Raw genomic sequence first — 72,089 nt, 5'->3', positions numbered from 1 at the left:
TATGTGTCCTAGCAAAGGAAACCATAAATTTAGGGCCAGCAAGTAGTCAATTCAAAATACGCATCCATAGATGAGAAGCTAAGGAAATGTTTAAGATAGCAATATTCCAATAGGCCTACCAAGTTGTCGATTCTGTAATATGTAGATCGAATTCTAAACACAACTTTATCAAAGCTTATGTTATGATCGCCCCATAGGATTCCTCGCGTTCAATTTTTTAAAGTTTCTGTAGATATTTTTCTCAGGCCGGTCAATAGAAAGTATCTCCACCCTTTCCCATACTTCGTCCACAGACAACTATTACGTTCTGCGGGGTTGAAGCAGGCTTATACCGTGCTTAAGGACGGTACCTGAAATCCCGAATAGAAAACGTAAGGAATGGAAAGCCAATTATGAGACCTCCCAGTTGTGTCGAATCCGGTGAGCAGAGATGACAAGAAGCCTGAGTAACAGGAACTTACGCAGGTCCAAGCTCCGCTCCTTCAGCTTGTTCATCCGTTCCAGCGCCAGCGCTTCCAACTCGTTGAGGTTCATCGCCATTTCGACCGGTGGGAGCACCAAGGAAACCAACTTCAGCGCACCGCGACCAGCACGACCGTAACCGGCCACGTGGTCAAAATGCCTGTACATCCTCCCCCAAGTTTCCAAGTAGCCAATCGTCGATAACTGGGACTAAAAGAGGGAGGGTGGAAAGGGGGATACGTGCCAAGCACACCTCGCAGGCACTTTCTTTCCAGCAGCCCTTCCTCGAACGGCAATTTCACGCTGATAACGACTCTAAGGTGGGGTGTGTGAGTAGAGCCTGGATACATGGAGTTGACAAGAATTGGTCCAGTCGACTGGCGGGGTCAGCTATCTTGACCCCTCCTGCGTTTATATCCACCGCCCAAAGAATCGAGGTGACGGGTGCAGAGGGGTTCCAGGAAAAGGAGCTAACATATTTGCGGGATTCTAACGCGCTGCCTCTTTTTGCTAAAATGTAGGGTTAATATTTGTGTGGGCGTTGCAATCGGCCTCAAAATAGAAATAGGCTTTAAAGTGGCCAGCAGCATTGCCGTGCGGAACGGACACGAAGTGCCCGCCAAATCAAACTCAATCCAATAAAAACAATCCGTCAACACCGCGCGAGTATGTCAAGCCACATACCTTTGTCAGCAGTTGCACATTTTTTTAATTAGCCCGTAACGCTTAGAATTATGAAGATCAAGGCACTTGAAATCGATACAGCTTCAGTGTTTTCCACAATGACGTTTTCCAGCAGGAGATGGATAAGCAATCTTATGAATCACGATCAAGTTTGGCTGCCACAGCTGCATACGCCAAATGAAGTCTCCCTCTTGCATGTACGTGGTGTCATGTCTTTTCCATCTGCGCAGTACCGCCAGTGACAATCTTTTTTTCGGATTTTCCTGCGCGAAATTACCCGAGCGTTACGATTGCGGGCGCCTTGTACCGCACAAATACGGTATCCTGTTCCCCACGGCCCGCCGACTCAGCGGGCCACGCTTTCCGACCCAACCGGGGGTGGGTCCCCAAAAAAGCCTGTTTATTTCGACTCAACGCGCCCTCGTCGGGTCAACATAAACGGGGCTCAGCAAAGGTCGTCCGCTCGGCAAAGGTTGGGGATGATGATGGATGGATGAGTTTGTAAGCTCTGGGGCAAGCACTTATGTGCAACCCCCCACTCCATCTGACAACGGTAAGGTTGGGGTCGAACTCCGCGATTACTTTTTACATGCTTCCAGCCACTTTAGGGGGCTTTTTCACAGCCAGTATACTGGTTCGAGATAAATTTTCAGCAGGATCTAACTTCTCCCTAAATAAGTCGTTGACCGTTCTTCACCAGGGTGTTTTAAGAACAAAACGTTTAAATAAGCAGGGCTTATGCTCACATTTTTCGCAAGTGGTAATCAGGACACACTTTTCTCTCCTTCATTACACAGTGCATAACACTTTCAATTGCTCCTGTATAAGTGGTGGGGGGCTTGTTAAAATTTGTAAATTCATTTTTGGTGGCCTGCAAGGCCGGCAATAACATCTGTTGTTACAACGAAGCCAGGCGGCTTCCATACGTAAGGAATAAAAAAAATGGCCGCGTATCTACTTCTTTCGTTGCAAATGCCGTCAAAAGACGCTAGTCCTTATCGGCTTTTGCGAAGTAAATGCCTCCCTTCGCTTTACCCCTCATCTCTCATGTGGTTCCTCTTGCATCGCGCTCATACAAAGGTAAAGACGCCAAATGTTTGATTAAATCATTTTAAATTTCCCGCGTTCCACTCCTCCAAAGCGGGTGTCTCGATGCGAGCGCTGCCGTACGGGGAAGACGAGCGTTATTCGAGGCGCCCTACTTCAACGTTTATAGAACCACGTTTCCCTATTCCACGTGCGTTGCAAGCAGAACGTCGAACCTATCTAGTGGAACCTTGCGTAACTGTTGCCGGTTGATTTCTTAAAATGGCGCCAGGAGCTATAGTGGCGCGGGCGACAGCAGGCGACGGCGGAGAGAATTCTTTTTCTCCAGTTGATGAAGTATTTAATTTCGCAAAAGTCAAGGATGTTTGATTTTTTATAAAGGAACACTGCAAATGTCACTTCTGTACTGATTTGTTGTCTCATATTTGCGTAATGTCTTATTCTGCTTCAACAATGTTGACAAGTATGAACATTACACCGGACATAGACGGGTAGATGTATTTGTGACTATATAAGACTATTGATCCGGCACAGTTTTGCTTTGGCCGGGTGGCTGAATCGAGTCACAGACAGACAGACGGACACACATACAGACAGACCAAAATTTATGGGTTTAAGTAGCCCAAGAAACACTATCATCTATAAAACTCCCATCTGATCTCACAGCCCAGTCTGGTTGCATTTCGCCTGGCGTATCCGCCGGGAAAGCCTGGTGTACACGAGCTTTTCTTTCTTGTTATTTTTACTCTCTTCGTTCTTCTCTTCCCTCCCCCTTTTTCCCTCCCTTTCTTTCTGTCGTTTCATCGCTGCCGGTTCCGTGAAATACGCGGGCGTTTGAGGCCTGCGTCGCAGCATTCCCTTCGTTTATTGTGTTTATTTTTTGTTCTCACCACATTCGTGAGTCCCAAAGAGACATGCGCGCCGGTTCAAGCAGCGGTTGTGTTGACAAGCTCGCATCATACATTCGCGGGTACTACAAGTGTATTGGGGCTCGTAAAGGCCGAGGATCTGTCAGCGCGCTCTATTACAAACCCCTCGTCATTAGCGCCGCAGCTCCGGCTCAGGCTCAGGTTTTCTTTTTTTTTTACGGTTCATCCCTGGAAGGTTGCAAGCACGAAATTCATACCTATTTATGACAGATGTGATTGTTCTTAGTCACTAAATAAGTGTCACTAAAAAAACCCTATTTAGTGACACTACCAGCCACGTCAGAATTTTTGCTGTTACGCTCAATATCTTCCCGCTCAGAGGGATCCGGCCCGCGTTCCAGGAAACGCATTGTCTACAGTGCCGTCCGACGGCACTCTAGCTTATCCATGCAGGCGTGGCTAGAGTGCTGCCTGACGACATGCGAATATTTATTACTAGGCTGGCACCAGCCCAAGCGTCAGCCTCAAAGAAGTGGTTGACACGTTTAGCTTCTTACTGGCTCGGTTTAGCCTCGAGTACATATTTACTGCTTCGCGCTAGTCCGTTTCTGATGCCCTGGTTTCTGGGCTTTTTCCCACACCTTTATATCGTGTTCTGTACCTACAGTGTCCGTACCAGGATGTCCTCAATAGAGTGTGTAAAACGTGTTTTCCGCCAGGTGTTAAAACATTTTTCTTTAAATTACACACTGGCTCGCTACCTGTTAAAACTTGGATGAAAGACCAGGGTCTGTATACAGCTTGGTCGACAGACTGTAGGCTTTGTGCTCGACCAGCGACAATTGATAACTGCTTTGTAGACTGCAGAGATGCTGTCTTTTCCTGGGACATTTTACAGCGAACGCTCAAAAAAGACATGGATATTACGTCTTTCTCTATCCGATTTTTGCCATTAGACTATCCTGGTGAGGCGCCTAAGGACATGTTCGTGTTGATTGGTTTGGACAGTCTGTGGCGATGCCGCTTATGTGATAGGCATGCTGAGCCACCAAGATCAAGTAAGTCCTATTTTTCGAGAAACTGTGGCATTTGTACATAGTGTGTATAGTTCGCTTGACAAACCACCTGACTGGTTCCCTCTTTTGAACGCTTGTGTGAGTTTGCCTGAATTTTGATGTATATGTGCTTCTCATAACTTCAGTGTATTCTTTTGTTTGCTTGTATTCCTCGTACTGCAACGTCTGAGCGCATTCTCCCATGTAATAAAGAATTTTTTTTGCCGTTGTAGTGTAGAGCATCCGTCTTAGCTTCTTGATCCCAAGGACGGTGGTCGAGACCGACTCTTGCTTCGGTTTCTTTTTTCATCTTTATATTGAAGTATAATTTCCATGTCTTAGGTTAGTTTTGGTGTTTTAAATGATTTCTTTGTGTGCGTTAGGTTATGTTATGTTATGTTTAGGTTAGATTATCTAGCTTTAGGTTATCTAGAGTGATGTAGTGTCAGACGCGGCAATTTTGTTGAACAAGGCCGCGGGACGTCGATATAGTGGAGTGCTTATAATACCGTCGGACGGCACTCTAGCCACAGACACCGCGTCCAGGAAAACGGCCCTGTCGCCAGACGCCGCGAGTAAGAGAGGTTGGTGACCGGCAGCGTTCCCAGACATGCCGCCGCCTGATCTAACCGCGCCTCGTCGTCCTTTCTTCTTTATCCTTGGTTTTTATGAGCTCAGCTGCTACCCTTAGCAGGAATTCACGATCCTCCAACACTACAGTGAAAATAACAAAGCGTGTTAGCAAGCAGTGTTCTTAACCGTGGAGCAAAAGAACAGGCGTGATAATAGTGAAGTATCAAATGAAAGCAAGAGTTTCTAAGCTGCAAGGTGCGACATTATCGAGGCCCAAAGTGTTCATTTGTGCCCCTTCGCTTGATCCGAACTGCAGATACCAAACATTTCATATGGTGAGCGCAGTAATGCATGTCAGTTAACGCAGTAAACCATTGATAGGATAAATTTTTTTTGGAATAGGAATCTATCGGCGAACGTGATGAACCAGTACAGCTCGATGTTGACTGACGGTCATCAGTACCGCCCACTCACGTTTTCGATACTTTACATAACCTAAATTATACCGTCACTGTAAATAAGCTAACCCTACAGGCTCCAGTTATGACTCGGTTCTGAAGCGTAAATAAACGTTAATATCCTTCCGAGTATTGCACATCAGCCTGCTTAGCTGCGTTGCCCCGCTTCGTAAAAAAACTGCATTGATGAAGAGAATTCTGGCAGCCCTTCAACACAGCCACTGACAGAAACGGCGCGCATGACTCTTTCGTACCCGCGAGTGTGATGAAAAGCAAAACAAAAACAATAAACAAAGCAAACAGCGCGGACGCACGCCTCAAACGCCCGCGTATTTCAAACGCCAGCGTCGGGAGAAAGGGAGGGAAGAAGGGGGGTAGGAGGAAGACAACAAAGAGAGTGAAGAAAAAAATGGTGTACATTAGGCGAAGGTGTCGCATAAACTGGGGACCATCAGACGCTGCTCGATTAGCGGAAAGGGTATTCCAGGTCTGGCAGCCATGGTAGACCGGCGGAAAAATTTGCGAGTACGCCAGCCGACATGCTACCGGAATTCTCACAAGCCTACCAAGTTTTCGGATTATAACTTTGCACAGGGCAGACAGCACTAGACAGTGAGACTGGACAGGCGCTTAGTACAGTCTGTCTGTCTCATGTTGCCTGTCCTGTGCAAACATTTTTTTTGCAAATTATGTTAACCTACTAGCCAGACAGAAATATTTTTGTAAAGCCTAGTTAGAACAGAAGGTTTCGTCAATGTGCCTGTTCTAAAAATTGTTGGCCGACCATCTGTGTTTGTACGATAAGTTTTGTGAAATCTTGGACCTGAATTTCAAACTGATATACGTGTTAGTATGTGACGTTCCCTTGAATTAATTGGTTCCCTTTATGACTAAATTTCGGCGTACATTTTCCTCCGCCGCTAGTATCGCGCAGTGTTTTGCATAAAGGTGAATAGACAAACAAACCCCACGAGTTCACACAAAGTACCGCCAAAGAAAACAAGCAGCGCCAGTGCACAAGTTATCATCAGCGAATGTACACACGACACATTCCTGAAAATCATTTTTAGGAAACAAATATTCTGAAGAACGCACCAGCGTATGCCACGATAGATATTTATGAGCAAAACGGTACATAACGCCCACTAAGTTTACAATTGGAAGCATGAACCGTTTAAAAGTTTGATAAACGTCCGTGGTGTCCAGGACGCTTTTAATTCCTAAGGAATCATTCGTTTTTGTGCAAGTTAGGATCTCTTAATCCCCTCCCGTTCCTTTTTTATTTAAAAAACAGTAAAATCTGTTCACATTCGGTCGCATGCTACAGTCAACCACTGTGTTTGAGCCAGAGAGAAGCCTAGTCACTCACAAGTTATCAGTACATTTTCAAGTTTATTTTTCTAAAGCGCCTTCCGCAAGTCTGTGCTGACAGTCTGCCATTCTCGCCAGAGCAAAGCATTAAATGACTCTGGTAATGCGAAGAAAGGGTCGCATGTTCAGCTTGGTGCTTTGAGGGCGGCCACTGTAAGCTTTTAGTGCTTCGCCTTTTAAATCTCAGCATTTTTTGCTTAGCACCTCCCGTCTAACGCCCTACATTTGCAACAAAGTGCGGATGCGGCAATCATAATACAATTAGTCGTTATGATAGCCTACATAGAGGTAATTAGTTGGAGAAAATTTTAAACAAACGGGGAACTACAAACAACCATACAATACAAAACACGAAAAATTTAATCTTTATAACGCACGGATCTTATCAAACCATCTTCACGAAACATCGACAAAACGAAGACAAAAAAATCCTTGAAAAACAAACCAAAATACTAATTATTACACGTGAAACCCAACCAGCCTTGTAGCATCCTATGTTTGACCGAAAATGCACATCTGGAGAACTTAACACATTTACTCTAATAATAGCGCACATACATATAGTTCCTGTAAGTGAATATTCAGAGAAATATAAAATACATTTCATTAAACTAGCGAAATCGGAATAACGCATTTTATACCACGACCGAAAATATGGATACAAAAATTAAAATGGCCGGTACAAGAAAGGAAGGAAGGAATGCATTTTTTAGTCCACCGGGATCAGGTATTGGGGGGTGGAGGAGACCCACAGGGCCGCCGCCACCTCCAGGGCCTGGGACGTGGTCATAACGCCGGCAGCGGAGGGGGAAGGGCTCAGTACCTGTCATGTTTGTTTCGAACGATGTTGCTTTCTTTTCTTCTGCGGTGCCTGCGTTAGTAATCTTCGTGGCGTTTTTTTTATTCAGAGTAACCGCAGAATCACCTACCACCGGAATCGGTGTAATGTATTGTCTAGTTCACCTGAGTTTAAGTATATTGCAGTTAACACTGTGTCTAAAGTGGCGAGTCTAGGAGAACTCGCCACAGCCAACTCGTCATAGGTGAACTCGTAAAATAGGGCAAGTCGTCAAAGGCCATCTCACACTAGGGAAACTTGTAACCAGGGCGAGCTGCATGCTCACCAATCTCGTCACAGTTTACCTTTTTCGTCAAAGCATTTTAAAATGAACCAAATGCAGCAATTAGTATAAGTCTCTACTTATGCATAAACACGCTTAGGCCCCTCCTTCGATTCAACAACCTGAAGTTTCTTTGATGGCTTTTGAGGAACACGGGAGACTAAACAGAGTAGTTTTTTCATTTTTCTTGTGCTTCCTTCAGCGAATCGTGGGGCTACTACATTATATTTCGTTTGCTGGTTCTCAGTTTTTCTACCTGACATTTTTATTTTAGGTAATCGGGTGACGGCGCTGTTTTTGGTTGACCATCGCGATTTGGTTCTGCATTTTCTTGTTTTAGCACCTTGATATTTTATGTCTTCTGGCCAATGGTGATTGTCAGGTTTTGCCATCGGTAGCTCAACTAGGCTATTTTATGTCCATTCTTTTATGTTGTTACAATGATCTATGCGTGCACTTCTGTGGTAATTAAGTTTATTATCTCCGCTGACTAGCATGTTTTGTTTACACTTTCTTTTTAAACAAGACATGGAGCCAGGTGTTCAAAGGCGGTAGACCCCATGCAGCTCCTATAGGCCTCGTGCGCTGGTATGGTGGCGCCACTGAATTTGAACCAGTGGTGTCCCCTGTCGATCCGCGCGGCATCTTTTGCTCGTACCACGCTTCGCCGGTTCGCGTATCCTGTGCGCAGAGCCAGCGTGACTACGCGAAGCGGGCCATGCGTGAACTGTTTTGCGGTTTGCAATAAATAGGAAGCCTGAGAAATACAAAAACCAAAAAAAAAAGGCTACTTTACCTGTGTATAAAGAAAAAAACTAGATCCCAGCAACCACGTCTTCAGCATCAACGCAGAAATTCATACCGAAACAGGACCGTCTATATAGCCCTGGAACATGGTGTGATTCAAATGAATAGCGTAAAATACAAGTGCGGCTGGGAGTAAGCAGAAAATATGAAATATAAATTTTAATTCGTCAGATTTTTTTGCTGATACCCCAGAGCACTATCTGTAGAGATAGAGACAGGCATTTTCACAAATACGCACAACGGGAGACCGAAGTTAACGCGTCGTAATAGAGTAACTGTAGACCATTCGTCGAATGAAATTAAGAAGACATAAAGTAAAACAAAAAACAAAAATGGACGTATTATATCGAAAAGTCTATCTTATTCACAACAATCCCACGAATAATAAAACAAAGATATGAAAAAACCCGGCAATAAAACCCGAACAACACAAAAAATTATTGAAACGAACCAAACGCCAAACGCATTGCATTTGCACAAAGAGGCATACATATTAGCGAAGTTAACACATTTTTCGTATATAGCGCAGATGTATGTTATTTGTATAAGAAAAACTAAAAAAATCAATAGAGCTAGAAATGAACTAATGAAACAAAAAGGAAACCAATTCGCCGCACTCACCTGTTAATATATTGATTCCAAAATAACACAAACGAGAAAAAGCAAACAAAACACTAAAAAAATAAGAAAAGTACCAATCTGGCTGCAATTAAAAGCCTCAAAGTGAACAGAAGCGGCGTAGGAATCCATGCACAGGAGACGTACAGCTCTCTGAATTTCTCAAATTTTTTCGATATTTCACGTACATAATCCCTTGTTTCGTTTCTGTAGTTGTCGGAAAACCCAAAGCGCTGTTTTTTTTCGTGGAAGCTGCTGAAAGGCTGTCTGCTGCGGTTTGGACAAGCACACGGCGACGGTGGCTGTTTACATGAGTAGCCACGAGAGACGAGCAGAAATTGTCCACGGAGTTGCCACGTGCGTGGGATAAGCCATCTGTCAGTCGAACGCCGGATACATTGCAGCACTAAAACGCTTATTTAAACGTTAGCACGACGAGCGCTATTGAAACTGTCGAACATCCTTATTGTACACGCCACCGGGAAAAGTGCGGTTACGTTCCTGCGTGCAAGGGCAGCCACCAAAATGTAGAGCCCACATATGCTCCGACAGGCGCTGTTGACAAAGAAAGGCAGGAACTAAGCGTTGAAGTGATCACATGGCTTCTCGGAGCGCAGTCCGCGCTCTCCCTAATACCATTCGCATAAAAACGAACTTAGAAATATTTTTCGGCGATGTTACAGCCTTGTTTTTGTAACTGTTGAGCCATCCGAAGCATAAAAGTAGGCAGAATTGCTTATTTTTCGCCCATAAAGGCGCCTTTCTGTGATACCACGGCCGCTGGCGGCAGCTAATCTCGGCAGCCCCGAACGAGCAAAATATGCCGCCGTGTCTGCCAGGAGGCGCGGCCTGTGCCGCTCAAGTAGCAGCGCACTAGCTGTATTCGCCGCGAGATCGACATGTAGGTGGCGACAGCGTCGCACTGCTAGTGTGGATGCTCGGCTGAGCGGCACGTAAGAAAGCACACTGTGGGCGCCCTTCGTGTCTTTTTCCCGCCGTATGTGGCACCAAAGGCGCAAACAAGAGTGGTATGCTGTAGTTCGGTTCCTCAACGTTCAATGTCTAGCATGGAAGCGGCAGTAAGTTTTCATTACTACGCCAAAAAAGCGACCACCCATCGGGAATCTCAGAATGGCCGTAATAGTGACAATGAACTTGTACGCCTTGGCTCGTAGCAAGCTCGATGTTCCCAGACTATGGCTTTGAGCCTTCAACAAAAGCGTAATCAAAAACAAATCATAAAGCCTCGATCTCTGAACTTCATTTTACAACGGCAATCTTAATCGCTTTCACCGGTAGCATGACGCATTATTGCATTTGTGGGATGTCCTGAAATGGTAACACCACCTACCTGCCCCGACATTCTTTCAAAGAGGTTACGATATTTTTGGTGCGTGCGAAAGGCAACATAAAATTACTGAATTTTGATCAGCGCAGAGATATAAATGTGACCGCTCTAACGGGTCTTTTAAATGAAGTTTTAGCGACTTTAACTCTAAACAAACACCAAGAAACTACTGGATACACCAGGAGGCAGCTTCGAAAATACATGGTGCAATTATAACAAAAAAAAACATCTGGAGTGTTTCAGTCATTTGTCGTACTATCTAATTTCCGTGTCCGACCTGATGGTTATGTACGGTGTGCCTGTACAGTGTGTTGTAAGTGTTAGTTGTACATCATGTTTTGTTTCTGCTTTCGTAGTTGCTGCATTGTGATTATGTATAGTGTATATGAATTTTCTGCGTGGAATGAATCTAAGTTTTTCATTCTTATTTCTAATCCTGTCAAAAAGTTTGTTTCTTTTCCTTTCTTTCCGAAAATTGCTTCTTTATGAAATATTTTTGTGAAACTTGGGCAAAAACGTGTCTTATTCCAGCTGTATTTATGTACATTGTCTGCTGTGCCTTGTAACGGCTTCCTGGCCTTTGTCAAGCTGTTCAAGCAGCTTTTAGCCAGGAAGTCATCCAGTTGATTCTGGGAAAAATAAACCTGAATTGAATTAAATTGAAGGAAGGTTTGATGAATAATTGTGTCGGATTACTTATTTACGGCTTTCGTCGCAAGTGAACTTGCGGATTAAATTGTCAACGCACGCAGTACAAGCAACATCTCATGTTTAGCTAGGTTTTCCCAATGACAAGCAGGTTTACAGTGTGCAAGCCAAGCTTCTGGGACCTCACAGTGAGCACAAAGTTTCTGTTACGGCTGCTCTGTTGACCATTTGCGTTCCTTTTAAAATCGAACAGGTGCCTGCAACAGCGAGATGTGTTTCCATTTCTGCGTATAAGGTCGCGTACGAACCCTAAAGATGGCAAATGAAGTTGCGCTGTTGCAGATGTAGTAAAACGTTTCCTTTTAAAGCAAAGCTTTTTACCTCGACCCCCCAAGGGTTCTTTCGCGACCGTTGGTGTCACCAGAAAACTTCAGCGAACAAATAAAAGAATTTACTGGCACCGGCGGGAATCGAACCTGGAACTATTAGACTAACAAAGCGAGAGCCCGTTGTCTTGCCGATATAGCTACGAGCCCACGCGAAAACGGGGAAGACAGGTGGTGTACTCACCAAGCACATCTATGGGTTTACCCCCTGCGTTCTCGCTGAATGCCACGTGAAAGCGTCACGCGAGCACCCACGCCTGTCTAGCGGCCCTGTGCGCACTTTACTCATGTGCTAAGAGTAACAAAAATTAACGGAAGCTCACACCAATGCATGGCATCTCACTTCTAGTACGCCAATGTGCTAAAAGCTTGTGACATCCAATGTTCACGTACAAAATACCAGCTACTTGTCGTGCGCCCTCACGCCAAACCAAGGAATACATTCAAATACTCCTTGATGGCCAGGCCATCACTCCAAGCCCCAGCATCAAGATCCTGGGCCTACATCTCGAGGCTAACACCAAGAGTGACGTCTCCTTGCAGCGCCTCAAAAACAGCATTAATCGAATCATACACATGATCAGTCGAGTTGCCACCAAGAAGCGAGTCCTAAAGGAGTCCGGTACATTTCGATTGTGAAGCTTTTGTCCTCTCGAGAGTCACTTACGTCAACCTCGTGTCTTCTTCTGCACAAGGAAGACATAGAGATGCTTTATATAATGCTTAGAAAGGCGGTCGAGCAGGCCATTGGTCTTCTCATCAGTGCGTCCATACACAGGCGGCTTAGCACGGGGCTCCACAACACGGTGGAAGAGCTGATAGAAGGCAATCTTTCTAACCAGAAGGTCCGACTCAGAAGTGCGGTGGGTAACCGCATGCTTCACCAGATGGGCTGGACAGCCCAGAATATCACTCCGCTTGACGTACTCCCAGACTCTTGGCGACTAAAACTAAAGATGCTCCCTTTGCTTAGAAATATGAACCCCTCACATGACGAGGGTCACCGAAAAGCACGGGCTCAAGCGCTAAACACCACCCTCGGTGGGGATCATGCAGTTATCTACACAGACGCCTCCAAACATCGAGGGCAGCAATACGCCATCATCGTGGCTACCTCCAGAACCAACCTCCTTGCGTGTACCTCGCTTAGGACCCAAGAAATGACGGCAGCAGAAGAGGCAGCCATCACCTTGGCTCTCACTCAACCAGGGGTTCGGAGGGTAGTCACCGATTCCCAGCAAGCCTACTGGAATTACCAGTCGGGTTGGGTATCTTGACCTGCACTGCGCGTGCTAAAAAACCACTCTCCAAACGGTTCCATTCAGCTCATCTGGACACCCCCTCACGCTTCAATGGAGGGCAACAAATACGACCACCCAACAAGCCTGCGCTTTTACCTCCCATGCTATGGAGCTGCACGAGGACAGTCACCCGCTTGTCACGTTCAGGGAGATAACCCAGCATTATCGCCTTCTGAAACAGACCGTACCTTCGCCTTACCCTGACCTTTCCAGAGAACAATAAACTATCCTACGGCTCATACAATCCGGGCTCCTTTCCACAGCCTACGCGTCTTCAATGAATGCATCCGAATCACTACGACGCTGGATGTAAATTTTGCTCAGAAGTGGGAACACTCCGCCCCGTAATCGGGGAGTGCGACTTTAGCCCTGAGCACCCTCTTCTTTTTCCGTTAACTACCTAACAAGAGCAATGAGAGATGCAGCTGTCCAAGCCCTCTCTACCTAGCCAGCTTCAGCGGGTGGACAGAACACAGGCCGCGCGGACTGCCTATGGGCCCCACAGAAGAAGAAATCACTCCCCAGGGCTGCACTCTGGGCCGTTCAGAAATCTGAACAGTATTTCTTCCTCCTCCACCTTCTCTGCCGCAAATCTCGTCACCTCCGTTCGCGGTGCAGAGACGGAGAAGTCAGATCGTGTAACACTGGCTTGGAGCTTTAATTTTATAAAAAACGTTTCCAATCTTGTGCTACAGCAATAAAACTCAACCGAACACCGTTCATGCATTATGCATTGATTTAAAGGCCAACTGCACTCAAAATTTCTACCGCGCGAAATCACTGTTCCTGCATAGTATGACTAAAAAGACCGCGATGTACGAAGTGTGACGCCTAAAATGTGCGTAATTACGCCGCCAGCGACCAGCAAAAATCGACGATTTTGAAAACGAAACTGGGCAAAACGCGGCCATTACGGGCAGGCGGAAGTGACGTATCAGCCGTCGGCGCGAGCGGCCAGACGGCCTGGCCTGACGGCGCGAGCTGTGCGGGCTGGTCGGCGCGGCCGGCTCGGTCAGCCAGGAGGAGAGTGAGCGCGCGCGTGCGGGGGTGTGGGAGGCGCGCGGACAAGCGAGCGCATGTCCCGCAAGCACGTGCGCTCTGGCAGCAGCACGCCGCGTAGGCATGATGTCGCGACGACACTCTAAAAGGAGAGAACCGTACGGTTAACGAAGCCTCTTCGGAGTCATGAAAGTCAGGCGTACCGGCGCGAAATACGAGTTTCCTGGATTCTCCCGCTGCGAGGCACGCCGATCGGCCTCGACGGCTGGCATGTCACTTCCGCTAAATGGCTGTTTGCGCGACACGCCGGCAGGTGCTTTGTCGTCTGCAAGGGCGCTATTTTGAGTGTCTGAAACTGCATAACCACGCATTGTACAGAGCTAACGGTCACGTCGCAGTAGTTCTTATGGTACCTACTACACATTTCGAAAGCATTTAGCCAGGGTGAAATTTGAGTGCAGTTTAACCTTACCAAGAATATCTCTTTGAAGTAATAAATGGTGTGGTTAACTGCATTTCACTTTTCTGTGGTTTCACTATTTGTAGAGCGATGTGAATGAAATTAAGTGACGTCGCATGGATAATCATTATGGGTGCCGTTTACAGCTTTGCTTTCAAACCACATTCACGGGGTGGATTGGCGCGACTTTTTTTATTTCTCGTTGCGAATCAGCGCAACGGTTTCCCGGTAACTACTTTGTTTTGTAAACTGAACATCGCCTTTGTCTTGCCTTTTATTCTTGAGGATTGATTAAAAAATGCAAGGATAAAAGTTTTCTGTGCCTTTCGTGTTTTTTTTTTTTGAGGGGGGTCCCAACGCTGCAAGAGCGGCAAGAAGAGAAAGCATGTAACGCGAAAAGCCAAACGTTGGTTATCACTATTGCTTACAATCGAAAGCGCGCTAGGCGTCGTGTTCTGTAGCAGTGAAAAAGCACTACTTCAACACGCATTTTCCAAACTGCTTAACTTCCCTTTGGTCCGAGCTCGTCCCGAAATTGTGGCTCGCCTTATTCAAAATTAAATTGAAAGCAAGCATTGTGGGAAAAAATTAAACAAAAAACCAGCGAGCCATGGCACACACCCCTCACACATTTGGGCAACAACGTACGTTATATTACGCGATTTTTCTTCTTTGTTTAGACTTACATCTACCTTAAGACGTTACGATGTGACCATATTAGTCATTTGGTTATGCTGAGTGAGTAACATTTCTGGACAAGGTGATTCATGTCGGGATTTGAATATGTTATATATGAAAATGACGCACGAAATACCACATGACAGACTCAAACGAGTCACAACTGCTTAATTTTACCATACCCCCTAAATAGTCTTGCGCATCCATAGAAACGTATTTTAAATAATTCGTAAAATTAGCAACTCAGTATACACGACTGTTCAAAAGTGGTATTTATTTTAGAAAAGGTACGGGAACACGATCACACAGGCGCTTGCGGGTGTAAAATACCTCCCCGGTAATGTTTGGGCGACAGCGCAGGGGTCGTGGGCAGGGTAATTGTTTTTGTTTGTTTCTTCTTTCTATAAGGAAACAGCGTAATTTTAGAAGGATGTGGCAAATGCACGGGTATGCACAGGTCTTGTCGCTCCGTACCCGTTTCGTGTATAAACTTTTATCCTTTAATAGCTACCACGCCACTTTCGAAAAGCACCTTCGCCTTTTCCAAAACGGCAGACGTCTGCACTCATCTTTGAGAAAATACAATGCGTCGAAGCAATGTTTATAACACGTTTCACACTCAAGCGGTGACCACAGCGAATATGTTGCGTGGAATTAAACCAGCGCATTAACCCGCAACAGCCGCTGATTATTGCGTTTCTAGAGGAAATGCGTAAGCAGAGGTAACTATGCCATTGCTTACTGCCAAACGAGTACACTAATTGGTTGTTTTGTCGTGTGCAGCACGCGTCTTGCGCAGCGCGCAACGTGAGCAAGCAGACGACCCGAGAGCGCCATCCACACTAGGAGCGGTTCGTCCTGCCGCCGCCAGGGGCCGACTGTGTTCGCGCTCGGGGCGAATAACCTGTTCCGCCGATTTCACCATACCAAGCTCCTGCGTGCGCCTTTGTGCTAAACCCAGCAACAAAACTACGAAACATGACATTAGAGAGTTTTACCAGTCCGTCTGTTCCGTCTTGTACGTAGTTACCGTAATGACCGGCACCCGCGAAAGGGCCTGGAGGCGCACCCCACCGTGACGAATTCGTGGACATGACGAGGGCTGCCCTTTGCAGCTAATCCCCCCACCGCAACGTATGCGCAAGTGCCCTGACAGGTCCCGCTCAACACGGTATCTACGTACACCACGGAACAGACGGACTGCTATAACTCTCTATTGTTACTAAGTGGGGTTCAACTAACTAGTGTTTAAATAATAAAGTCAGGGTAACTGAAGATAGGACCAAACAGCCGACCCCAACACTGTAAAAAAAGTCGGCCTAATATTTTAGGAGCACGACAAAAATAGGAACCGACAAGGCAAACGTGTTGCAACCGAGAACCCAAATTCAACACCCCCGTATTTGCGAACATTAAAAAGGAGATGCCAATCGACCAAGTTGGCGAAGTCAACCTGGGACCAATTATCACAGTTTAAGGCACTAACTCCTCGCTCTCCCCCTTTTTTTTCTGGACATCTGCCATAAATGTAACTGGGCGACGAAATCTGCAGGAACTATAACATCCGTGCTACCACTTTGGCTAGTACGGGAACACCTAGAACCACATGCTGTCTTTGACCACTTCACCTATGACGAGTTGGCGGCGACGAGTGGGCCTGTTCCCCTTAAGTGGTCTCTGACAATGCTCCAGCTCGGCACTGCAGCTATGGCTAGATTGCCGTACGACTATATGTGAACTTGAAAAGTTGGCTGGCTCATAACAGACAGTCGCCCGTTTTGGGGTAGGGGTCACTTCTGTGTTTCTCGGTACCAAAGGCGTGGTTCGAGTCCGGTACCACTGTTCGAACTCGTCTTGTACACTTTTACCATCTCTAGTTTCAAGCATGATTTCCATAAAAGGTTACTTTTCATTGCTCCAAAATTGCTTTCTATTCGTCAGGTTATCTTAGGCTGGGTTAAGTTACGTTGGGTAAGCGAAAGTGGACTACTGCCAGACGAGCCATTTTTTGCAAAACGCCGGTAGTGGTCACCTGGGCGTAGTTCTTATAGTACTGTCGGACGACAGTGAGTCTAGACACAACCTACCTTCAAATAATTATACTTCTACTCCTAGTTTCTATCAATATTATGAGCCTTACTTAAGGACCATAGCTATTTTATCTCTGTGTACCCACTTCTTGTAGGTCATTCTTAAATCAAATATCTAGTCCAAGTGCTGGCATATTTGAAAATGTTGCGCGTAACTTTTGCCTATGTATGGTTGGTGAAAATGCCCTCAGGCTAAACCGGTCAACGCATTTTAGCGACTACACATGCCTGGCTCGACCGCGTTAACGCTTACTCCTCCAATCGATGGCGGTTATATGCGTACTATACTTCCTGATGCGTATATCGGATGATTGTGATGAGCACGGCGGTAATTCAGAAATTTCTGCACTCTCATTAGTGTTTTTGAAACGGGCAAGCCAGTCACATGTCACTACGTACAAAAAGGCAAACATTATTTACAAGTGTACAACCACACATCACTTAGCCATTTACGGAAACACTTTCAAATGAAGGTAATACAAATTGGGATGAAAGTGGAATAGAAACGACTTCGACATCAGCAGTTGATTAGGAAGCGGAACGGCTTGCATATAGATCCCCTACATATTCTTATTTAGTGTTTGTACATTGTCGTAAACAAAATTTCGAGAGGCTAGCTAGCTTCCCAATGTTTGCTTCACCTTTCTTTCCAGTCCAAAGCAAATTTGACATGTAGGAGAGCTTGTAATGTTAAGAAATCTAATTTTGAAGGTTTGGATTTAAAAAAAAAACTCGAACACAGGTTAAATGGCGGTGGTGGATATCTTTAGTGGAAGCAAAGACAGCGGAAGCTCAAAGATCAGTGGGACCATCGAGATGCCGGCAACATTCCTTTTTTTTTACATTTTTCCCTCTCACCCAACATTCATTTATGAACTGGATACCTCCGTCAGATGGCAACCATAGTTTGGGGCCGGGGGCAATCTGACGTTTTAGAGACAAAACTGAACTCGTCGCTATAAATGCACCGAATGAAAGACTGGTTCATAGACAAAATTGAATGAGTATTTCTTGAAATTTTTTGGTTCAATAAGCAGCAGGTCACTGTTAAGCTTTCAAGTCGTCAGAATACGTCACGTTTCCAGCAAGCACAATAACTTTATAAGGATATCTGAGCAAATATTTGTTGAGAAAGCGGAGTAAAAGAACTCCCAAACAGCGTTCCCCGACGTAATATGTTCTGTTCAACTTTCGTGTTGTCAGGCTTTTTATTGCCGCAGTTACAGCTCTTAAAATAAGCGCCTGCAGAAAAGAAACCTATCCCTTATTTATGCAGCCTTACAATAGCCCACGAACAGAAAGAGCAGGTTGACCAGCTCAAATTCATCAATAATTGGGCAGAGAACATTAACAACACATAAGTTTTCTAAATCAGTGTACATTCCAATTCTTACTCTTGCGGCGCAGCAGCATTTCCTACTTTTCATTGCTTCAAAGTGATGTCGCACAGCAACTTACTGATTAAGATTGATCGCCAAGGCAGTTGCAATGCTGAGCCATCTCGTCGCAGACACCTGCCAGTTTATTCAGAATGTCCACAGAGGTGACGGCAGTGTAGAGACATGGACAAGTGAAACGCGAATACGAAAATATCAATCAAACACACAAATAGCGCGATTTCTTTCACTGCAAGTCGAAATGACGCGGGGCCTTATTACAAAAACAATGTTGGGAAATGTGGTTCTTCGATTATACCAATAATACACCAATGTTGGATTTCCATGAACAGTGTTTTTCAATTTTGCGTGTTCTGGTTCACATTTTCGTGTTCTCATTTATTTGTCGATGACTGTACGTCTCTTCTTACTCTTTCTGCCTTTTTGAGGATGCACGATGCAATTGAAAGCTTTCCTTCTACAAAACCCTCTGTGTGCGTGGGTAGCGCGTCGATGACCATATTACAGGGTAGCTGTAAGTAATCCGCGCAGGTTACAAGCACAAGCCATGCATTATCGGCCTGGGGGCAACTACAACCAACTCTATATTTTTCGGTTCAGCAATTTATTCCAAATTTAGCCACATTGCCAAAGGGTAAAACATTCACGCCTAGTTTTACGAAATGCTGTGAATTTGGCTGTTAATAGCTTCACCTGCTAAAGATGCTCTCTGGCCGACATACGCGACCGACAGCCACATTCGCAGACGCGGCGACCATCTCGTTCTTTTCCGGCCGCTGCTTTCCGCTTCGCTCCTGGTACCACGCGCGACCCGCTTCAAAAGTGCTCTCGTTCTCTCTGTGACTCGCCATCTAAGACGCAAACACGTGCCCACGACGCATTCTGCCTCGCATTCCCTGATACTTCCTTTCTCTTTGTGTCTGGCACCACTTGCACTTCGTTTCTATCGCGCGTGTGCACTATCATGCTTGAAGGGTTTTTTGCTCGGTGACATACAGACGGTTTGTCCTAGCCATAGTTAGCTTCGCCGTAAAAAGTGTCATAAGGCACTCACCTCACAAACTCAAAGCGGACACGTCGCAGAAGCAAACAGGGAGGAGGGCATTCTTCATCACAGAAGCCGTAAATCCGGAGGTGGGACCATGGCAGTGCAAGTTAGGTGGAAAGAGGGTACGTCTCTCGTGCAGCGAAAAAAAGAATGGGCACTGCGTGACGGTCGGAGAGGCCATCAAACCATCTAACACGTCACGCGCTGATTCTGGCTAGCAAGGCACGCTAACACACGCTCAGCAATGCTGGCAGAAACAAACCTATTACACAAATATTTTACTCTGTCAAAGTCGCTCACAAGCAAAATTCGTAAGCACACGCCTAGAAGTGATAGATAATTTGAGGGAAGGGTATGAGCAAACCCTATTTCTCTTCATCATTGATGGTGGTCATCTCTAAAAAAAAACAAGTGCGTACATACACGCATAGTATTTTCTTTAAAATGGTTGGTAATACTAACTCACCTTCCCAAACGCATATCCGAGTGATGAGACGCGCAAGCATGGGGTCTATGGTGTTTTTGTCGTGAAAATGGTACCCAGACATATAAAGCCTACTTACGATACACATTCTTGCGCTGAAACATATGAGCTCGAAGTCGAAAACGTGTCATTAAAGACACCCTCCAACACTTTTCATAAAGGCTTTCAATCTTTTCTTCGCGTCTGGGAAAAGCTACAATTAGAGCCATTATGGAGCGCCACTGCGTGATTTGCTCGTCTAACCAGATACGCCTTCCGATTCTGCTTTGTTTTTAAGTTGTTATAAAAAAGGGTTCACTGCTGCTGAAAGAAAACTGGCGAACAGGCACTACTCGGCCTCAGTGACGGAATTCGGGTCGTCGAAGAACGTCAAGACCGGGAAAGAGAGAAAAATCTTCTGAGCTAGTTTCCAAGTTTTCTGAAGGACATAAAGCAGTAATGTTTGGCTGAGGTATTTTGCGACCCCTTAAATTAAGTACTGGGTTGGTTGGGTGACTACCTTCTGCAAGCAAGTACGATTTCAAAAAAAGTTAAGAAAAGTGTTGCAGGGTCCCTTTAACGGCGCGCCTTCCTTGGGGACCACGCGCTATTAACTCGCACACAGGGACGATCTCTTTCCGGTTCCCCGATTCAATCACTGGAGGAGCTACTGCAGCTTTTTCGTTGACATGCAATATATATGGAACATTGCCATATAAGCATCGCTGAAAAAAAAAATACTTCAAACAATTCAATTGTAGAATTCGATGCGTTTCCAATAACATACGTAAGCAGTCTTTACTGTCTCTCTCAATTTGTATTCTGCTCAGTTTTTAGTGAGAAAGCATAAAATCGTCTCTTGAGCGAAAGTGACCGCGTTGGCTGGTGGCACCTTCCAAATAAGAGAAATTTCTGTCATTGAGGGCTAAGGCTTCGGTACCACGTCGTTCGTTGGCAATAGTAAGACATGGTTAAGGAGTAACACATAAGCTAGTTTCCACTAGCGAAAGCCCAGTATTTTCATAGCGTTTTGTGAAGGTTTGCCTCTTGTTGAGATTTTGCAGCCTGCCATCTAGCTATATTCTTGAATGATCAGATTGAGAATTTCACTTGAGCTGAAAGGCACTATCGATGGTGAGACTGCGTAATCTATCGCTCGCAAAGCCGCCGACAGAGTAACGCTCTTGTGTTGGTGCATCATGTGTGTGTGTGTCTAGTATTCGTTCCTGCACACTCAGACAACGCAGTATGAGCAGGAGGTGGCGTCTTAGCTTTCAATCCAGCGTCTGGGGTAATTTTGGTACTAGCGCCGCAGCCTGCCCTGGTGAGCCTGGGGAAACATTAGCGCCTAGTAACACGGCCGAGAAGGCCCGGCGGCCGCGCCGCCGTTCTAGCCTGGCCGCTTTAGTAATTATCATATAGTGTCTTACAGTATACACTAGAGAGGAATTTGGCGCTAGCGTCTATGCGGCTCATTGCAAGGCCGTCTGTATCGTCATAATGGAGGAAAGAAAAGGTTGTCGTAGACGGCCATTACATCATACGCTATAGCCTCAGTTCCTGCATTATCTTGGATTGAAACACTTTAGTGACCGCAAATTTAAACAAAGTGCCACAATAACGCCAATAATAGTGTACAATTATGTAAGTGGGAAAGAAAACAGGCTGTTTTAAAACTACGTAAAAGCACTTAAAGCACTTCCGCGGGGGGAACGCTGGGTAAATTCGCCGCGCCATTTCCTGTGTGCTACGTCAATGAAACCCTTCGCCCTCCCGTTTCCCCCTGCCGCCGCCGCCGCCTCGCTGGGAGTTTGTTGTCCCGCAAGCCACGAATGAACCGCTGGGTGGTAGAGCAAGAAATCTTTGCGTTCAAGAAGCTCGCCAATGGCCCTTTTCTGTTTCCAGAATATTTTGCACGTGTAACGTGAAGTTGATCATGTTTGAATGTAATGGCGCTGGGCCAACTAGGGCAAACAGTGCCAAAAAATGTTTTGATGAATAGGTGACAACTAAAATTAGAGTAAACACGCGTGATATCAAATACTATGTGTACGGCTGGTGTACAGTGCCAGGATGAAGACCAAGAGAGGTTGAAGGATTAATAAAGGGGCTGTTGTATAGGACCAGGGGTAAAACTATGGGTGGTATGAGATGAGCTGTAAGAATCGAACCTCTCAAAGAAATTTAAAGGTGCGCTGAACAGAAAACATGGCATTGTCTTTTAAAAAGTATGACGGATGTAATGGAATATGTTGTTTGTAGGGTTCTCCAAAGTGCTTGCGTAGTGTAATGTCGAGTGCCTCAATGAATGAGGATGTGAATCACGGATATTCGATCAGAACAGCTGCTGCACATGGGTCTTGGACATCCAGTGAGCAGGTACGAATGTGTTACATGTGTATGGGCTATCCGCAACCTAGTTAAGGTACCTTCGATGTGTATGTTGTGTGAGTCAGTGGTGTATGATCCCAAAGGTGGTTTTATTGCGTGTAACGTGTTATCTGTCTGTTCATTCCAGTGTGTTTGTCATGTGTTGCGAAGTATCTGTCTGATGCCTGTCCGAAAAGGCAGCGCGCTGGCAGGCAGAGAGCAGCGCACGCCTGATTTCCGGACCAGCGCAAGCGCTTTCGAGCGGCGCTGACCGATGTAAAACGCCTCCGCTGTCGCTGAAATTCGCGTGAGCTGGCGCTGAAATTCGCGCGCGCAGGCACTGAAATATGTGCGCGCTGGCGCTGAAATTCGCGCACGCTAGCGCCGAAATTTGCGCGCGCAGTCCTCTGAAAGCACGCACACTAGCAGCTACAGCTGGACCTGCTTTATACCAAGCACAGACCATGCCTAGAAGCCATCATGCAGGCATTACAAAACATACTGCAGTTGTTTAAACAAAATTTTATTAGCAATCCAAACGATGAGCTCATACTTCTAGCGAACTTTAACACAGGACGGAGAAAGAGAAGAGAAAAACACGCTAGACTTTAACTTGCTTTATGCAAAAGGGAACAGGAAAACAAACATATGTACATGATTCGAAAAAACGAGCTAACGAACAAGCGCTTGATTCCGCGGAAATGAAACGCCGCAATGTCCGCACTCGCTTTTATCACTTTTACACTGAATCACAAACGCCTGGTCACATCACAGTGCCGGTTCTTTATCGACACGTGTGCACACACCAGTCGCCGATTGCGCATGACCAAGGGACACCCCTTCTCTCACCAAAAAGTGAATTTCTCTTGTTGAAAGCGCCAAAGATGGGACACTGATGCAGTTGTCGCCCTCCCTGTTAAAGCACGAGCACGATTATTTGAGCACGATTATTTGAGCACGATTATTTGAGTACGATTATTTTGAGCACGAGCAAGTGCTCAAAATAAGTTTGAGCAAGTTTGAGCACGATTATTTAAACAACAGGCTCGTCTGCATGAATTTGGGCGTTCACCCGCACCTACGGCAATGGTCCGCAAGGTGGCCAGCTCCCATCTGCGCACTCACTGCTGCGCGGTTCTCCCTCAGCCGATCATTGAGGCACCTGCCAGTTTGACCGACGTAGCACCGTGTGCAGTCCAGAGGGATTTGGTAAACCACTCCCGTCGCGCACTCCACAAACTTTATTGCATGTTTTGTGACGCAGCAGGGCTCATTGCATGGCTCATTGACCTTTCTCACCATCCTCGAAAGCTTCACAAGAGCAGAGAAAACCACCTGCACACCGCATTTGCCACCGACCTTCTTCAGGCAGTGGGACACCTAGTGCATGTATGTCACAGCCACGACAGGGTTTTCTCTCTCAGGCCATCCACGCCTGGTGCTCTTGCGCTCTTAACCTCCTTCAAAAGGCTCTCGGCCACTGAAACCACCATTTCTGATGAATAGCCAGCCATTTGCAATCTTTCAGCTTGCTGGTCCACCAAGTTGAAGTCTAGCGTGTGTTACGTTTTTTCTTTCTTCGTCCTGTGTTAATGTTCGCTAGAAGTACGAGTTTATCAGTGAGTAACCAACTCGCCCAACTCTCCGCTTTAGTTGTCCAAGAGGTGATTTATGCCAATTTATTCATCACTGCCATCTGGAAGTGTATTCTCTTGAGCTTTTTCGGTTGGCACGGCAGGCGTTTTCAAGCGGAAGGGTCTCCCCCTCTCAGCAAAGAGGTACCGAAGGGCCTTCCTTCCACGCGCAATCCTCTTCGCGGGATGTTCCTCAGAACGGTTGTCGTGCACGACCTTCTGTACGGCACTGCAAAACGGCACCAGATGCTCCGTAGTTAAACCACTGGTAATGGATTTAAAAATGAACATAGATCACAAAGTCTCAGAAGCATTTTCAAAACCTTGTGGTGCTCACAACAAAACGTGAAGCATTTAGGTATTGTCCTCATTTACATAGTCAGTTTGCTGACCCACTTGTGGGACGTTGCACTAACTGATAGATTGAGGTTTAACGTGTCGATGCTACACAAGCGATGAGGTGAGCCATACTTGAGGATTTCAGATATTTTTGACCACCTGGAGATCCGTCACGTGCGCCGAAAATATAAACACAGAGCCATTATTGCTTTTCACGTCTATGAAAAGAGCGGCTGCCAAGGTCGCGAATCGTATCCACACCCTTGGGCTGAGCAGCACAACGCCTTAGCCACTGAATCACCGCGGTGGGTGCAGCACTAAACTGACATAAAGAGGGATAGCAGAGTCCTTCAATGATTTTCTTGTCATGAAACTCTGCGGTCACGCTATGGGAGAGCTTCGTGCGCTGCCCAGGGAGGCCGCACCGCGGCGCTGGTGTTGATCGGAGGGCAGCAGGGGAAATGGTCAGAGCGCGTTTGGCAGGGAACGGACGCTCAGCGCCTTATCAGCAGTGCGCGTTTGCTTCAGATGTCGTGGGCCGCTGAAATGGACCTATCATTTTGTGAGTGACGAAAACATTTGGCGTGAACAGACATGCTGCTACTGCGTTCCTGCCTGCCGGAGTGGCTACAGACAGCAGCGGTCGCGCCCGATGCCCTCCGATCTGTGCTGGTGCCCCTGGCGGTAGCCTTTGTCCCTCTACGAAACTTGGCCGGGAGTTTCATGACCGAAGAAGCATTGAAGAACTCTTGTGATAGGGTAGCGCACTGTCGAGACAGGCGCACCGAAGGCATATACACAAAACCTTATAAAAAGTCCTCAGGACATAAAATTCCCTTCGCTCTCAGAAAGCTTCATTAAAAACAGGAGTTTACTCTCCCTACACTGCCATTCTAAAAAGAGAAAGCGGTTACCAATGCCACCACTGAGCAAGCGAAAAAACAGGGCGCAAGATAAACTGGGATGTTGCCCACATTTTGTCCACGGAGCACAGCGTATAAGCATGCCTTCACCTGGAGTTCTTGGTTATCCAGACTGCACCACACAAAACCAATAAGACTGGTGGCTGAAAGTCACCCAGAGATGCCAAAACTCTGACAAGAGAACTGAAGGCCACACAAATCAGTGTTTTCAAGTTCATTGCGTGAAAGGAGCCGCACTGCTCCCAAACATCAATGTTTATGTTTTGTACTTGGTCAGTGACCTGCACTTCATCGTTTTTGCAGTTCGTACCATTAGGCTTCGATAAAGCGAAACCACAAACAAACCAAATTGATTGAAAGCAAACTGTATGTTGCTTGTTTTGAGTTTCTTTTTCATAATAAAGAAATAAGCGAGCAGAGCTTGTTTTTTTCGTGTAATTTATCTCAGGTATATAATCTCACATTTAGCACAATGGTTGTGCAAAATATTTGAGGGCACGCTGGCGGCACGTGACACCTACCGCGAAATCCCAAACAAGCAAGCCCCGCCTCCTCCCCTCAATCAAGGCCCTTCTCCCGTTAATCAACAGTTAATTTCAAATTTCCGTGCTATTCTGGGATTCTCCCGTTGCCCTAGTGTCCACACCCCGAACTACACTGCATACAGGCAAAATTGGCATGTGATGGTCAGTCTATAATCCAATCCAACTGTGGTTAGCAGCACAATAGCCCGATCACTGCAGGCCATTTCCCTTTTTTGTGGTGGTTTCTTTTGGAGGCAGCATGTGCTCGACTTTGTTGCCGAGGCGTGGGCCGCTGTACCCGAGGATACCGCGTCATGGTACTTCAGGCGCTGTGGCATAAGAATGCACTGGATGGCTCGGAGGAAGGCGACCTGCATGGATGACTGGCGGACTGGAGGACAGGACACCAGGAGACCAGGGCAGACTTCAAGCAAAATTCTGAAAACTTTTCTCCAGGACTGACTCAGAGGATTTTTTTTTATATTTTGAAGATTGATGAATAACACTCCTTAGCAAAATGTTAGGTGAATGTGGACTCCGCATATTTTTCCTGGCGAGGAATCGTTGCCGCTGCCGTCGTGATTTTTTGTGTCGTTTTTGGATACTGCACCCTCCCCACTCTGCCAGTGATCTCGACTTGCAGGCAGGGGGCACCTACTCGAAATTGTACGGTAGTTTTTGGCTGCCTGACACGGACAAACCAGCTTGCTACATAACTGCACTGCCTGCATGCTAACATTTCGCTGATGCAAATCTACCTTCCCTCCTTCAAAATGCCCCCTTACACATTATGGCCTCCAATTTGATGGTGTGGCTGGCAGAGAGGCCACTCCACCCGGCCCCTCGCGGTGGGACTGCCCAGTCAATGTGCGAGCCTGCAGCTCCTTTGCCAGCCAGAAGTTTCGGGCCAGCTCCCGGGCCACCTTTGCCGGCGCTCGACTTGCCATATTGTAGGCAAATTTGGCCTCTTTCACCCGGCGGCCGGACGACTGGTGAACCTGCCACAACAAAATACACACAACATAGGAACAAAGGCTATTCCCAAATTTGGGCGAAATCTACCAGGAGCTTTTACCAGCAGGCTTGGAAATAGGTTGCAGGAAGTGAACAACAGAAATTGGTTAACATAGCAGAAACTAAATTTATTAAATGCAGAGCATTTCAGTAAACCACGATGTCACCCGCGTTGGCGTCCGTAGTCCGCACCGCACCCCTCCTTACTATATAAAAAAAATACTATCCGGCGCCAGGTTTCGATCCCTCGACCCTGCGGGCGGAACGCAAGGTATATTACTCTACCGACTGCGCCACAAAGCCGACACAGAATGCGACGCTACGGACGCGCCTTATAATATTGACTCATTCAAATTACTGCTGACGAGCGCTTTCTTGTCTGCAGTTGCCACAAGTGCAACAACATTAACGTAACGCAAACTACTTAACGTCGTGCGCCCCCGGAAATGCTCTGCATTTGATCGTGCCCCTCGCGAGGGGGATGTTTCTGTGTGTTTGGAGAGGGGCGAACGAGTTGGAAGCATTTGTGCCTCTAGGCGGCCTCGTGACGCCATCTGCATGCTTCTCTGCTAGACTCGTAGAAGCGGCCTCAGGGCGGGAGATTCATATTTGGTGATACGTGTCTTTGTTCCATGTGTCTGTCGTGGGTTGAACGGTACATAAACGCCGTTATCTCTGGTCCTTTTCTCTATTACTTCGCTTCGACTAAGAACCTGACAGCTGACAGTTCATATTGGGTATGTCATAACCTTAGTTTTACAAGTGTTTCTAAGACGTTTATTGCGTGAGCATCTCACCTTAGTTGCAGGTAATTTAATACCAGCAGCTGTCGCTGTTCATTTTTGCACCATTTGAGCATATGTCTGCTTAAGCTTTAAAATAAAATGCCATGAAAGATGGTATGGTACAATTATTTTACTAGTAAAAAATACGTGCCTCAGGAGAACAAAAACGCATAATGTCTAAATAAGACTTACGTGAGCATTCGACAAAGAGCACATGCGTACTCGGGCTCATGCTGTTCAAGACCAGGACTTCAATGTACGCGGCTGAAATCATGTTTTCAACCTATGGACTACGTTCTACAGCATATACACACCTCGCCATCTTTAGCTGCAAAAAGTGGTGGCAGGCTCTCCCGTTGCCTCTCAACTGAGGCTGTCCTGCTGGCGGAAAGCAGTCCCGTTGCTTCAGCACTGCAACCTGAAGAAAAAAAGACTCTAATGACACATTACGTAATCACAAAACATCTTTAACTCTGGAGTGCACAGCTAGAGAAAACCACTGCACTATTTAGCTTATATGTAATGTAGGTCAGAGCATGCACTGCTGCTGACATCAACAGAACTTCATTGGCCGTAGGCAAATTCAAGATTCGCATTTCTTTTACACCATACATTCTGTGGAATGTCTTTCTTTTACAAATTCTATTAGCACTTAAAGCAAGAAAAATTATGGGTAGAACTTCCTAAGATTGCGAAAATAAAAGCCTAGTTGGACTTTCAACCAATCTACTGTTAAACTTTCATGTTGCCCTGATGGAGCTTCTGTAGCCACCGCTTCTTTGCGATGGCAATTACAATAAGCAGCGTGTCAAGCTGCTTTAGTTTCTTCTGCCATGGCATACTTTCTCGGCCTTCCCCACTGGTGATTAGTGCCTAATGCCCACGCAGTGACGTGTACAATGCATGTCCAGAACATTCCACTGTCACCCTGTCTACGAGCTCTTATGTGGCGGCTCCTGTTTTCCTTTCCAGCCTGTGCTGCCCGTCTTGTACCCCAATTTTCAATGATTCTGTTCGCCTCAGAATTTTCTGTACCTCACATGTGCCATAGAACAGAGATCTAGGCCTAAATACTACTATGCACTCAATTTCTAACAAGTTGAGGTAGCACATAGGCAGCAGACGATGCGCGACTGCTCCTGCCTTGTGGGATCAGTGCGATGTGCATGCTGCTTCCGCAATTCGCAATTTTTCAGCGTCAGCGATCGTAGAGCGCAGTGGCCAAACAGTCAATTTCCTTTCAGAGTGGACCACACTGCACATTTTCATTCTCAAAGGTGAATGATTCAGCCACTGAATTTTCTCTGCCTGGTGCACTACACATATTGAATTAAAGCTGTAGTGATATGTCAGCCCTAGCACTCACCCCTCATAAAAGACAAGGCAGTGCGCTGCCAGAAGACAATGCTTTCCTAGATAGACAAGTTATAACTCACATTTTTGCCCTCAGCCACTTAATTACAGCAAGTATCCTTAATTTACCACTCCTAAATAGCCCGCTGACTCTACAGAAATGACATGAAGCAGTTGCCATTATAAAGAAAACCGGAATCAAGCATGTATACAACGTAAAAGTTGGATACATCAAAGAATTACATAACAAAACAATTGCAAGAATGTGTCAGAAGGTTTTGCTCATACATTGGTTACAAAGCCCAGCATAAAACTGTTGTTACTGCCATATTCTACCATTATCCATGTTGTAAAAGCATATTTGAGGCCAAGCAAAATGTAATGTGTCAATATCACACCTTGCTTGTCTGTGCAACAACAAGATTTCAATGTAGCAGCTTTTGCAGCAAAGCGGACTGATTTTTTGCAAACAAGCACATAATCAATCGGTACACAAAACGGCAGATATTATGGCTCACCATCATCATGCAGATGACTGCTTGGTTCCTCAGTCTTGGCCACTACAGCATCTTGATCTGGAAATTAGGGGGTTATAATAGCATGCTTTTCAAAACTACGTACAGTCTGTAAAAATTTTTTACGCCCAGCCGAAATTGTGCTGGGCAAAATAAATTCACTATACAAACTTATGTACCAAGCGAGGCTGAAACACTTATTGCCCCAGAGCTAGAGACAACACCTTTCTTTTTTACTGCCAGAAAATATTTGTGTCCAATTAAAATATAAAGCTTATTTTTGAATTATTCGTGGTTGAGAAGGCTTAGGATTGGCATAGAATATTTCAACCCAGCTTATACAATGTACATTTCACTATACCACATCACCTCCAAAAGCGATACCAACGACAACTGCCTCCCAGTACAGCCACTGCTGGCACACCACATTGGTGCAACTAAGCCATTCAGATTTTCCTTGGTGGAGAGAACGGGTGACCACAACAAGCTATTACACATAACACATGGCTGGCCTAGTAACATGTACTAGTGTAACCATAACATGCTTCAACAGTGGTGAACCTGAAGGGAAAGTAAACAGGGAAGCTAACTGTGACCTCCAAAAATTATTTACGTGCTTTGGTAGTGCCTCCATGATGCTGTGCCCCCTGCATTCGTAGGCCTCTGCCGATGGGGTGATCAAGACCTAACTGCACTCCTCTTTCCTTCCTATTCTGTACCTTTCACTCTTCTTGATACCCCTTCAATCCCCCACTCCATTTGATTGATTGATTGATTGATTGATTGGTTGATTGATTGATTGATTGATTGATTGATTGATTGATTGATTGATTGATTGATTGATTGATTGATTGATTGTAGGGGTTAACGCGCCGACGCAATGCAGACGATGAGGTTCGCCATAGTGGAGGGGTCCAGATTAATTTTGACCACCTGAAGATCTTTAACGTGCGCCAAAATCTCGTACACACGGGCGTTTTGCTTTCGCCTCCATCACAAAGGTGGCCGCCGCGGACGGGAATTGAACCCGTGACCTCGTGCTTAGCAGCACAACGCCTTAGCCATTGAGCCACTGCGGCGGGTCCCACTCTCTTTGCCAAGGACTCGGTTGCATGCAGATGAACTTTCTGATGAGCTCAATATTACCCCCATCCATTTCTTTTTGTGTTTTCCTCAAACCTGAATTACGACCCCCTTCACCATCGGCATTAGGTTTGCACACTTGGTCGGCTCCACACCTTCTGGCCATTGTGCTGGAAAATGTGACCCTCCCCTTCTTAGCTGTCGCCAGCAGCTAATTGGCTAATTCCCTACCGTCTGCAAGAGCAATCACCACATCATGTAATATATACCTTGCAGTGGAAACTGGGACCCTGCTTTTTTTCTCCATAAATTTATGATTTGCCCAGCGTACAAAAAACACCTGTCCTTGAACCCCACAATAATGAGCACAAAGTTCCACATTTTCATTTCAATGCCTTATAATGAGGGCTACACTCTGGGGCAATGCCTGTAAGCGTGATGCGGTGACTAATGTGTATGATACGACTTTTGCCTTAAGCTCATCCCAGATGTTCGACTTGCCCTTGTACGCTCATGTAATCATGCATAAAACTGGCAGGCGCCAAAGAAACTGTTGCTTCCCTGGACTCGGTTAAAAGAAACGCTTGTTAAAGCAAACAAAAAAACAAGCAGTACAACTGGCTTGTCCATTGTCACGAGAAAGTGTTGCACTGTAGCGTGTCAGTAATGCTGGGTAGCAATTCTCATTCATGAAGCCATTAGCACTAAAGTGTGTAGCTGGGGGAGCTTTAAGACACTGCTCATACAGTGAAGACAGTTCTCCATCTTCAAACTAACAAAAAGATAAAAAAAAAGGCAGAAACTAGGACTAACCTCTATCACTATGGTCACTCCATGCCGCCGCACTGTGGCCAGCTGTCAGGATGACATCCTCCCCTGAATTTTAAAGTAATCAAGAAATATGCTCTTACATTATTCGAAAAGAAACTAAACGCCAAGCAACTACTAATTATGCTCACAAAAAATAAAGGTAACTCAGTGGCCAATGCTCCTTCCAGTGACCTCTGTACTTTTAAGTCACTAAATTGCTTGCAGTCATCTGAACCATTAGTTTTCCGCTAGTATATTTATACAGTTTAGTTTAATTAGGGGACAAAAAATTACCATATTAACAGCTATAAACGAGATCTGCCTTACGGTTTCTGTGAATTCAGGTTTTCGTTTTCCACATAAAAAATACTCCTCGGTAGACTTTCCCACAGGCTAAAAGCATCGTTCAGTTCAAATGAAGCTTACAAAGTGAGTCAGTGCAAGGAATAGAAATTTTTGAGCTTGCAAAGCCTTCCCAAGTCTTTTAGCTACTTCCAAGGCTCTGCCGATTATACAAGGAATCAGAGTATTTACGATTAAGGACAACATAAGCAGGGTATTTCCTGAAAGCTGGCATAAAAATTTATAAAACTACCCGGTATACCACTTTTTTACAAATATGCACAGTGGAGTTAAAGACCGGGCTGTAGGCACGTACCAGTCTACAAATTAGAAGGGCAAATTGTATATCAAAAATTGTTTCCATTGGTTTTTTATAATCAGGGGTGAGACAGCTGAATTAGATTTAGGAGCAGTTTTTGGAGCAGCAAAATCTTGATTTTGGAGCAGAAGAACCTTGATTTGGAGCAGAAGAAGGACATTTATTATGTCACCTTAGGAGCCTAAAGAATACATTTTTGGCAACTCGAGGTGGAAAAGTACACTTTATGCGGTTTTGAACGTACATAAAACTGAGACAGCCTTTCAATAAAGATTTTTTTCTACCAGAGTATCACAAGGTACGAACTGAACTACCTTTTAACAAACCACTTTTAAATTCTTAGCCTCTATGCATGGATAGAGTGGAGATCCGTTTAAAATATCAAATTGAAAAACTAAGCAATCGCAAGGCACTTTTATTATCATGTATTATCAAAAATTATTATTTTTGCAATCCCAGACTCTGCTTACGCAGAAGTATAGACTCGCCACGGCAAAAGTTGCGGAAAACGAGGTGACAGTCATGGAACCCCACCAGCCCTCCCATTTTCAATACCCAAGGTGCACGTCACTACGATCATAATTAGAGCAACGTTGCTATGTTAAGCCACCTCCCTTGTGGCATTAAATTTCACTTCAGATACATGAACCATTATTACTAGCGTGCAATAATAGCCCGTCCCGCAATCGGGCACTGTTGCAACATTTTCCGGTGATCTATCCTGCGCCGCCACTTATGCAGTGTCGATCGTCCCATTCCCGCCACTCGCAAGCTCGCTGTCAAAGGCAGCAATAACTCAGCGTTTTACAACACTGCAATAAGTCCGAAATTTCACTTCAGGCACGCACTGGCCACACACGCAAGGCTGAAACACGGTATGGCTGGCGCCATGCTGTTTTTGATGAACTCCCGTCTTTCGAGTCCCGCAACTGATCAAACGACTAAATGTAAGCCCAGCCACCCCCATAAGCAAAACCACAGCACAAGTACAGGAATAGCACTCTGCGTAAACCACGAGCAACTGCTTTGCCCGGTGGCCATGTTTTCCCATCTTCACCATACCAAGATGGCGGTGCCCAGTAGTGCCGTTCTAGAGATACGGCGCTCCTAAAACTGCTGTTTTTTTCATCACCTTTCACAATAGTTCGCCGCCTCAGAACACACAAGTATTTTTTGTACAGGTCTTTGCAATGGCTTTCGATGAAAAAACTTTAAGAACTCAAAGAATATAACATGTGCAACCCGACATTGAGACTTTCGAAAAAATATCTCGGGAACAATTTTATGCGGTTTTTTATTGAATGATCAATCAATTAAACCTTTACAAACAGCATCAGCCTGGAGATGCTGGAAAAGTACGCCACTAGTAAGCCTTTTTCCCCGCTGAAACTGACGGGAGCGTTAATATCCTTGGCTCTCATACCGTTTTGGAGCAGTTTAGCGCAATTTTCGAAATTTTCAAGCTTTTGGAGGAGCCTGGCGCAAGAAAACAACTTTGTATCAAAACTGCGCAATATGCACAGCTGTCTCACCCCTGTATAATGCTTACACTAATACGCCTAACAAAGTGACAACATTTATCAGTTTTGTGAACTCCCCGCACGGGGCACCTTGAGCAATCTTGGTGACGGTACTGGCGATACCGCGGACCCCGAGCCCCCAAACATACGCTGGATCCAACCGTGGCAATGTGTTTATAGGTGGAGGGTTAGAAACCACGAACGGTGGCCGTCGGAGCCCAGGTCAAGCTCCGGCGGATGGGCTCCCTGTCTGTTTACCAGGCAGGGAGCTCCGGGACCTCCTCAGCTATCAGGGTAAGGTTGTGGAAGAAAGTATCCCCGTCCCCTGCTTCTATACATGCTGTATGGTATTATCAAACCCACCCTCCAAGCGTGATCGGTCCCTGAAAAGGGGCCGCACCGAAGTATCATTTCCGTCCTTACCAACGACCTCAACCCCAAAGCCAGCCAACTATCCCCGCTTCCTGATCATTCAATCCGTTGAAAAAGAAAAGCCTGTTGCCTCTCTGTCCGTCTTCTTGGTCACAAAGTTCATAGAAGGTATAATAGGAAAATCCTACGAAGCAAAGAAACAGAGAACGGGAGAACTGTTGGTCGAAGTCAATAACCAGCAGCAGGCAACAAATCTCCTGAGCCAGACACGCATTGCAGATCTTGACATCACGGTCACGCCCCACCGAAGCCTTAACAGCTCACAGGGCGTGATCTCAGATCCTGACCTCATGACTGAAACTGAAACCGATCTGCTCGAGGGCCTGAAAAGTCAGGGCGTTACAGCAGTGAGGCGCATAACGATACGCAGAGAAGACAAAAAAATTCCTACTAAACATCTCATCTTAACATTTGATCGATCAACATTACCAGAATTCATTAACGCAGGATACATTCGATGTTCGGTTCGGCCATACATTCCTAACCCCCGCCGCTGCTTTAAGTGCCAGCGGTTCGGGCACAGCACCAACTCTTGCCGCGGCCGTCTGACCTGCGCAAAGTGCTCCCAGCATGATCACCCATCGGACAATTGTCCATCATCAACCCTCACCTGCGCCAACTGCCAGGGACCCCATGCCGCCTACTCTCGAAAATGTGAAAAGTTTCAACTAGAAAAGAAAATCATCAACATCAAAGTCACTGAAAACATCACCTTCCCAGAGGCGCGAAAGAGGTTCGCCTCTTTCCCCCTGGGGAGGTACGCCGACGCGGCTCGCCGGGGGGCGGAGCGGCGTCTGGTGTTCACAGGGACCCAGTTCAGCGAGTCTGATCTGGTCCCTCCTCTGCCCCCCCCTGGGGTGCCTCAGGCATCCCAATCCGTTGCCACGCCGCTTGCTGAGGCAGCAGCGGTTGTGGTGACCTCTTCTGTTGGGACCGGTGCCGCTCCCGCCTCTGCCTCCCCGTCCTCCAGTGCGTTGGAGGTTGCCGACCGGATGGACAACGGGGGCCCCGCCCCGCATCGGCTCCCGCCGCCACCGCCCCTCCCGTGCCACCTCTGGTGCCCCGGACGCCCTCGGCGGTGGCAGCTCAAACGAAGGGCTCCCGAAAGGGGGCCAAGTCCGGGGGGCCTGGTCCGCCGGGCACCCTTCTGGCATCCGACGAGGAGATGGATGTCACGCCGTTCCTGCCTGCTACGCAGCGCAAGGAGCGGCCTCCGATGTCCAAGCCGACAGAAAAGCCTAAAAATCCTAGAATAACAGCCCCGAAAGACGACACATGAACAAACACACACACTCCAGTTATTCTTAAACTTAAATAATGGGAACAGAAAACATCATCCAATGGAACTGCAGAGGCCTCCTTAAAAATCTTGACGATGTATATGAGATTCTGCATTCCAGTCAGCCAAGTATCATGTGTCTCCAGGAAACCCACCGCAATTCTAAACAAACAAATTTCTTAAATAGGTACATGGTATTCAGAGAGGACAGGGTTGGCTGCACACACTCTTCAGGAGGTGTGGCAATTGTCGCCCGGAAATCATTAGCCTGCCATCCTGTCACTTTAAACACTATCCTCGAGGCTGTAGCAATCCGTACAATAATATTTAATAGGTTGCTAACGGTATGCTCCATTTACATTCCTCCTGATTTTGCACTTCTGAGCTCTGATTTCGAGGCGCTGATCGACCAGCTGCCCGAACCATATATTCTAACAGGCGACCTGAATGCGCATAACTCTCTTTGGGGCTCCACCAGAATGGATGCCCGAGGTCGCCTGATAGAGAAATTCCTTACATATTCAGAAGCATGCCTTTTCAACAAAAAACAGCCTACATACCATAACTTAGGACACAATACATACTCACATCTTGACTTGGCTATTGGTTCCGCAATTCTCTTTCCATGTCTTGAGAGGGGCGTGGGCACGGACCCATATGGTAGTGACCATTTCCCCACTTCCCTAACTTACATAGGTAAAGGCCCATGCAGTCCATCTTCCCATAACAGGTTTAATGAATCAAAAGCAAACTGGAGTACATTCACAGAAACATCTAAACTACACCACACAACCATAAAACACCTACACGTGGAGGAAGCAGCCCAACTCGTCACGGCACACATACTCGACGCCGCCCAAAAGTCCATGCCCCAGGCCTCCAGTGCGTCCCGCAACCCAAGGAGGCCCTGGTGGAACGAGGACTGTAGGCGGGCGCGAGAGGACCAGAACAAGGCGTGGGGTGTCCTTCGCCGGTACCCCACGCCAGATAATCTCATTTCCTTTAAACGGGCAAAGGCTCTTGGGAAGCGTGTGCGTCGTGAGGCGAAAAGGGAGAGTTGGCGCACCTTCCTCACTTCCATCAACTCATACACCGACACTCACAAAGTCTGGACACGAATACGTAACCTTAAAGGAGGACAGACACACAGCCTGCCCCTGGTCAGTACAACAGGGGACACACTAGAAGACCAGGCTAACACACTTGTACAACACTTTCAACACGTTTCCAGCTCTGCACACTACACAAAAACCTTCCTAAAACATAAAAATACTTGTGAAAAGAAGTCACTACATGACACTAACAGGTCAAAATCTGGTTACAATTCTGAATTTACACTCTATGAGTTGAGGGTTGCCCTGAGCACATTTAAACCTTCAGCTCCAGGGGCAGATAAGATTACATACACCATGATACAACACCTACACCCAGACACTCTTGAAACACTCCTACACCTATACAATAAATATGGCTTTCGGGGCAGATTTCACACTCTTGGAGGGAGGCCATAGTAGTGGCGTTCCTGAAGGAAGGGAAGGACCCTTCCTGTCCCGCCAGTTATCGTCCCATCGCCCTGACAAGCTGCCTGTGCAAGCTGCTTGAGAAGATGATAAATCGCAGGCTCGTGTACTTCCTTGAGTACAACGGTCTTCTCGAGAGCTGCCAGGCAGGCTTTAGGGTGGGGCGATCCACCAACGATCATCTTGTTGCGTTGGAATCCTTCATAAAAGATGCATTTGCTCATAAGCAGTTCTGCCTTACGGTATTGTTTGATCTTGAAAAGGCTTACGACACAGCCTGGCGATACGGCATCCTTAGTGACCTGAAGTCCTTTGGTGTGTCAGGTAACATGTTAAATACCATTTCTAGCTACATGTCCACGAGGACATTTCGTGTTAAGGTTGGGTCATCCCTGTCCGGGATACATGTGCAGGAAAATGGTGTGCCGCAAGGTGGAGTTTTAAGCTGCACATTGTTTATAGTTAAGATGAACTCCCTCCGAAAGGCATTGCCACCAACCATTTCCTGTTCCATCTATGTAGACGATGTTCAAATATCTTTTAAATCCTGTAACCTGTCGATTTGCGAACGTCAAGTACAGCTCGGTGTTAAGAAGCTTGCTGGATGGGCGGACCTTAACGGTTTTAAACTGAACCCGGGCAAAAGTACTTGTGTTCTGTTCTCCCGCAAGCGCGGGCTTAGTGCGGACCCTGAGATTGCTCTTGGCCGTGCATCTATTCCTGTTAAAAGGGAGCACAAGTTTTTAGGTGTCATATTTGATAACAAGCTCACGTTCATACCTCACGTCAAAGCACTTAAACATAAATGCCTAAAAACACTAAACATTCTCAAGGTGCTCTCCCACCAATCCTATGGTGCAGACAAGGAGCTACTTCTCCGGGTCTTTACCGCCTTAGTCGGGTCCCGGTTAGACTACGGCAGCGTCGTGTATGGGTCGGCATCAAAAACCGCTCTAAAAATGCTTGACCCAGTACTCCACTTGGGCCTCCGCCTTGCGTCGGGTGCGTTCCGCACTAGCCCGGCAAAGAGTCTATACGTTGAATGTAACAAATGGTGCCTTGAGGACTAACGAACGTACATGGACTTGCTCCATGCTTTCAAAATTTCATCGATGAATAACCATCCTTTTAAACCTGTTTTTAATGATGCATCCACATCACTAGTGTTTGTAAATCGACCGTCTGTTCCTTTGCCATTCTCACTTAGAGTGAGACAGGAAGCTTCGGATTTCAACATCTCCTTTTCAGACATTTACACATCTTCCTTTACTGATGTTTTACCACCCTGGCAGCTTCAACCTGTGTGTTGTGACTTGTCTTTCATAAATATTGATAAAACCAGGGTACCACAAACTGCAATTTTGCAGCACTTCTTCTCCCTGCAGTACAAGTATCAATGTGCAGAGTTTTATAGTGACGCATCAAAAACTGGAACCATAGTGTCTTGCGCTGCTCATGGACCAAACTTTGATGCATGCAGAACCATGAGCACATACACCACAATTTACTCAGCTGAAGCATATGGCATCTTACTCATTGCACAACACATTCTTGAACACAAAATCTCGAAGTCCATCATATATACAGATTCCTTGAGCGTTGTGCGCGCATTGGCATCATACAAGCCATGCAAAAACAGAATTGTCCATATGGTTTTCAACACTATCATGTCTATATATGCCCAAAAACTTGTTCTGGTGTTGTGCTGGGTTCCAGGTCATGCTGGAATTGCTGGCAATGAGGTTGCGGATCAGAAGGCCGCATTTGCTGCACTCAGGAACACAGTAGATATAACCATACTACCACAGAGTGACCTTAAGCCACAAATTCGACAATACCTTCGTAGGAAATGGCAAACACACTGGGACGAACAGACAGACAACAAACTACATGTAATAAAGCCACACTTGGGACGGTACACATCTGACTCACACAACAGACACACGGAAGTCGCCTTGGGTAGGCTGCGGATAGGGCACACCCATGCGACGCACTCGTATCTGCTGACGGGGTCTTCTAGACCCCAGTGCAGCAGGTGCGGAGAGGCCCTATCCGAAGTGCACATACTAATCACATGCAATGCACTTCACACAACGCGACACAAACACTTCAGAGAACTCTACAGACAACATATTCCGCTACATCCATCGTTTTTTCTAGGTGACGAAGCCATTGTTTCCGTGAAACGTGTGTTTGAGTATTTGTCAGAAGTCAAGTTTTTAAACCTCATTTCTTATCACGCATCATGAAATCTGGCCCTATACACAAGCCAGGCTCATTGTCGTTTTCTGATTTTACTTTTGTTTTTGATGATTTTACTTAGTGTTTAAGGTATCACCTCTCATATATGACTATTGTTTTGGCGCTCTTTGCCCCAGTTGGCGTTGCGCCATAAACATCAAACCATCATCATCAGTTTTGGGAACTGGGCACATAAGCCCCTCAAAGCTTCAGATTCGTGGCCATCCCCTCCAGCAGATATGTCCAAGAAAAAAAAAACTTTGTTCCATTGCCAATAGCATCAGCAGATAGCTAAGACACTTAAGGCTTTTGCTTTTAAATACGGTTTCGCTGGAGTATCTGGTCGGCTTCATTTTTATTATGATCGGGAAAACTGCAGCGATTGGTAATTTGCCTCAAAAAAGAATGTTCATACACGCAAAGCATTAATTCTAGACATGGTGAGCAGCTATAATGTACAGCGGCTTTCTAGAACATCGATGCACTCTTAACCTCTAAAAAGAAGTTCTCCTCTTAACCATCTAAGCCAATACATGAAAGATGGCACAAATGGAGCAAACAATTACCAGACTGCAAGTCACAGAATACACCACACAAACGCAAAACTGCTATAGAGGAACTTGCATTCAAAGCAGCAGCTGGAAAGAACGTCGTACGGGCCGGGCTCTGTACATGGAACATTTAAATATTCATTGGTATGCGAAATATGAAGGATCCCATCTACATGTCACCTGTATGACATGCATGCACAAAAAGCTGTAACAGTTCCCCATGTAGGTAAACACCATGAATACAGTGAGCTTGTGGTACGCGAAATTTTTATGCCACATGAAAGGGCATCAGGGGCAGTTATGAAGGCACGGGGCGGCCTCTCTAGCATCCACAGTGGTACCGCGTAATTCGCGCCAACAGCGCCAAATCCTAAAGTAGTGGTACGTGGCCTCTGAAAAACGTTGCATTTATCGTCATGGCAACGAGTGGAGAGGGGGAAAGGAGGTTGGTGACGTCGCGGACGCTGTTGACGTCATTTTTTCCGCGGCCGCCGGGCTGGGCCGCCGGGTGCCGGACGAAGCACCGACGCTCGCCCAACTTTCGCGCCGGCCGCTTCTCATCGCCGCTCGGCAATGGCACGAAGCGCGAAAGTTGGACGAGCGGCGGCGATGTCTCGGAGTGGCCGCCGCCCGTCGTTTGGTATGTGTGTGCAGTAACGAGTTTAATAATTGAACGAAGAAAACATGTAGGTAATCGTCCGTTTTCTGGTGTCGAATTGTTGTCTTTGTGGCGATATAATTGGAGCGTTACAAAAACAGTCTTTTCGGTTTTCTTTTATTCAAAATTCATGTGGGGACATCTTTGATTCGAAGTCATGAAAAAACATGCCCTACTCTCATATATTGCATATACATGTATGAACACACTATTTATTTATTTATTTATTTATTTTCATTACCTCAAAGACCCCATGGAAAAGGGGCATTACATGAGGGGTGGGTAAGGTACACACAAAAAAGAAACAGTAGTACAGTGAATAAAAGACAAAAATACAAGGCATGAGTTTCAAAGCAATGTACAAGTTGTAGAATATATAGATAACATAGCACCAGAGTCAATATAGCAGTTTCGTATAAACTAGAAAGAAGTCATGGCAAGCAGTGCTAATTTAAATAGTTGAGGGTCGCTTGTTTGTACAACATGGTCAGGCAGATTATTCCGAAGTTTTGCACAGGTTATAAAAAATGAGTTTGCGAATGTGGTGTTTCTAGGCGAGGATATGATAGCTGAATTGAATTATTACTGCGGCAAGGAGTTTGTGTGCTCCTTGGAATCGAAGTAAAATTATGACATGCAAATTTAGGCATAAAACATTGCACAATAGGAAAAAAACGTGCGAGATACAAATTTAAATACAAAATAATTGATCACGCAAGCAGAACATCGAAAGTTTTAGTCACTATAGATTTTTTTCGCGCACACCTCGGCGGGAAAAGAAAAGGACTTGACAGGTCCCACTCAATGTATACTTATCTCTTGGGCTCGCCTCGAGACAGGAATATTCTTAGACATTCAAGAAATTCGTTTCAATTCAGAGACACAGTAATGGGGAGCCTCTAAAATAAAAGAAAGCACGCACAGGTATGCTTCAAGGCCGGCCTTTTTGGCCAGTTAACGCAAACTCTGAAAGAAAGCGTTAACCGCGACATTAACCTGCATACACTGCCGAGAAATCATGTTCGCACCAACAAAATGCAGCGAGAAAAAAACTGTTGCGACACAATAACCGCACTATTGACCACTCATTGCTTGATTATACCTGCGTACAAAATAATACGCAATCACGTCGTATAGAACAGAACACAATCGCAACACAAACAGAACGCACCGTCTTTTCTTTTAATGGCCCGGGAACTTATTACCGGGGGGGGGGGGGGGGGGGAGAAAAGACGTGCAGAAAAAAAACCGTTCCTGTATTGTAAGCGCAATGTACCATGCTCATTACTTCCTGATATCGGCTAGGTTGTCACAAGCTACTCTCTAGCTCCTGTCTGGGCCGCGCCTCTTATCTCATCTGTCCGAAACCGCATGACGCTTCTATATTAGAAATATGGAACAGCAAGGCCACTCGCGATAAGATGACAAGGCGTGGGCGCGCACGTTAGATTGAAGAGCAAAGCCGGCAATGGTACTTTTTTTAAATAAGCGTAACGCTTGCAATGGGGGCTACAGACAACGCATGTATTTCGGCTTGGCCTTCCACTGTTCACTGTGCAAATCGAGTGGCATTGAACACCGCGGTATTCGCCAGATATTTCGGAGCGATGAAGCAACGCTTGGCAGTAGTTTTGCCGCAAATATCCGTTTTTGGTGCAAGATGGCACAGGAAAAATAGGTCAGAGCACACCGCCCCCACGCCAACAATCGCTGTGGTAATAGGTACGAAGTCAATGACAAGAAGCGCGTAAAGTTGAGCTTGCCTGCTTTGTGAGCAGGTGCAGCGTGATGCCTTTGGAGGGGTTCAGGAGATTCACCAGAGGAAACGTCCCCCACACGGGGCACCTTGAGTATTCATGGTGACGGTGAGCAGCGACACCGCGGACCCCGAGCTCCCAACATAAGCCGTGTCCAACCGTGGCGACGTGTTTAAAGGTGAAGGGTAGAAGCCGTAAGCGGTGGCCGTCGGAGCCTTGGTCAAGCTTCGGCCGATGGGCTCCCTGCCTGTCTACCAGGCAGGGAGCTCCGGGACCTCTTTGACTACCAGGGTAAGGTCAAAGGAGAAAGTACCCCCGTCTCCCTGCTTTTATACTATGCTTTATGGTATTGTCTAAAACCCCCTCCAACCGTGATCGGCCCCCTAAAAGGGGCCGCACCGAAGTATCGTTTCCCCCATTGCCATCTTTGACATTTCCTGAACCAGATAATTTTTCTCGATTTCTTGTGATGGAATAGCTCAATCCAACACACCCTCTTGCATCTCAGTCAGTCTTCTTGATCGCCAAGTATCTTGAAGCCATTGTAGGAAAATCGTATAAATGCAAAAAACAAAGGTCTGGTGAACTCTTAATTGAAATAAATGACAAGCAGCAGTCTGCAAAGCTTCTAGCTCAGACTAGACTGGCTGATCTTGACATCCGGGTCACACCCCATCGGAGCCTCAACAGCTCGCAGGGTGTGATATCCGAGACAGACCTCCTGAACGAAACCGATGCGGATTTCCTTGCCGTCTTGAAGGATCAGAGCGTCACTGCCGTGAGACGCATCACTATCCGTAGAGACGACAAGGAGATTCCCACCAAGCACATCATTTTGACCTTTGACCGCGCAGTTCTCCCACAACATATATATGCAGGTTTTATCCGGTGCTCAATACGTCCGTACATCCCGAACCCGCGGCGCTGTTTTAAGTGCCAGCGGTTCGGGCACGGTACGAACTCTTGCCGTGGCCGAACGACGTGTGCGAAATGCGCGGCGCACGATCATCCTAGTGACAACTGCCAATCCGATACCCTCACTTGTGTAAACTGCGGGGGACCGCATGCAGCGTACTCCCGCAAGTGCGAAAAGTTTCAACTCGAGAAAAAGATTATCAACATCAAGGTAACCGAGAACATCACCTTCCCAGAGGCGAGAAAGAGGTTCGCCTCTTTCCCTCTGGGGAGGTACGCTGACGCGGCTCGCCGGGGGGCGGAGCGGCGTCTGGTGTCCACAGGGACCCAGTTCAGCGAGTCTGACCTGGTCCCGCCCCCGCCCCCCGCTGGGTTGCCTCACGCAGCCCAACCCGGCACCACGCCGCTTGCCGAGGCAGCAGCTGTTGTGTTGCAAACCACTCCTGGTGGGACCGGTGCCGCTCCCGCCTCTGTCTCCCCGTCCTCCAGTGCGTTGGAGGGTACCGAGGTGATGGACACCACGGGCCCCGCACCGGCTCCCACCGCCACCGCACCGCCTGTGCCACCTCTGGCGCCCCCGACGGTGGCGGCTCAAACGAAGGGCTCCTGAAGGGGGGCCAAGTCCGGGGGGCGCGGTCCGTCGGGCACTCATCGGACATCCGACGACGAGATGGATGTTGGGCCGTTCCTGCCTGCAACGCAGCGCAAGGAGCGGCCACCGACTTCCAAGCCTACAGAAAGGCCCAAAAAGCCGAATCCAAGAGTAACAGCCCCGAAAGACGACACATGAACACACACGAACACACACATTCTAGTCATTCTTAAATATAAATAATGGGAACAGAAAATATCATCCAATGGAACTGCAGAGGCCTCCTTAAAAGTCTTGACGATGTGTATGAGATTCTGCATGTCAGTCAGCCAAGTATTATGTGTCTCCAGGAAACCCACCTCAACTCTAAACAAACAAATTTCTTAAATAGGCACATGGTATTCAGAAAGGACAGGGTTGGCTGCACACACTCTTCAGGAGGTGTGGCCATTATCGCCCGGAAATCATTAGCATGCCCCCCTGTCACTTTAAACACTGTCCTCGAGGCTGTAGCGATCAGTACCATAATATTTAATAGGTTGATAACGGTAAGCTCCATTTACATCTCTCCTGATTTTGCACTTCTGAGCTCTGATTTCGAGGCACTGGTTGACCAGCTGCCCGAACCATACATACTAACAGGCGACCTTAATGCGCACAACTCTCTTTGGGGCTCCACCAGAACGGATGCCCGAGGTCGCCTGATAGAGAAGTTCCTTACATCCTCCGGAGCATGCCTTTTCAACAAAAAACAGCCTACATACCATAACCTAGGACACAATACATACTCGCATCTTGACTTGGCTATTGGTTCCGCAGTTCTCTTTCCATGTCTTGAGTGGGGTGTGGGCACAGACCCATATGGTAGTGACCATTTCCCCACTTCATTAACGTATATAGGTACAGGCCCGAGCAGTCCATGTTCCCATAAAAGGTTTAATGAATCACAAGCAAACTGGAGCACATTCACACAAACATCTCAGCTACACCACACATCCATAAAATACCTACACGTGGAGGAAGCCGCCCAACTCGTCACGGCGCACATCCTCGATGCCGCCGAAAAGTCCATTCCCCAGGCCTCCAGTGGGTCCCGCAGCCCAAGGAGGCCCTGGTGGAACGAGGACTGCAGGCGGGCGCGAGAGGCCCAGAACAAGGCGTGGTGTGTCCTTCGCTGGTACCCCACGTCAGACAACCTCATTTCTTTTAAACGGGCAAAGGCTTTTGGGAAGCGAGTGCGTCGTGAGGCGAAAAGGGAGAGTTGGCGCACCTTCCTCACTTCCATCAATTCATACACTGATACACACAAAGTCTGGACACGAATACGAAAACTAAAAGGACAACAGACACACAGCCTGCCCCTGGTTAGTACAACAGAGGACACACTGGAAGACCAGGCTAACACACTTGCACAACACTTCGAACACGTGTCCAGTTCAGCACACTACACAAACACTTTCATAAAACACAAAACATCTGTAGAAAAGAAGTCCCTGCGTGATAACAACAAGTCGCACACTTCTTACAATTCTTGTTTTTCAATTCATGAGCTGAAGGTTGCTCTGAGAACATGTAAGACGTCAGCTCCAGGTGCAGACAAAGTCACATACACCATGATACAACACCTACACCCAGACACTCTTGAAACACTCTTACACCTATACAATAAAATATGGCTTTCGGGGCGCATTCCTCGCTCTTGGAGGGAGGCCATAGTAGTGGCTGTCCTAAAGGAAGGGAAGGACGCTTCCTCTCCTGCCAGTTATCGCCCCATTGCCCTGACAAGCTGCCTGTGTAAGCTCTTCGAGAAGATGATAAACAGGAGACTTGTGTACTTCTTAGAGTACAATGGTCTTCTCGAGAGCTGCCAGGCGGGCTTCAGGGCGTGGCGATCTACCAACGATCAACTCGTTGCGTTAGAGTCTTCTATCAAAGATGCTTTCCTCCACAAGCAGTACTGCATGACGGTCTTCTTTGATCTTGAAAAGGCGTACGATACTGCTTGGCGGTACGGCATCCTTAGCGACTTGAAGTCCTTTGGCATGTCGGGTAACATGATGAACACGCTTGCCAGTTACCTGTCTGAAAGAACGTTTCGCGTGCGAGTTGGAACTGCACTTTCTAGGGTTCAGGTGCAGGAAAACGGCGTGCCGCAGGGTGGAGTTTTAAGTTGCACCCTTTTTATTGTGAAAATGAATTCTCTTCGTAAGGCGCTACCACCATCGATTTCCTCCTCCATTTATGTAGACGACGTTCAATTATCCTTTGAGTCTTGTAACCTGTCTGTCTGCGAGCGTCAAGTCCAGCTTGGTGTTAACAAGCTAGCTGGTTGGGCAGACAGCAACGGTTTTAAATTTAATACGGGGAAGTGCACTTGTGTCTTGTTTTCCAAGAGGCGTGGCATCCGGCCGGATCCAGACATTCATCTCAATGGTGTCTCGATTCCTGTCAAGAAAGAACACAAGTTTTTAGGTATAATCTTTGACGAAAAGCTCGCATTTATCCCACACATAAAACAAATAAAACATAAATGCTTAAAAACAATGACTATCCTGAAGGTTCTGTCGCACATTTCTTTTGGTGCTGACAAACAACTTCTTTTACGTGTTTTTACCAGCTTGATAGGCTCACGACTGGACTATGGTAGCATTGTCTATGGGTCAGCCACTAAAAAATCCCTCTGAATGCTGGACCTTGTGCTTCATCTAGGGCTCCGCTTGTCATGTGGTGCCTTTCGGACTAGTCCAGTCGAAAGTTTGTATGTAGAGTGCAACAAATGGAGCCTAGAACGTCAGCGAGCCTACACAGACCTGCTTTATGCTTTTAAAATCTCATCAATGCCTCACCATCCTTTTACATCAGTTTTTTATGATACATCCATATCTCAACTTCTTACTAATCGTTTATCAGTCTCTGCTCCCTTCGCTTTCAGAGTAAGAGAAGAAGCGTCGCAACTTGATGTCATATTCTCAGACACCATCAAAACCTCCGCTACTGAACTTCTAGTACCGTGGCAGCTTCGCCCGATATCATGTGATGAATCTTTTATAAGTGTCGAGAAAAACAGAGTGCCTAGAAGCGCGATCGTGCAACATTTCTTGTCCCTGCAGCACAAATATAAGTGTGCTGAATTTTACACGGATGCTTCAAAAACTGCCACAACTGTTTCCTGTGCTGCGCATGGTGGCACCTTTAATGTCTGTAGAACTATGAATAGAAATACAAGTATCTTTACGGCAGAGGCCTATGGCATACTTCTTGTAGTTCAACATATTGTTTTTAGTCGAATTCCGAAATCTGTAATTTATACTGATTCTTTAAGTGTTGTGCGTACATTATCCTCACAGAAGTCTAAAAACCATGTGGTCAGTGCTCTTATTAGTACTCTTATGTCTGTGCATGCGTTAAACCTTGAGGTGACTGTGTGCTGGGTGCCAGGGCACTCTGGAATTCCAGGTAATGAGACCGCGGACCGAATGGCGGCCGCTGCTGCCCTTACAACTACCGTTGACATAACAACAATACCCTACACCGACCTCAAATCACACATCAGACAACACCTTCGCACAACATGGCAAGCACACTGGAATCAACAGACTGACAACAAACTACACATTATAAAGCCACTCTTGGGAGCATACACCACTGATACTCACAACAGACACAACGAAGTTACCCTGGCTCGATTACGGATAGGCCACACGCATGCAACACATTCCCACCTGCTCACGGGATCTCCAAGACCCCTGTGTAGCAGGTGCGGGGAGGGCCTATCCGTAGTCCACATACTAATAACATGCGAGGCACTTCACACAACACGACACAAACACTTCAGAGAACTCTACAGACAACATATCCCACTACATCCATCGCTGTTTCTAGGTGACGATGCCAGTGTTTCTATGAAACGTGTGTTTGATTATTTGTCAGATTTTAAGTTTTTAAACCTTATCTCATATCACGATAATCAAATCTGGCCCTATACACCAGTCATCACCATTACCTGTAATTGATTTTACTATGTCCGATTTACATGTTTTTATACCTACCTTTTTTTGGTAACCACCTCGCTTCATTATATAACTTCTTTTCTGGCGCTCTTTGCCCTCGTTGGCCTTGCGCCATGAAACACCAACCATCATCATCATCAGAGGAAACGTCCAATGAAGTCTCAAACCTTCCTCGACTTGGGGCCCCAACCAAGACTCAAACTCACTGCACTAAACAACAATAAAAATACATTGATAAGAATCCTGAATCGACGTGCAAGCAGTTACTAAGGCAATCATGAAACGGCAATGCCGCCTCAAATTCACCTTTTGAGCAAGAGTGTCCGCGCCGAACGCGCATTTACTTCTATTAAAACTTTTTGTACCTGCAAGGCTGGGATATATTTACACATTAGTTTCCACTCCAATACGACTGACATGTCTCATTAACTTCCCGTTACATGCGCGAAATATTTTGAAAACAGAAGAGTGCGATCGGTCGGCTTTTTTAGAAATTACTATAACTTGTACAACGCTAATTTCTTACCTGTCGTCTTTGGAGAAGACGAGAAACTTGGCCGAACTGTTTCGCCCTGTGTTGCTGCACCACAGAGCTGCGCAGGGCTTGTGACGCTACTTCCTCCGCGGCCCCATATTTAGAATACATTCGAATATATTTATAATGCAGAGAAACTTTTAGCCCGTGGAGGCGTGGAGGCAACCCGCACAACCCTTCGCACGCCGGCTCGCTTACGCACGCTCCAAACTGGCCCGCCGCGGGCGCCGAGAGAAAGAAAAAAAGATATTGGCGCCGGTAAGCTGTTGCGCATGCTTGAGAAAGCGTGGAAGCATGCACGGTGTGGAAAGAAAGAAACGCCGAGGGAAAGGGAAGGGCCACGCCGCAGCACCCTGCCGCTAGGATCGCCACAATTTCGGAAACCGAAACTAGACAGAGTCGCCGTCCATTGATTAAGGTTCCTACAGCAACCAATGCACTCCAATAACTGATGGTACACATAGAGAAAAACTGGCTGAAATGAAAATTTAGTAAGGCAAAGAGGAAAACTATCATGCCTTGATGTGCAATGAATGTATTAGCTTTTGTTAGGAATAATTACTGCTCAATGGATACTGGTTTTTTAGGTCAAAAACGGCACAAAATATAAATGGGACATATAACACCCTCACTGCTGACTTTAAACTAGTTTCATTTAACAATGCAATGAGTATTATATGCAAGTGGTGCACCAACAGAAGTGTGTCCAAGCCCCCACATGTGCAGCCATGGTAAGACATGTTCATGCAACACCCCTGTCTGCACAATGCACACTTTGCCACAAGCCGGTGAGGTTTGATGAACAGTCCCTGCCCAGCAAGGGACAGTCTTCTTTCTGTGCGCACCCCCCCTCCCCACTCAATATTCAGTGCAAAAATAGTAAAAGCTATTCAATTATAATCGGGTAAAACACAAGAAAATGTCGCACTGGCTATGCCACACCTGATTCTTCGAGATATGGCAGCACAAACAGGGACTTTATGATTGGCTCAGCTCCCAGTATTTTATACATGCCACTGTATTGACCAAAAAGGCCTACACAAGGAATGCTTTTTTTTGTATTCTTTAAAGTAACCATAAAAACTTGACCATACTCAAAAAAGAAAACCAATGCAGATAGTAATAGGGGCCTTGCTCGGTCCGAGAGCTTGTCTGCTTTTCCACCACGTGTTGCAATGAACCGAGTAAGCAGCACTCGGCGTCTGCGCACTTTCCCATGATGCATACACGAGTACTTGCCCATTTACAAGTTTTACATGGATGTCCATTCTCGGCAGATACCAGCATTGATGCCAGAAGTGGTGCAGATGGTAAGCATCACAAAGTGTACGCCAGTTCAGTCTATTTTGAGGTTAGGGGACATGCTTTAGGAATGGGAAACTCAATTCCATTCCCCAACAAAAAATCCTTTTTCTACAGCGGCAGTCGGCTGTCTTGAGACCAAGTCAACCAAGCTATTTCAGGTTGAAACATATTACCCAAGACAACTGCAATACTAGTGACGCTTCTCATTCATGGCTACCTTTGTTTGCATAAGGAGGATTCCAAATCTGCCATAACTTTGTTTTGCTTTATAAAATTCCTATACAGCAAGCTCTGGCTACACTGTTATAGCGCTACGATGATGAGGCCTGTCCTTAAATATTGCTACTTGAGAAGTGCTATCCCTGCCAGAACTTCTTTAATATGAAAACACAATACCACCAGATGATATTTGTTGACCCTTTGGCTTCATACACAGAATTTTTAAAGCATCCCCTGTTCCCAGAATCAAATTAGTGGTAACGCACCCGATATGTTTTGAAGGTTGGTAGTTCTAACTCCACTGTCGTGTAGCCGGCATGGCGACACGTAAAAGTAAACACCCTACACCACTGTACGATCCATGACAATAACCCCGCTTAATCAGCGCGTATCGTTTATATACACACGAGCGCAGTGGCGCCATCCATTGTGTGTCCAATGACTCAGAAGGCCATCTGGTGTAACCGAACAAAATACATCTACCCCCTCCCTTAACAGAACACAGATTATGTGCATGAACAGAAATAGTCACTACCCGTGACAGTAAAATTATAGGAAAGTCTCCACTGTAAACAAGTCACCGCACATAGTCCCTGAGTCTCTCTGGTGGTCTTCGCTCCCGTGTAGAGCGACGGAGCGGCACTGGCTGCTCCTCTGGCTGATGGAAGGCCTGTGGTTCGTCGACACGATCAGCACCCAGTCCTGAGGTCGTGGTCCCCGTTGGTGGAGGCCGTGGTGGGCTTGGCGTATGAGGAGGCAGTGCTGACCCCCCCGGAGACTGTGCAGCTTCCTGTATTGGGGTATTTTGGGACGTGTTGCTCTTTACCTTGGAGGACGGTGTCCGTGCTGTGGTGTTTCCTGCCCACCCGTCTGTCCCCCTGTCCTCCCGCAGCGGTTCTTGTCTTGCCCCTGTTTCTTCGTGAACAGCTTCGTGGGGTACAGCAGACAGTTGGGAGGCTTTCCAGGTACGGCCGTCCTCCAGGTGGAATGACCATCGTCCTACCCGCTTAAGTATTTTGAGTGGAGCACCAAAACTAGGGGTGCCTTTCATTCCAGGTACCGGGCATTTCACCCGCACGTAGGCCCCCACTTTAAATTTGGGCTCCCTGGCTGCTCTTCGCTTGTCTGCATACACCTTATTTCTCTGTTGGTATTCGCAGACACGACGCCGAAGTCAACGCAGTTCACGGGCGGGATGGGTGCCGAAATCCGCTGATGGCTGGCCAACAACATCTAATGATGTCCTCATGTGGCGGCCATGAAGCAACACTGCTGGGGAGATGCCAGTGGCGCTGTGGGGTGTGGCTCGGTAAATACCCAGGTACTCTATACCAGTGGTCTTGATTGGTCGCTGCTCTAGGAGAGCTAGTTGTATATACGATTTCAAGACCCTGTTGAATCTTTCCACTAAGCCATTGGCTTGAGGGTGGTAAACTGCCGAGAAGAAATGCTTGATGCCCCTGTCCGCAAGGAAGCACTCGATTTCACTCGACGTAAACTGTCGGCCGTGATCCGAGACCAGTTCAGTAGGGTAACCCTCTCGCGCAAAGACAGCAAGCAGGAAGTTGATCACCGTGCGAGAAGTGATGTCCCTGCAGAACGCAATCTCTGGCCATCTGGAGTAGTAGTCCACTACCACGATGACAAATCGACAGTCAGCCGGTGCACGTTCAAAGGGGCCCATTATGTCTATGGATATTTTGTCCCAGGGCCTGTCAGGAAGCGGGACAGGCTGGAGTGGTGCTTGCCAGTTCTTGACACTCTTGTCCGAGGCTTGGCAGACGCTGCAGCTACGGACGGCGGCCTCCACATGCTTGTCGAGGCAAGGCCACCAGTACTTTTCCCTGATGCTCTGCTTAGTCTTCACAATTCCCGGGTTCGACTCATGAGCTAACTTGATGAATGTATCCCTTAGCTTGGCAGGCACTACAACTCGTTCTGTGCGCAGAACCAACCCATCTACTACCGAGAGCTCGTCTCGTATTTCGTAGTACGGCGTCAGTTCGGCGGCAAGTCTTTTCCTTGTTGGCCATGATGACTGGACAAAGTGCACGACCTGCCGTAGTATGTCATCCGCAGCGGTAGCAACCTGAAGATTGCCCCAGTGTACAGACGATGTAACCAATGACACAACCTCTTCATCAACCTGGAAGCCACCTTCTGTGTCTGGCATGGGCAGTCTGGACAAGGCATGTGCTACCTGGTTGTGGGCTCCGCTGCGGTACTGTATTTTGAAGTTGTAGCGCAGCAGTCGTGCGGTCCACCTTGCGATACGAAGTGGCCGCTGTCCTGTGCTACGGGACGAGAGCAATGCCACCAAAACCTGGTGATCCGTCAGTAGCGTTAATGATCGGCCCCAGAAGTAAACGTGCCACTTCTCGCAGGCCCAGAGACAGGCAAGGGCCTCACGCTCTCCAGCCGAGTGTTTCCGTTCTGTCTCTGTTAATGTCCGCGATGCAAATGCCACAGTCCGCTCATGGGACCCCTCCACTTGCTGCAGTACGGCACCGAGACCGTACGCAGAGGCAACTGTTGCGACAATGACCGGTAGCGTCTGGTCAAACATTCGGAGGACCTTGTGGGGTGCTAGAAGTCTTTTTACTCCCGCGAAGCTCTCTTTCGCAGCGTCGTCCCAGTCGAAGTGCACGTCTTTGCGAAGTAGACGGCGCATTGGCTCTACTTCCTCTGCCAGTCGCGGCACGAATTTAGAATAGTATTCAAATAGCCCCAAAAAGGAGCGTAGCGTGGCTGCATCTTTAGGCGCAGGAGCATTAATGATTGCATCAACCTTGGCCTGGAGCGGTGCTATACCCTCTGCGCTGACGCGATGTCCTAAGAACGACAGCTCCGACGTGTTGAAGATGCATTTTTCGTTGAGCTTGAGCCCAGCTCCTGCTATTCGTTCCAGCACTTCCTCCAGGTTTTGCCTGTGTTCGCTCTCCGTCTTGCCAAAAACGATAATGTCATCCAAGTAGCACAAGACCCCTTTGCAACCTCCAAGAATTTGCGTCATAATCTGCTGAAACGCAGCTGGTGCCGATGCCAACCCGAAGCAGACCCTCTTGAATCTAAAGAGGCCATCGTGCATTATAAATGAAGTTAGGTCTCTGCTGTCTGGGTGGAGTAAAACCTGGTAGTAGGCTGATGCCAGGTCCACCTTGGAAAAGCAGCGTGCTCCATTGAGGGTATGAAGCAGCTTTTCCATATGAGGCAAAGGGAAGTTGTCTGCTACTATAGCTTTGTTGGGTTCCCGGAGATCGACACACAGTCGAATGCTACCATCTGCTTTGCGGGCTGCTACAATAGGAGATACCCACTCATTGACTCTCTCAATGACATCAGTAGCAAGTAGCTTCTCAATCTCGTCAGAGACAGGCTAGCGGACTGAAAATGGTAGGGGCCTCAGCTTCTGTGCGACTGGTTCGATGGAGGTTTTCATCTTGACTTTGTGTTGCACACCTCTTGTTACCTCAGGTGCGCTGTACGCGCGTGAGCAGCTTAAGTGGCGACGCCCCGGGAGGCCTGTGCCTTTATCGCCGTTATCTCGTCGACCCTGCCTGGCTGAGCTGCCTCGCAACTGCTGCTGAATGCGCTGCATCGGACTGACGAAGGCTTCGGATTCAAGCTGGGTTTGTTCACGAAGCCGTGCTACCTCGACAGCATGATCGAACGTAAGGTTATCGCCTTCCAGCAGCAATCGCTCTCGTAGCCGCGGGCACGTGACGCCTGCTACGAACTGTTCACACAGGTTTTCGTCCGCTTGGGTGGCGAAATTGCAAAGAGCTGCTAACTCCCGAAGCGCTACGGCGAAATCAGTGATGGGCTCACCCTGCAGTTGACAACGCGCCCTGAATCGATGGCGTTGAAGGCGGACGTTGCAAGGGGCGGCGAAATGCTTCGAAAGCATCTCAACGGCTACGTCGTACTCGTCGGGTGGGCGCGGGGCTCCAGTTGTCCCGTCTTGTGTTCCAGTAGCTGCAGTGGTTCCGATGATTCCAGCGGCGGCATCTGGCGTGGGCGCGACACCGGGTGCAGCACTCGTTAGCTCTGCCTTGGTTTGCGTCGTACTAGGCGGAAGCGCGTCGAAAATGCGCTGTCCTTCCGTACCAAGACAGTGCAGCAGGAGGGCTCGGCGACGTGGTGCGGGTAGCTCGGTCGCTCCGGACGCCAGCAGAAACCTCTCGAAGAGGCGTAACCATCGGGCCCATGGAACATCGGGCGTGCCGGGGGTGGCAAGAAAAGGAGGCGGTGGCAAAATGCCCGTGGAAGACATCCTCGTCGCCAGAATGTCGTGTAGCCGGCACGGCGACACGTAAAAGTAAACACCCTACACCACTGTACGATCCATGACAATAACCCCGTTTAATCAGCGCGAATCGTTTATATACACACGAGCGCAGTGGCGCCATCCATTGTGTCCAATGACTCAGAAGGCCATCTGGTGTAACCGAACAACACTACATCCACCAAACTTTTTTTTGCTGTGTGCGCTTCCATTTGTTTTTTACCCAGGGTGTGCGAGTTTTTGCCTTTTTATGAGCTTGCAAAAGAATTGTCATGTCACGCGCAGCCTCAGCATAGAACTTAGCTTTGCACTTTGATTTAAAGCAGCACTCAGTGGACAAGCTCAATACAGGTCTTCCTATAAATAGAAGCCTAGTTAGCCCAAAATAGCTTAAGGGGTGGTAGGGAGTTCAGAGAAATACGCCTAGCAAAACACATCAATTCCGAGAAGGCGCATGAATATGCCAGCCTCTTGTGGTTACTTGTTCTCTCTTGTCGGCGTGGTGCTGCCAATAATGCCATCAAGCATGAAAAGGAGCTTCCCAAGTCTGGCCATTGTGGGCTTAAACTTCCAGAACATCTCATGTTTCACAATCATCACTGGTACTGCAACACGCCATTGGGATGAGTAGACAAGCAAGCGGCAGTCCCCAAACTTTTTAGGAGAGGGCTGCGATTCATTTGCTTGTGTTTTTTAAATCTACAGATTGAATAACTCCCTCATTTCTGCGCAGATCTTGATCATTCTTTTTATGTCCGTTTCTGCAACAGAAACTACCAAATGAAAGAAAACCGTTCTAAGGATGCTTTAAGACTGTAAGCTCTGCAACTAGGTGCCTCCTACATATTCACTTTTGGGCAGATTCTACCTAACTTATTTAAGGTGAAAACAGAACTTGCCAATCATACCAACTGCCACTTCAGTCCTGGTGACAACTTGTGGATGTATTGTATGGCACTAACCTTCTAACAAGCCATGTACACTCCTTTGATATCTGCCCCACATACGAGAACAAAAGGTTGCAAAAATAAAAGCAGAGAACCCAGTGCATTAGCACCAAGACATGGGCTTGCTACACCTTGCTCACACAGTTCTCACCTTCTTTGCAATGCTTAGCAATTCAATATCATTACCTCAGCCCGCATTTGAGTGCGAAGATAACACATGTACTCTTGAAGGACCAAAGGCAGGGGCAAGCAAAGCACTGCAAGGCGAGGCCTGGTACTTGGCCATGGCATAGACTACCGTGAAATTCCGAACAAATGCTCCCACCCATATCAGGGTCCCCACTAAATCCACTGCTAATTTCAAATTTCCGTGCCGTTCCGGGAAAGCACCCCCCATCTCACTGCACGGTATCCACATCCCGAAATTCACCCTTTAACAAGCAGAGAATGGTATTAGGTTTGAGGCTGACATAACAGGCACGTTTTCGCGCTGATTCGAGATGTGAGACCATTTTTTTCTTTTACATGTGCAAGATATCAGCGAAATTATTTGGATGTTCGGTAGCCTTAAGTAGCACTTCATTATTGTTTTGCAGGTAACATTGTTCTCTGACTAAACTGGTTGGCCGTTGTCCAGAATATTGTCGTTTACTTTGGCCTGCATCATGTTGTGCTTGTTTATCAAACCTGATCTACAAGCTGAGGTGTCAGTTTTAAGAATTTCCTCTTTTACAATATAGGACTGACAAGCACAGAAACATTGTCATTCATTACCTTGTGTTTGTGTGGTTGGTGTCGAACTGCGAACTGCAAATTAGGCAAAGGTAATATAAGCAAGATAGAAAGACTTAAATGAATAAAATGTCTCCAACATAAAGGGAAGTACCAAATTACCCTGTGCGCTCATTGTCGGGCAGCGAAAATTGAGCCACCACCTCCGGCCCAACAGCGTCCCGAGCGAGTTCTGCAAAAGTCAGAATATTTTTTGTAGTATATTAAAAAATAACATTGTAAATGTCTACTTATAAGCATGACAATCATTTGAGAATGGCTGCCACCTACCAATCTTTACCAAGAGGGCATCACAAACCCTGTCACCCCGGCGTTGCTGCTCCCGCAGCTGCTCCTCCAGTGCAGAGAGAGAGAGTAAACTTTATTCAATTTGCCAGCTGTGTAGCTTAGTCGTCGGCCGTGAGCCCTTGGGCTCTGGCAGCGTCCTCAGCCAGCTGGATGGCCCAGAGTTGATCTTCCGGGCTGGAGCTGAGCAGCACGGTCTCCCACTGCTCACTGTTAGTGATTGTGCGGCCATTTATGATCGCCTCCGGACACTGCCATAGCATGTGCGCCAGGTCCGCTCGTTCCTGACATCTATGACACTGGTGGGAATAGCGCCCTGGGTAGCAATAACTATACACTAGGGGATTTGGGTACGAGTGGGTCTGTAGCAGTCGCCAGACCACCGAATGCCGTTTACTGAGGGATGGGTGCGCGGGTGGGAAGCGGGCCCGGCTTAAACGGTAATGACCGATGATATCACTGTACCATAACAGCCTGCCCCGGCCTGACATTGGGACGAGTTCCGCATCGGAAGGGCCGTCCGCTCGGTCGGTAAAGCCTCGAGCGGCTTCGTGCGCAGACTCGTTCCCTGCAAGGCCGGAGTGGGCGGGGGTCCAAATTAAGTTGATCTTGCCTGTCCGGTTTTCGAGGTGGAGACCAGAAATGAGGATTCCGGACGCCTCCCTTGGTATGTGTCCTCGTGAGAAATTTACAATTGCTGATTTAGAGTCGCTGATGATTGTCTTGATTTTTGTGGAGGCAACCATGGCTAAAGCAATGGCTACCTCCTCTCCAAACAGCGAGTCTGTCGCTCGGATAGAGCAGGAGGCGATGGTGTTGCCCTGATTGTTGACCACCGCTATGGCCATTGCCTCACGACCAGCGTAATCAGCCGCGTCCGCATAAGAAACGTTCTCGACTTTCGCAAAGCGTCTTTGCAGGGCACGGGCTCTGGCCTCTCGCCGCTCCCTGTTATGTGTAGGATGCATATTACTCGGGAGCGGAGAGACCTGAATATTTTCCTGTATTGTTGAAGGGATCGCGACACTAGTAGGTGCACTGTGGGGGTGAGCTATACCCAGCGAGTCGAGTATGTGGCGCCCCGTTGTGCTGTAGGCCAGCCGTACCAGTTGCCCTAGCCGTTGAGCCTCGATCAGTTCGTCCAGACTATTTGTCAGGCCCAGGGCCTCAAATCGCTCGGTGGACGTGTTTAGTGGGAGACCGATGGCTCGCTTGTAGGCTATGCGGAGTAGAGCGCCTATTTTAATTGCCTCTGCCCGCTGTAGCCGGAGGTACGGAGTGGCGTACGTCACCCGACTTATTACAAAGGCCTGCACGAGGCGTAGGAGGTTGGCTTCTTTCATTCCGTGGTTGCGACCAGCTATCCTGGATATTAGCCTGGTTGTTTGGTGCACAACTTTTTCAAGCGCTAGCAACGATTCGGAATTGTGTCCATTCGCTTGTATTCGAAGCCCAAGAACGCGAATACTCGAGACGATGGGAATGCGGTGCGAACTGGCGGCAAAAAGTTGGATTGAAGGGGGAGTGGAAGTAGATTTCCTCCCTCTACTGGTGGGACGGTAGATAAGAAGCTCTGATTTTTCGGGTGAGCAGCTGAGGACCTAGGGTGTAACGTATTTTTCGACTGTGTTTATGGCTTGCTGGAGAGTGTCCTCAATGTGACCGTCACTACTGCCGCACACCCACAGTGTTACATCGTCGGCGTAAAGACTATGCTGGAGCTCTTCTATGCGATTGAGGAGATTGGGCAGACCGATCATTGCCACGTTTGGGCAGGATTGGGCAGAAAGGGGGAAAGAACCGAACCCTGAGGGGTTCCCCTACTGCCTAGGTGAATTTTGTCTGATTTAAGTCCGCAAATAGTGATAGTTGCTGTTCGATCGGTGAGGAAGTTGCGGATGTAGTTGTACACCCTCCTTCCGATCCCCAGGCTGTTGAGATTCTCTAGGATGGCCGAAGGTTTGACGTTATCGAAGGCTTTAACGAGGTCGAGCCCGAGGACGGCACGAGTATCTGTTGACGAGGAGCGCGCTCCGTCAATAACGTCGTGTTTCAGTCGAAGCATCACATCCTGTGTCGAGAGTTTGGGGCGGAAGCCAATCTTGGTGTGTGGGTATAAAGAATTTTTTTCCATGTAGGCGTTCATTCTGTTTAGGATTACATGCTCCAGAAGTTTTCCTACACAAGAGGTGAGGAAACTTGGACGAAGGTTTTCAATTTGGAGCTTTTTTCCGGGTTTTGGGATGGTGGTTACGTTGGCCGTTTTCCATTGAGCGGGAATGTGGCCCGCGTCCCAACACACGTTAAAGTAGCGCGTGAGAGTCTCGATGCAGTCGTCATATAGGTTGCGGAGTATCTTATTTGTTATGCCGTCCGGCCCCGGCGCTGAGCCGATCCGGAGGGCCGCAACGGCATCCCGTACCTCGCTTAAAGTGATGGGATTGTCGAGGAAGGCGTTATCACTGCCCGAGTAAGTGGGGAGCGTTTCGGTAGCCGAAGGGGAAATGTAGAGATCCTGAAGGGCCTGGAGAAGCTGTTTGTTGGTTCCGTTAAATTTGTGGAGGACAATATTTAGATTGTGTCGTTCCGTGGTCTTACTTTTGTCAGGGGACGTGAAGGCACTCCACATCGGAGGAAAGACGTACGAGGTCACCGCGTATGCGGCACCACCGGAAGACACCGTCAAGGGTGTAATTCATAATATCCTAGGCTACGACAGTGCCACAGACATCACTAACAGCCTGGTGTACAAGAAAAATCCTCCAGTGCAGCGATTTCTTTTTTGTGGCCCTCACGCTGCTCATGGAGGGCTGTTTCAAGTTCGGTTATCTTTTCTTAAATCCTTTTCAGCTTTACACCCTCCCCAGGCTCCATCGTGTCCCCTTGAGCCATGGATGGCCCCGCCACGACTGGATCATAACACTAAACAAAAAATCATGTCTTAAATATGTACTTTAGAAACAATACTGAAACCTAGTCTCAGCACTGTAATGAACGCAGTACTACTAAAATAGTACAGGGGTTTACCTGCTTTACATTGACGTGTATGGTTTCAGTGCAGAATGTATTGCCTGATAATGTAGCTTCAACAAGCTTTTATTGCAAATGATACCTTTTTTCGTCTCATGGTCACCCACATTTTAGGTTGGAAAAGCTACAGCATAAACAGTCAGTTTTATAGGAATATTGATTACAGATGAATAAATTCAACGCAAAGTTTGTTTTTAATAATGCTTAAATTTCTACTTCTACCCAGTAAGCATCCCATTTCTGGCCTGCCCTTTTATTGAATGAGAACAACTATGTCTGCCAACATCCTAGACTTCGGCTGCGGCAGCCGCTTATCTGATGGAGACGAAAAACAAAAACGCTCGTGTGCACGAGATTTCGGCTAACGATGAGATCCCCAGGTGGTCAAAATTAATCTGGAGCACTCTACTACGGCGCACCTCACCGCCGGTGTTGCGTCGGCGCGTTAAAACCCACAATCAATCAATCAAATCAACATCCTAGACAGCGTGATGCAGGCTCCTGGCAGGACTAAGCCAAGCCAGTACCAATCAGGTCTCAGCCTTTTATTTTCTGCCTCCTGCGATAGCAGCCAAACAAGTGAGTTGGACATTGCATCTCGAAACAGAAGTTGTTCTGCGTAAAAAAATAAAGAAAAAAATATTTTGTTTTTAAAGTGAAAAGCAAGGTGACACTACAAATGCTATAGGACGGCATCTGCCAAACTATGGAATTTAATAAACTTTCCACAGTTACAACAAAAGGGGGACAAGAGCTTACTTATCTTGTTAACAAAACTTCGTTGATTGTCACTGCAAAGGAGCCACTTTGGTTTGCAGTCGGCAAAATGATTATGTCCCTGTCACCATCCACCGTGGACAGAAACACATTTGTAACACCCAAAATTTCACCCATTTTAAACAAACTTTGGCGAAAAATCTTTTAAAATTTATATCACATTGATCATTCGTGATCATGTTATGAGATATTGCTGCAATAAAAACCTTTTTTTTCTGAAGCATGTTTGCTGGCTAAAAAGGTTTGTTATGACTTATTCGAGCACTGCTAACTTAAGCATTGATAAAATATAGCCATAATTAAAGTAGCCACAATAAAACAATAGGAACAGCAACCAAAATACTTTGCTAGTATAAGATACATGTAGGCTCCCAACGAAAGCTAAGATGAAAGAATTGCAATCTGCCTCCTCTTTACTAATGCTCTGCATGGTATATTTTTGGCCGCGCTTAAATGCGCCCTATGTACTGATGCTTCTGTAGTGAACAGGAAGCAATCTCATGTACGAGCCAAAACCTATGTAATTAGTGAAATAATTTGGTGGGTGTTCTTTTACTATTCCATTATACCATGACCTGTCCCGACCAAATGGGCTTCTTTCCATCAAACCGGAGTTCAGCACTACCCACATTAAATGTAGGTCAAATTCTGGGAGAATAGATAAACATTGCAATACACATACGTTGCAGGGAAACTTACGTTCGGAAGTTCTGGGCTGCCGTTGGAGGCTTTAAATCTTAAATGATGGTGCCCAGCTCTTCCCTCGCAGCCAGCTTCCTCTTCGAATTCTTTTCTTCTTGTGAAAGGATCTTAGGTGGCTTCGAAAAAAACCGATAACTTGTTTTGGGTGAATAATTAAATTATTGGAAACCACACATTGACCACCACTTCACTACCTTGTAGAAAACACAATGGCATGCACACATTACCACACTATCAGGATCACATTAAATAACAGTGATCACATTAAAATTTCCAAGCACATTATGTGTTCAGTGCAGTTTATTGGCAGCACCCACTAACCTGCTGTTATGCAATGGTAGTAGTCAGTAAACATCGCGTAGCTGCTAAAAACATGCATTACTGGAAGCATTTTTATTATAATGCCAAAGGCGCACGGATAACTAACTTGATGCACTTACACCTGGACAGTGAACGTTTCTTAGCACTGAATCATGCAAATAAACAGAATTAATTACCTCGGCTGAATTGCCTCCAACGATATACACTAAACAAAGCCACAGCAAGTAATTTACAATTATACAACAATACTTCCGATTTTTCAGATCAAGAGGCTCCGTATATTTATTACTTGAGTCCTGTAAGATCAAGAGGCGCTTTATATTTATTACTTGAGTCATGAGGTATTCAAGGACACCTTACCATGGCAGTCTTAGCAACTTCTGCCAAGATCACACTTGGCAACGCTGAACGAGACTTCTTCAGCGCTTGGGTGAAACCCGGCAGTGAGTCTAGAGTAAGAGATTAAAGTCACTATTTACTATTAAGTTACAACATCAGATAACTTATACTGGTTGAGGAAGTCGCTAAAGGTCGACAGTAAAAAGCTCTCATTGCGACAAATTAAGAGAAAGCAGGAAAATCTGCTCTTTGTACCGATATTTTCCTTTCGGCGTACATTTGCTCTTGGCTGAGTTTGACTTAAGTCAGAAAAAGTAATTTGTATGACGAGACGCGGCTATGACCGAAAACACAAAATCCCTTGGCTGGCATCGAGAAGGGTCCATTAAACGCTAATAAACGCATACTAATTTGCTCATTACCATTCGGCGAGCACATCAACTTATATAACCACATACGTCGATACTATTTCACGGGCATATTCCAAGCAAGGAAACCTATTCGCTCACCAGAGGGTGCCGTCACGTGCGCGGGATAAAATCCCTCAACGTCGCCCGCTTCGCTGCACCAGTACGCAGAAACGACTTTGTGCTTGGAAAAATCCTTGACGTTTCTGGGATCCCAATCCTTAATTAACTCCACAGGAAGTACATCACTCTGCAAATCTTCGATGTACTGCACACACGCGTACATCACAAAGTTGGGCGACAACGAGGAGGCACTTGCGTGTGTCAGTGAGTGGCATGGAGGAGTTGGAGGAGGAGGAGGAGAGTGGCGTGTTATGTAGAAGTTGCATGGATGCATAGGCTTTCTCTTGTGAAGCCTAGTGGCCTAGTCGGCAGTCAGAATAATGTAAATAAACGCTACTAAGGGGTACTTCATAACTTTGAAAAGGGCACACTGGTGATTCCATTCCTAAATATGAAAATATTCAGCAAGCGCAGTGACCGTACATATCAATGGGTAGAAAACCTGCTTGTTGCAATTGAACGTGGCGAAGAAGCCTAAATTATGACATTACGAGTTCAAAGGCACGGTTCTCACTGCTCAAGGGCACTGCTCGGAAATTGCCTAATGCTGTTTTTAGCCGATTTGGGGAGGTAATATGTTTGGGCTGGTGTTTTTGCGATAAGAAGCTCGTGGTGTTGGGAATGAATTTGCCTTGATGGTAACAACTGCAATGCAAGAACAAAGTAACAAAATACTTCGTATCTTGTGTTTGGACCTCATGCTCGCACCTGGTAATCATATATACGCACCAGCTGCCTTAGTGCTTCATTGGTATGCACATTTTCTAAATAGAACCAGCATGGCAGAATTTTTTTTCCTCATTTTTTTGCGAACTTCGCATTCCCTCTGCTGTTTGTTCAGATTCGCTACTAAACCTTGAAGCTCCTTCCTCCATGTTCTTAGAGGTGCCCGCAATGGCCCAGAGATTGTCATTTCCCTGTGTGCGTAATTCCGATGACCACTAAAAATTTGAGATTTGCACAAGTTGTTAATCCTTTTAATGTGAATCAATTCGCTATGAATCCAATTTGTTACGTCCAACCGGGGAAAACAGCTGAGCTTTACTGAAATGAACGTATCCCCCCACCCCCCACATGTAGCAAGATCTGGGCTCACACTCCCAGATACAACTTGAGAGCCCTTGTGCAATGCTCTAATCCAAGGCTCTCATAACGCTGATCGCGCTAATGCAATTGAATATGACCACACTCAGTCATAATTAAAATATACTTATTAGAATATTTACAGTTACAGTATTGCGTGAAAGAGGGCCCAGCATAGATATAATTTGACTCAACGACGAGTGAATTTGTAAGTGCATTCAGAACCGGTACAGATTAGTCAATTGTCATGCAGAGCAGTGTAGGAAAATTAACATACGCTGCACTGCTTACACCAATGCAGCCAGTTCAGGTACAAAAAATGTCCCTGTTATATACATCAGCAAGGGTGTCCACCGCTTTGTGTATGCTACGTCCTCTAGGCCTTCTAGAGATGCATCGCTCAAAATCGGTTCGGATCTTTTGGGCCGCTCGTTTTCAAGCGCAGGTGAGCTGCGGCTCAGTAAAAGTGAGCGGCGGTTCTTTTGGAGAGGAGGAGCCCCTTCTCGCTCACTCAGTGATCCGTGTCGAACGGGGCGAGCCACAGCAGAGCCAACCATGGAGGAAGAAGGGCCTACTGAGCCAAAAAGCCGGGTCAAATGAGCCTGCTATTTGGTGCATGTTTCGCGCTATCTATTATCGGCGCAAGAAAGCAACTGCACTGCCGGGCCAGGCAGGTTTAATTTTTAAAATCCCTCCAGTGCCACCTTTCGTATGAGCACAATCCGAGTCAGGAGAACCGGATCTTCTAAGCCGCTCTTTGAGAAGGGCGGTTGAGAGACCGCGGCTGCGAGAGGCAGATCGGGAGGATGCAATAGCAGCAGTGACTCAACTGCGTCTGCATTTTGAAAGTAATATAGAAAATAAACTCCTGTGACCTTTATGATTCACTACAGTTACATTTGTACGCTTAGCTATAGTCGGAGTCAGGAACGAGCGGGATTTTCTGTGCCGCTCAGTTCAGTGGCTGTTCTTGGCTTCGTGCACCAACCGGTTCTTTGGCACAGTGGCTCTCCCAAAAAAAGTGCCGCTCAACGGCTGCTCGCTCGATCAGAGAACCGTGCTGAACCAGGTGGCTCTGGATGAATCATGCCGGCATGTTCCGGTAGAGTTAGTAGAGGCGTCTCGGCCGACCCAGCTGTGTCTTGTGCGCAACGTTTGCGTTTATTATCAGTGCCAAAAAGCGGGCCCGTCTCGCTTCGAATAAACTGAGCAAATAGTTGTTTATAAACTACAATTTACGTTTCATGAATAAAATTAGTTTTTTTGTATCGCGTTTTCCAGAATACTTTTTATAGTGTCGCAGCTCAATAGTAGAGATCGTATTTCTGAGATGATAATGTTGACAAAAAATTTACATTTTTTTTTCTTCAAAGTTTGACCCAGACTGAACTTGAAATACTACAGACACATAAAAGCCTTTGTAATGACGGTGAAGCCAATTCTTTTCGGTACAAATACACTAGAAGGTGTAACAAAAGAGTGGTTTCCATAAAAAGGAAAAGTTCCCGCACCTAAATTAGGCAATAATTTGTATTGCGCTTAACATAGGCTAATGAGCCGCTCAGCATTTCCAATGAAACTGTTCACTACTGTGAACGGAACCATTCTCAGCCACTCAATCAAGTGAGCCATTTTTCGCATCTCCAACGCCTTTGCTAATACAGGCGCGCACACGCACGCGCACGGGCACGCGCGCGCGCGCACACACACACACACGCGCGCACGCGCACACGCACACACTCGCACAAACACGCACGCGCGCGCACGCGCACGCACACACACACGCACACACACACACACACACACACACACACACACACACACACACACACACACACACAAAATTCAAAATGATCGGCTCGGTAAACGGAGACAGAAATAAGGCTGTACAGTCATGAACGCCAATGGAAATCAAAGGGGAAAATGTGGTACGTCATTTATTCTTCTTGAAACAGATATATGTCTGAAAAATACTTCCAAGACAGAAAAAGTGGGGACAGAAAGAGAGAGAGAGAGAGAGAGAGAAAATAAACTTTAATTCAATCAAGGAAGTGCTTCAAAGAGGCGTCCTAATTCTTCGAGGATGCCTTTAGCTCTGGCCGCTTCGACAGCCCTTTCGATCAGGCGCAGCTGATCCTTGAAGCCGGAGGAGGCCAAGGCTCTCTCCCAAAGCTCCGTGGAAAGGTGGATGTTAGGGGGGTTTAGGTTAGACTATGTGTCTGAGAGTCCCAAGCTCTCCACAGCAGTGACAAAGTTGAGAAAAGTGTGTCCGGTCAAAGAAGCTAAGTCTGGTTCGATGTGGGAAGGTGTTGACATGGAGAGCACGCAATAATCTTTCGTGATCCCTCGGTAGCGATTTGTGGGGTGAATAGTAGGTTTTACAGGACAGCCTCTAGTGCTGCGTAATTTCGTGGTATGTCATAAGAGGTTGCATGCGCTCGGGCTCGGCTTCGGCTTCATCAGCGCTGGCTCGGCGTGTCAAATCTCGAGCCATGAGGTTGGCGATCTCGTTGCCGGAGATGCCGCTGTGATCTGGTGCCCATACAATCCTGACGACTCTCATTGGTGGTATCTGATTGATTACTCGAACTGTTGTGATGTGCAAGCGACCATAGGCAAAGTTACAGCACGCCTGCTGGGAGTCTGAGATTAAAACTTTGACATCGCTTTGGCTAAGCGCTAGTGCTATCGCCGCGTCCTCAGCTTGGGGAGGGCCGTTTCCGGAGATTGAGATGCTGCCCCTGTGCTGCTTCTTTAAAACGACGGTGGCCGCCATGGCTGCTCTTTCGGAGTAACAGGCTGTGTCCGTGCAGGCGGTAGATGGTGCATCTCCGTACAACCTAAATATTGTCAGGACTCGGGCTTCTCTGCGATCCTCGTGATGCACAGTGTGCGTGTTGCATGGTAAGGTGGGCACAAATAAGTGTTCTCTAGTAGAGTGGGGTACGTCCAGTAAGAAGGAGAGGTAGGTGGCTGAGTGGGGCCGACAGCGCCAGGCGTGGGAGGATGAACCTTCTTTCGGTTGCTCCTCACCTTAAGCATTGGCTAGACAGGCGCACCTCTATTAACTCCTCGGCCGACTTGTGGATGCCGAGTCGGAGTAGCCGTTCAGTTGAGGTGCTTGCCGGAGACCCATGGGTTGCTTGTGTGCCTTCCTGATAAGTGAATATGGAAAAACAGCGCTAAAACGGGACAAAGAACGTGACAAGACTGGGCGCTGACTAACAACAACGAGTTTTATTTCGCCGTGGCGGAATATATACCCTCGGAAAACACGAAAAGAAAAGAGAAAGGGAGACAAACAATCAATTTCTCTTTTCTTTTCGTGTTTTCCGAGGGTATATATTCCGCCACGGCGAAATAAAACTCGTGGTTGTTAGTCAGCGCCCAGTCTTGTCACGTTCTTTGTCCCCTTTTAGCGCTGTTTTTCCATATTCAGTTATGTACCAACAAGCCCGCACCAACACACTTTTTCAGTTCCTGATAAGGTTGTTTATTTTTTCGGGCTGTGTGGCTTTAAGCAGTGAATAAGGCATAGCGCACGTAATCCTAGACAGGACGAAGGCCTGGAAAAGGCCAAGCATGTCCGCTTGCCCCATGCCCCTGGTTGTGGTTGTGACTCCTCGTATCATGAGTAACATAGTCTGTTGTGGTTTTAAGCTTGTTGATCACAAGGGTGTTGGAGCGGTCCGCCTGGAATATCATGCCAGGATCTCCCCGCTTGGAGATAGCGCAATGATATGGCCCTCTAGGCATAGAGTGATAGCGGGCAAACCTGGAGGGTTTGTTTTGCGTGGTGAAATCAGGAGCAGCTCGGTCTATTAGGGGGTGCAGCTTAGACCACATGACTTGGCATAGGCAGCCACCACATCCGCTGTCTCGTATAGGCGAGACAGCGGATGTGGTCGCTGTCTCAACCATCAGTTTCAACCATCTGCCTTCGAAACATGGGCGTTAAATATACCTGTGTTTGAAGGCACACAGAATTTTCAGACTTCTGCCCTAGGAAAGCAAAAGAGTAATGGAATACTCCCTATCCGTTCACAATGACATATTGGAACGGGGGAGGATTACAAGCGCACAACCGCAAGATTTGCTTCTAGTGCGCATCCCTCTGGCTGCTACTACTGTGGTTTCACATACGCGTCGGCGTCGTAACCGAGCGAACGAAGGCAGATAGAAAACGGCGGAGGAAAGTGTAGCGGAAGTGTGAAGGGGAGAGCAGTATGCCGTGACGGCGGAAGACGATACTCGGCGGTGACGCATGGCGAAAGTGGGAGGGGGATGCAGTGAGACATGCTGGGCGGGGGCCATTCGCTTCGAGATGACGTCATAGCAGATCGTGCTTTCGCGTGTTTGACGATGGTGCGCGTTCACTTCCTAAGATGCGGTTCTCACCGCCGAAACAGAGGCTTACTAACGCTGCCGTCGAGAGAACCCACGAGTGAGTGCTGGTTTAGCGCAGTGTAGCACTCAAGAGTGAGTGCTGAACAACGAGTGCGGCAACCGGTGGATGTGATTCTCGTCCTCCTCGTTGAGTGGCTCATCCTAACCACGTGACATTTCCGCGCGAGGTTCAAACAGGATTTGCAACAACCCGTTGGCCGACGGCGGCTGCGCTGCAAAACAACAGCAGAGTAGCGCGCGCCGCTGTGCGTTCGCTAATGACGCGATCACTTCCTGAGCGCAGCAGCTACTTCCCGTGAGGAGAGACTGCAGTTCACGCTGCCCACAATTTACGCATTACCCAGGCAGCACAGGACTGTTCGGCCTAAAACAGGCCGGTGTACTTTGGCCGGTGATTTTCTGTCCGGCCGTTTTCCGGCAGCCATGTTCGGCCCATGTCCAAATGTGGGCCTTTTGGCCGTATACGGCCGTACTCCCATGGCTGTCCAACGGCCAGTGTCCGTCGGCCAGTCGACCGGCTTACGGTCATACGGCCAGATTCCAGCTGTAGGGCTCCGGCCATTCCAAAGCTACCCGTGCACGGCCGAAGTACGGCCGCCGGAGGACAGCCGAGATGCGGTCGTCGGACTCCGGCCGGACTAAAGCTACCGGAAATACGGCCGTGCTACGGGCATTGGAGTTCAGCCACAGTACGTTAACTGTACTGAGGCCGGTCACTGCATGTCGCGCAAGGGCGCAGTGCAGAAGCAGCACAAACCCAGCATTTTGAGTCCAATGCAGCCACATCAAAGTGAGCTCGCGCGCAACCACCAGCCGTCAAGCTTTCAGCGCAGCCTTGCATAATTACCAGCCTCAGTTGACAGGAAAATTCATTTATTAAACAGTGCTCACAAATTGTCGTTCCTTTAATTGCTGTGCCTCTTTTACTGCCGAACACAGAAAATATTCAGTTCTTTGTAGAGTTTGAATAGATGTATTGTCCAGGTCCTGATATCATCTGTGGGCGGCTTACCTGTAATAAATGGGGAAAGAGGGGGGGGGCGAGGGCGCATACTTTAGTGGGTTGAATTTCAGAGAGATAAATTGCGCCGCTTTTAGACAATTTCTTTTAGGGCAATATTCCGGAACACTTTCATGCTATGACTACGTAAAATATTTTTATAACAGTTGCTTGACCAATTTTGCTGTATATAAAACCGGCGTGAATGCCTTTACGAAGCGTTTTGGTTCTCAACAAAACACTCAGGAGCATTTAATATAACTCCTTCACAAAAAAGTATGTCCAGTTTTTGCCCATTTTTCTTGCAAAGACATTTTCTACGCGATCAACTTTTCTGATGATCTTGCGCAGGGCTGATCCTAAGAAGGAGCGAACAGGTACTTTCATTTTCAATCTATTTTAATGTTGTTTTCATGAGTATACGTCCACACCACTTAATAGTCCAAAAGAACTTAATTTTCTTCTTATGTCATACTACGTTCAAAAAATTCCAGACGCGTTGCGAATGACGCTGTGCTTCAGGTGGCTGCAGTTGTATCCCTCTGTGTTCACGCAAGGAAAGGCGTAAAATTAGTTACATAATTTGTTTCAAACCAATAACATAGCAATGGTAGCATGCATACAGGAAACCTTGCATACTGCAACGAATAGGGCAATAAATATTTTATTGGTCAAGGTTGAATGCGTAGGGTTCTCAACCCGTCGGAGGCAAACTTGCGCCTCTGGAAGTTTATTTATTTATTTATTTATTTATTTATTTATTTATTTTTATACATTTTTTATTCATTGTTTTTTAATTTATTTATTTATTTATTTGATGCCTGCTTGCCTTTGCATGCATTACAGAAGGGAGATACATAACACTAAGCATTAAATATGAGACAAAATAACAAAATATTTCTACAAGCGCGCTGAAAATCGTCAATATAAACACTTAATGTAATCATACGTGGAAGATAATTACACTGCAGTATTGATGTAAAATAAAATGAATCGCGCAAGGCGTCACCTTTAAAGGAAAGTTAATAATTTGCTTTAAGCTAGCGGTCGCACTTTGCGATATGTAGAATGGCGCTTGGACATACTTCTCCCCGTCTACTCCAGTTTTCGAATGATAGAATATTACGAAAAAAGTTCAACCTGTGGTTTCGTCTGTGATCTTTCACGTCCTGCCATTTCAGTTTGCTTTTACTTTCTCTCATGCTAAGTTGAGCGTGCCAATTACCTAATACGAATCGCACTGACATATTCTGTATGTTTTCGAGCGTATCAACCAGCTCTTTGGTGTAGGGATCCACGAAAACACATGCGTACTCCAAGATTGAGCGCACATGAGTGAAATACGGTTGTTCTTTTAGTTAGATGGCGATTCACTGAAATTTCGTCTCAGAAAGCCAAAAACATATGCAGCCGTCACTTTTATGGTATGAACCTGCCTATTTAACCTCTAACTACTCCTTAAATAAACTCCTAGGTATTTATATTCCTCGGCCGTTGTCACAGCAGCATAATTAACGGTATACGTATTCAATTGGAATGAAGGTTTTCAAGGATGCTGGCGATTATGTTTAACCAAATGAGTCTTATCCCAAGAGTAGCTAAGCTCACCTTCAAACATCGGAACTACATTAACAGCTAGGCTTAGTCAGTGACAAGGCTCTGTTGTTATCGCAAATTTAAAATAATTTTTTTACTAAATAGGCAGTCGTAAAATCCCATGAAGTAACATAGTGCAGGGCATGAAGTTGATCCTACCAATGCACGAGCGAGTCTCTTCTACGTTTATCACCAACAACATAGTGCAACATTGCTTGTCGCAGTTTAATTGTAAGCAGAATAACTTGCGCTTTTGCTCGCACTTGCCTTTCCTTGGTGGGGAGTCCTTGACATGGTGCCGGTTTAGCTCCTGCGTGGTGGCCGCTTGCTCGACGCCCTTGAAGGCCAGTTATTTTGGTGAACCATCTCCATATCGGATCGGACATCTCTGCTGGGTCGATGTCTCCAATGCTCTCCATTTCTTGAGGGGGCGAATAGCCTCGAGCTGATGCGTCGACGAAGCCGGCGGCAGAGGCGTGGTAGCGGCGATAACTGGCGAGGCTTAGCTCACCCGTCGGTGTGGAAGTCTTCTTGTGGCAATAAATGACATTTCCATGGCCTAAAAGGTTCGCTGCTAATGTCCAGTGAGTCCTTGCACCTTGCCCGTTCACCGAGAACAATCATTACTGTTTGACAAACGATGTTCGTTCATTTAAAACGTAGAAACACGGAGCGGATGAAAAACGCGTCCCCGTCGTTCGGCTCCCTAACGGCTTTTTCTCCGCCCAGGAAAAAAAAAACGGTCGGTCTCCTTCCAAACACGTCTGTGCATGAATTATCGGCGCCCAGGCGCGTGCCGTTGTTCGGCTGTATGCCGTTTGCCGAAAAAATGACGTATAACCAGATACCTTACGTAGGCCGGTCTCCTCTTGAACACCGGTTGCCAAATATTCTGTGGCCATTCGCTTGCCGTAATTCGGCCGAGGACAGCTAACCGAATGAAAAACGTATATTCTGGGGCCGTACGTCGGCCGGTATCCTTCATAACACTGGTTGCCGGAAGAAAACGAATATTCTACCGCCGGACGCGCGGTTCACCGTTAAAACAACGAATGCACGGCAGCCGCGCTCCGGCCGGTCTTCTTTCGAACACCAACTGCCGCAAGAATACGCATATTCTGTGGCCGGTCGCTTGCCGTGCTTCGGCCGATTACCGCTTCCCGAAAAAAAAACGGATGCCCTAAGGCCGTACTTCGGCCGTTCTCTTTCTCAACATCGGCAGCCGTAAGAGAACTGAATATCTGGCAGCCGGTTAGCTGCCGTTGTGCGTCCGTACACGGGTGGACGGAAAAATACCGAAGCGCTGGTTGCCGAATGCTGGCCGTTCAAGGCATGATCAGTGGCTGCCAGAACCTGGATGCTGGCCGGACATGCCAGAAAGCGGCCATAGACGGGCCGGTCTTGGGGCACACTTTCTGTGCCGCCTGGGTAGGGAGTATAGAAATGGCCATCCGTTTTTTTCCTCGAATACTTTGATTGAATAAACTGCTTTCTCGTTTGGCTAGCCGTACTTTGTCTCCTATACAGTCGGTCAATTGCTACGTACATTTCGCCTATGAACCTGACTCATCTGTAGAGCTGCGACCTCGCCCTGCACCAAAACATGACCGAGCCGCATCGAGCGAGTCGTTAAATTCAAGACAATTGCAGGGTGGGAACGTTTTTCAAAACCAGCAAGACTACGGCCGCTGGACTCTACCACTCGAAGTGCAGCGCCGCCGCCGATTCCCTTGCCGTCTGCCTCCACCACTATTGTACAAGTGACTACGGCTGGCTGCATTTCTCAGACCGCTGATTGGCGTGGTGAAAGGATCCTATAGATTGATATCAGTCCCTGAGCGTCACGTTTGAACCCATACGTACAGGTCTTTTAGGCCGTACGATACTCATCTCATACACATTTTAAGTCTAAACCTGAATTTGAAGCATAACCTAGTAAAGCCTATGTGCTCTTTGATCGTAGATACCTTTGCGCCAATAAACACAAACATACCACCACCACTGCTACTACAACTGCTACTACTACTACTTTGGACAAAAGTTAGGTCATGCTAGGAGGTATTTTTATTCTAGGAGGGGGTTATCGGTTTTTTGGTATACATAAATATGGAAAGAAAGTTTTAACCTGTTACTTCTTACCACCCGCTCGCGTCAACTGACTGTGGAAACAGTTATCAATGTGGAAAATGAGCTTGTGGGATGGGGTAAGTCTCTTACTATTATCTCTATACACCCTTTTAATGAAAGAGGCCCTTCAAATGCGTTGCCTACACCTCTTCCCAAGGTTCAAACAATACTTTCCAATACGTCTTACGCTTTCCCTACGCACCAAAAAAGTGGTTAACAACACCCGCTACAGGCAAGCTGTCCTGGTTGGCGCCCAATTAGAAACAAATAAGCAGGGTTAAACACAAACACTCCTGATCTAATTAACATACATTAATTGACGTTCAAACACTGCTCAAAAACTACAGTTTCGGTCAGCAGCCTTTCCGGTGCCAAAGAACGTGCACTATAGAAGACATATTCGCATCCCCTAGTAAAATAACGCACTAAGCTTCAGTTCA

The 72,089-nt window shown here is 46.9% G+C and overlaps 1 protein-coding gene across 1 annotated transcript; it reads right to left on the bottom strand.

Moving 5' to 3' along the window:
• Nucleotides 1-26,461: 26,461 nt before the first annotated feature.
• Nucleotides 26,462-53,781, bottom strand: LOC144166076 (uncharacterized). The gene is made up of 2 exons (XM_077695730.1): nt 52,898-53,781; nt 26,462-26,671 (listed from the first exon to the last, which is right to left on the bottom strand). Exons 1-2 carry the CDS (start codon nt 53,699-53,701, stop codon nt 26,462-26,464), a joined length of 1,014 nt encoding a protein of 337 aa, XP_077551856.1. The 5' UTR covers nt 53,702-53,781.
• Nucleotides 53,782-72,089: the final 18,308 nt, after the last annotated feature.

Source organism: Haemaphysalis longicornis, unplaced genomic scaffold (assembly GCF_048455015.1).
Source record: "Haemaphysalis longicornis isolate Haplotype H1 unplaced genomic scaffold, Haemaphysalis longicornis Haplotype H1 scaffold_16, whole genome shotgun sequence".
Taxonomy (NCBI): domain Eukaryota; kingdom Metazoa; phylum Arthropoda; class Arachnida; order Ixodida; family Ixodidae; genus Haemaphysalis; species Haemaphysalis longicornis.
This window is presented reverse-complemented; position numbering and strand designations above follow the sequence as displayed.

What these genes read in the sequence shown, in the direction of transcription:
- LOC144166076 (XM_077695730.1), bottom strand. Translation starts at nt 53,701, where the DNA reads ATGTCTTCCACGGGCATTTTGCCACCGCCTCCTTTTCTTGCCACCCCC. An exon ending in GCGCGTACAGCGCACCTGAG is followed by an intron (nt 26,672 to 52,897) that starts GTAACAAGAGGT and finishes TTGTTGTGGCAG; the next exon opens with GTTCACCAGTCGTCCGGCCG.